Below are 72,089 nucleotides of genomic sequence, written 5' to 3' on the forward strand. Positions count from 1 at the left end.
AACTTCCCGCTTCTGCTTTCAACTTCATAATAAACGGTTTAACTTTCATTTGAAGTACAGTTTAGAGTTGTACCCATTTAAGCCACTGTTTTAGGGCTTGCTTGCCTGGAGAAGTAGCAAGAGAAGGCCAGTGAGACTAACAGTTCTTCCTTAAGTAGTTGTCCACATACTGTATGTTTGTTATTATCCTTGATACCTCGAAGTTGCTAACTAAGCTCCTTAGCAATGACTGGAGTCATCGTCTGATGGCCTTGTCAAAAAATATGACTTTGAGCACTTGCTATCTCTTCCCCTCCGATGCTCTAAGAAATCATTTTATAAAAGGTCATCCAGGATAAACATGCCTTCATCTGCAGGCACAACAGCTGGTAACAAGCCAACTATGCTTTAAAAAGATGTATAATTTGTCTTGGATTTAGGAGAAACCTTGCTATGCATCAGAACGTCTTTAAGACTCTAAAAGTCCAGACCCTCTCCCATTTGAAACAGCTGGGAGAGCTGTATTTCTCCTAACGGATCCATGTTAGAGATCCCTGTAACCACACGCTACAGGAGAAAACAGAGCCCTTCTATGTGGGTCAAAACCCAATTGATGCCTGGCTTCTTACAAGCAGTGCCAGGGAGGCTTCCTTAATGCTCAGTCACAACCAGGGACCCAGTGTGAAACAAGCTCCTGGATGGCCTAAGTAGCTCCTTTACCTAGGTACTAAACACAAAGATGGACTTTGGGTTATTGCTCCCAAGAAACAGATTGCACGTGAAGATGAGCAGTGAAGAGCAATGCAAACCATGCAAAAGGAAAGGCAGGCTCCTAAACCCCACTTCTCTGAGGTTGGCAACTTCAGATCCTCAACAAAACTAACATGCCAACTGTGCGGCCATGAGATGCTGAGACTGATTGATTTTGAAAAGTTATTGTGACATTTCCTTCTCTGGAAAGTTTAGTGGTTCATGGAATCTTGTCTCTGAGTAAAGATCAGCTCTGGCTAAATACAAGTAGCTTGAAGTTTTATGGCCATCAAAGGAAACTCGACTTTTTCTTGGAATGGTTCAGAACATTCCTCAGATCTAAAACTCCAGGTCAGATAGGACTGAATTAATCAAAATGCAACCTCTCTAGGCACAAACTAAAATAAAAAATGTGGAGAAAGGCAATAGGATTCTTGGTGGAATTTCTGTGCCTAAATTACTGCCCGCCCCATCCTCCAGCAACAGCCCAGCCAAAAAGTGCTTTCCTTGCAAGCATGAACACCTGTGTTCAATAACCCATAACCATGTGAGCAGCTGGGTGTGCTGCATGCACACAGAATCTCTAGCACTGGGGAGTGAGGGGAAAATGGATTTGTGAAGCTCAATGGCAGAACCCTATCCTAATATGCAATCCCAGGGTCCCAGAGAGGCTCTGTCTCAAAAAAACAAGTTAGACAGCTACTAAAGAACAACACTGCAGTTGATCCCTGCCCTTCACAAACCCACACACACAGGCACACACACACACACACAGAGCACTCATGCATGTACACGCGAAGCAGTGAATACATACACACACACACCCCACGTACAAAACTTTTTGTTTTGCTTCCCAAAGAAAGCATATACTAAAGTATGGTTTTAAATAAAGCACTTGGTAAAACTTGTTCTTCCTTCCTTTGGGGAAGTCTGTGAAGCTTGCCACAAAACTGCTCTCTGGGGCAGAAGCATCTCTCGGCCTGAGCGACACCTCCAAAGTCATGGGAATCAGTTCTTCGCGGCCGAGGAGGAAAAGGCTCCAGGGTTCCTTGCCAGCTGTCTAGAAAACACTGCTGCAGCCTTCATTGCACACATTCAGCTGTCCCCTGGCCAGTAACCCGCACTGAAGACATAGCAAGGCCCTGGATGATGGAACTTTAATTTTACACAGGAGTAGAGCTTTACTGCAAGGTCTGCAACTGATCATCCCACACTGGCAGTGCTCACACTGGCAATGCTCACACTGGCAGTGCTCACACTGGCAATGCTCGTATCTGAGTGCTATTTGCTCTTTCACACTAGAAGAGAAGGGAAGGCTGGCCAATGGAAGACCACTTCAGCTGTGGAAGAAAAGAGTTCTGGGTTCAGACCTGATCCCACTGCCTTCTGGCCTTGTGGTCGCAGGGATAGCTTTTACCTGTGCAAACCTTCTTCTTCCACATCTGTAAAATGAACTTGATGAGGGTAGCTTGGTATGGCTCTCCTCAGATCTCCAGGAGATTAAGTCCTATAAGCTAATGCACCTGGCGCAGCCCAAAGAAAGCGCTCGCTAAGGTTCATGGCCCCTGCAGTCTGTAAGCAAGTAAGGCCACTCTACAATTTAGGCAAAACTCTCAAGTTGGTAATTACAAGAAAGAAAATGGAGATGTAGAGGCTGTGCTATTTTCTACATAGTTTCTCTTAAAAAGCAAGTGCCCAGGGAGCCGATTCAATTTGTTGAACATCAGAACTGCATGTTCCCAGACTGTCCTTGGCACTACTGTCTTATCACTGTGGCCCCTGCCCTAGAATCGGCAATCCAGCTGCACGAACAAACCGCACAATTGTCTAACTGTATGTTTAGACAAGGAAACATTAAATGATATCTCGGGTAGAGAAGGCATGAGAGGAATGACACTGGCGAAAGCTTAGTGTAAACTTTGATGGTGGTGGAGTCACAGGAGGCCTTGAGTGATGATAACACATTTGTGGCCCTGTTGAAACCTTTACTCCCTCTCTCATCCATGATATCTCTCCTTCTGTATATCAAACCTCCCCTGGCCCCATGATCTAACACTGAAACCACCTAAACCCTGTCTCTTCAAAGCCTTGTCAGCTGCTTGCCCTAACGTTGCTTTGCTACCTCCTAAGGGACATGAGTCTCCAGTACACTTCTTAAGTAGTGCCCCCCTGTACATACGACCCTAGTCACTCACTAGCCTGGCCAGGTTCCCCACCACTGGTCCAGACCTTCCTGTGTAGTCACCTCTACATATCTTGTACCTCACTCAGCTTTTTCCTTCTTTCTTTACCTAGTACTCACATGGAGAAGAAAATCAGTCCCTGAGAAGATGCAGCACTCCACTCTCACAAGAACGTTTCTCTGTCAGGCTCATCTGGCTCCACTTAAAATAAGGACTAGTCCAAGAGCACCCGAGTGCTGCCGGGATCCTCTTCCCCCCCCTCTTCCCATCTCTGTTCTCCTTGATAAACATCACACCTGAGCTCCGAACCTCTAAACTAAGATAGCGCCTCCTACAGGAAGCCAGCCTTGACCTCCACCCTGACCACCCCAAGGCTGTGTAAGGTACCTTCTTCAGGGCTCTTAAATATTCTGTGTACATTGTTCCTCCACCAGCTCAAAAACATTTGTATTTATTTCCAGCACCAGGAGGTTGGTAAGCTCTCAGGACGGCTGTGACCATGGGGCTTCCCTACATCTTATTCAATGATGATCGGAGAATGGATGAAGAAAGGAATGTATGCATGAACCAGAAAATAGTTTAAAGGGAAAAGGCGTCTGGAAAACCAGCAACATGCAGTGTTATGTGGTGTTTCATTTTCTTTTCCTCTGGACCCCACCCACCCAAGGAAAAGAAAATAAGACAGCCCGCCAACTATGCCAAGGCATTTAGTGCACTTGGGAAACATCTTGAGATCACTGAAGTAGACAGGGCACGTGATTAGTCCTTTAGCAATTTTTCAGATCCTCAATCATGAAATCTTAGGGCCTGGGGGTCATGTGATTTGGGGGTCATGTGATTTCCTTCTCTGAGCTTCCACACCCAACCCCAGGACAAACCTTGGTTCCTAAACAAAATTGTTCTCTTGTGTTAGTAAATTTACCGCTGTAATAATTCAGCTGACCCCAAACTCTTGAAAACATTAAAGGGATATTGGGATATTGGAAAGTAGAGTGCTCTCGCCTTAGAAGAAACCAAATTGTGTTTGTTTGAAACACTGGAGAGAGAGAGAGAGAGAGAGAGAGAGAGAGAGAGAGAGAGAGAGAGAGAGAGAGAGCAAGGACCAAGAATCAAGGCTGATTCTGCCCTGGATGTGCTTGTGCAAACCAGTCTTGGTTTTTGTCCTATGCAATGAATGATATTGCACCTCCCACCTCTCCTCCTAGCCCAGACTGCATTAGGTAATGCCTATAACTCCACTGAGTCCCCAGAGAGCGGGTCTGAGCAAAACTTACACTGTTGGGAGGATGCCTTAAAGCACCGAGGAACCAGTGCTCTTCTCTACTATTCCCACATGTGCACACACATACACATATATGTGGTGTATGGATTCATCATAAACCACATGATTTGACCCAGCCGAGTCAGAGAAGCCTCCCTAATGACTTGACTCAGCCAAGCTGTGAGAGACGCAGCTGGCCATCCTCACACAGTAGAAACCAGTATTTTGGCTGCTTTTCAGAAGAGAGAAGGTTTAAAAGCCAAAAGAGAGGCACACACTGCTTCCCTGAGCCCCCTCTCTGTGCTGTCTGTGGCGCTCTGGTGTGGTTGTCCACCCCAAAACTCGGGTTAACGTTTCACTGTCTGTGGAGCAGCATTAGGGGATGGGGGACTTGAAGGGATTCTTAGAGGGTTAGGGGCGCAGCTCAGTGCTGGAGTGCTAACCTAGCCTGCATGAGGTCCAGGATTCAATTTCCAGCATTGCAGAAATAAAAAAAGGAAAGAAAGTATTAGATCATGAGGACAACACCCTTATGATAGATTATAGCCATTATCACAGAAATAAGTTATTTACAAAGGGAAAGAGTTCAGCCAAACCATCTCCGGGTCTCACACACATTGCCTTGACTCGCTGCCCTGCTATAACTCAGCAGGAAGGTCCTCCTCACCAGACAGATGCTCTTGGATGCCCCAGACTACAGAACCACAAACCAACTAAACTTCTACTGTTTACAATTTATCCAGTCTGGGTGTTTTGTTATAGTGGGGAAAAAAATGGACAGAGACGTATGGTGTATATTAAGCCATTGTTGTTCTGTTTATTCTCCTGTGCCTGGATAATGGCAGTGCTGCCCCTTGATCTTCAGCTGCCAGAGCTTGCACTAGAAGCCTCTCTACACTCTGCTTCTCAAGGCTTTCGCCTAGCCTAAGGTTTGCACCGTGCCTACTCTGCTGGTTCACAGGCCTCCTGGCTCAGATGGATGTATACCCTTGGCTTACCTCAATCTCCCCTTGGCAGGCAGACCATGGGACTTCTTGGCTTCCATAACTACGAAAGCCAATTTCTACAATAAACGTACCCATTGTCTTCCAATGTATCATGCCTCATCCAACACAATTCTAGTACAGCATCTGACTGGGGTGGAGAAGGAATAGAGAAAAGACAAACATAGACAGACACACAGCCAGAAACACAGACTCACAGCAAAGCTGGGATCAGGTGTTCTGGGCTCTCCAATGGAGGCACCTCAGCACCCTGGAAGCTCATCCTGTTTATCCTATAGAGTTGAACCGAGAGGCTGTTTGTTGCACACGGCAGAACGATGAGGCAGGGTTAATGTATACAGCTGTATCAAGGGGACAGGTTTAGCTAATCTCACTAGAAGCGGTCTCTGTAGAACACTTTGCAGGATGTAAACATCTGGGGATTATGGGAAGGAGCAATAATGGACATTTTCTACATACACTATACTTGGACCCCCAAAGGAGGCCTTGCCGTCGCTCTAATCCTGAGGCCATGGAGTCCTTGGCATGGCTGTGCCCGAATCAGGATTTCCTCTACTGGAGGCTTCCTCCTCCCTACGGCATCATCTGTCCAGCATCCATCCAGCATCCGTCCATCCTGTTAGCTCTGTTTCATTGGTTAACTGTGACTAACACATGTTCCTCATCTCACATGGCATAGTAAGTCGAGTTGCTGTACATGAACCCTATGGCCCTAAAACAGACTGGCTTCCAGCTTTGTCCTCTTCCCTCATGCACTGTGCTACAAGTTCATGTCCCTCCTAGCTTCTCTTTGAACCTAACACTCCAAACCCAGGACCTTTGCACTTGCCATTCTCTCTACCCAAAATTCTCTAGTCTGGATACCTTAATGGTACTCCTTCCTTCAGGTCCTCATTCACATGCCACCTTTGCAGGGATGTTCTCCTCAACACCAGCTAGATAAAGTCACTACTTGTAGCCCCCCTTTCTGATTTACTGTGCTTAGCAGCACCTATTGCCAGCTAATATATTATCTATTTTAAATTATTTTTTGTCTAGTATCTTTGTGTTCGTGTTTCTATTTAAGCTCATTAAGCAAGGACTTTTGACACTGGGTTCGTTGCTAACACTTGGCAATCTCTTAGGATTACTACTACAGGACTAGTCTGGGATTGTCTCGTCCCAGCCTCCTGCTTCTCTGAAAACCAACAGCTGCCTAGGCACCAAGGCAGATCCTGCCCTCTTTGACCTGAGCCCAAAGAAGTGCATCATCCCATTGGGCAAAATGATAATGAACACAGTCCACAAACTGACTCCCCCCCCCCCCCCATCCAGCCTTCCAAGTGTTTACTTCTTAACCACACAGTCTGCTCTTACTTCCAAACAGGCTGGGCAGACCAGGGAAACCATCGTCATGCTGCCAGTGAAGACCACTCTGCAGACCCTCACTCCGAAGCTCAGAGAGTGGGAGTGGAGGTGTATTCATGCAGTGGGAATACATCCACTCTGTCTACAAATGTGGAAAACCAGAATTAGCTCGGGACATGGGATCTGGTTGCAGAGTAGCGCATACAGGCATTTCCCCACAAATACCTGACTAACTATTATTACTACCTGTTTATCACCTACCTGGGCTGCTCCTGTGCAATGTGTTTTTACCGTACTGTACTAGCCTGTAGTGCTTTCAAGGGGTTGTGAAACTTTGAATTAAGAAGTGGGCCCTGGGCCGGGCGGTGGTGGCACACGCCTTTAATCCCAGCACTTGGGAGGCAGAGGCAGGCGGATTTCTGAGTTCGAGGCCAGCCTGGCCTACAGAGTGAGTTCCAGGACAGCCAGAACTACACAGAGAAACCCTGTCTCGAAAAAAAAAAAAAAAAAAAAAAAAAAAAAAAAAAAGAAGTGGGCCCTGGAGGGAGGAAGTTAGGTCACTGGGAGTGTGCTCTTGAATGGGATTTGATTTCTGTTTCCTCCTCTTCATCCCTGCTTTCTGGCCACCATGAGATGAATCCTGCTGTCCTCACTCCAGTCACGTGTTACCTCACCATAGGCTCTAAAGCAACAGAAACACCAACCATGAGCTCAAACCACCAACAGTGCAGATCAAAATAAACCTCCCTCATCATGAGCTGGTTCATCTGAGGCGTTATTATAGCCATGAAAAGCTGACTAATGCAGTGAACTAGTTAAGAGCCAAAGGAGAGCGCAAAGTCAGCACAGTGAGCGTACAAATGAAGAGGCGGATAGGCGACACAGAGATGGATTTACAAATAGAAGCAAAACTGGCCAAAGTCAACAGAGATACAATCAACTCAATCTATCGTCTGAATAATGAGAACTATTTACATGGTATATGTTTTTAATTTGTAACTTTTCTACACCTTGTGGTATTAAAAACAGTTCAGTGAAGCAGAGACAGGCGGATGGATCTCTGTGAGTTCAAGGCCAGCCTGGTCTACAGAACAAGTTCCTGAATAGGGAAACGCTATCTGGGGGTTGGGGATGGGAAACAGCTCAAAGACAAGGAAAGACGAAAACAACCCAGAAAAATTTAATAGACAAGAAACAAAGTCATTTTTTTCTATCTCAATATCTTTCATAATTTGTTCTGGAAAAGCTGCTTAATTTTATTATATTTAATTTTGCAGAGAATACTTTTATGTGTAGAAAATGGTTTTCTGTTTAGAGTACCAGTTGTCTTTCAACTTTTTTTTTTTTTTATCATTTGCAGCATAGTTACAGGAAAATGTGAAGATTACAGAACAACTTCCCACAGTTTAATATGCATACAAATCACCTGACAATCAGGATAATAATAATAATAATAATAGCAATAATAATAATAACAGCAACAACAATAATGATAGTAATAATAATAATAATTTTAATATTTTTCCCCAGAAGGCTATAACTAAGGAAGCCCTCACAGCAAGCTACTTCATCCTCTAGAGTAGGAAGTATGGGGCAGGCACCCTGGTGGAGATACTGTTTCTATCTCTGAGGCTCTTGGTGATTTGTTATTGTTGTCAATTGTTGTTGTTGTTCAAAAACTTCCCTGTTATAATCTCCCTAGAGCACAGAGTCTCTGCCTTCCTGTTGGATAGCATTTGCCCTGAATCATTGAGACAGAGAGCAGGCTTCTTGTGTCAATCAATTCTATAAATACAAATGAAAAAAAAAAATCCTAGGCAAGCTGGTCATGGTGGCACACATCTTTAATCCCAGAGGCAGGTGGAAGAGTCTTTATGAGTTCAAAGCCAACCTGATCTAAGAAGTTTTAGGCTAGCCAGGGCTGCTTAGTGAGACTGTCTCAAACAAACAAACAAACAAACAAACAAAAGAAAACATATATTTCTAACATTTGTTCCTAATGGCACTCTTTTCAATTATGTATATATGAACATGTAAGAGTTTACTGCCCTTCTTCACCCAAAGGCAGATGATGAAGAAACCATCTTTTATAGAACTCTGGAAAGGCTCCGTACGACACTTTCTTTTAGTAGTTTAGAACATTCCTATGGTCAACAGCCAGAAGACACAAACAAGCAGACCAATGGACTGTGCAAATAGGTTTCTACTGGAAATTGCCAAACTTAAAAGACCCTGACATATTATGCACTGGGCTAGGGAGAGATGTGCCAGACAGAACAAGAAATTGATTATATGAACACATATTTTAGAAAGACTTTAGGGAGATATAATTCAAATACCATAAAATGTACCCATCTTCTGTATGATTGGATGGATTCCAATAAACTCACAGTCCTGGTTGAGCCAGTATCCTAACAACTGCTGGTTCTCCAGCTTCTGTTTTCAGGAACCTCATATAAACGGAACTCTTCAATATGTGACCTTTTGTTGAGCTTTCTTCGTTTCGTACAGTTCGTGGGATCTCATTCACATTGGTGTGTTTTTATAACCCATCCTTGTTACTGCTGAGTATGATGACAAAGCATGATGCATCACTTTCTCCGCCCACTCATCATTGATTGAAGACAGGTGGCACATTGTCATTCACAACTCATACACAACTCATTCATGCACAATGCATTCATACACAATTCTTTGTTGGGTATGCATTTTAATTTCTCTTGACTTTATATATAAAAGGAGAATCACTGGACTCTACAGTAAATATACACCTAATTTTTTTTTTTGAGATACTATCTCACTATGTAGCCTTTGGTGGTCTAAAACTTACTATGTAGACCAGGCTGGTCCCAAATTCATAAAGATCAACCTGTTTCTGCCTCTGCCTCCGAAGTACTGGGATTAGAGATATGTACTGCATTGCCCAGATTTAAATTGTTAGTAGCTTTCCAAAGATACAGAACCTTGTTTAAATACACCCCAACTATTTATGAGGGGTCCTTAGGCCACATTTTCTCCAATATTTGGTGGTTTCTTCTTCTTTTACAAAGGAGCATATACTATTATCTCACTATGGTTTTATGTGGGTTTCCCTGATTAATGAATCTTCCAAGCTTTGTTTTCAATTTGCTTTCATGAATCTTCTGGTGATGTATCTACTTCAATACACATCATGCGTTTAAAGTCATATTTAAGAAACTATTGCCCGACTCAAGTTCACAGAGATTTTCCTCCCATGAAGTTTTCCTAGAAGCCCCTGACCTTGTAGTCACTTTCTGTTGTTATAATAAAATGCCATGATCAAAAGAAAGCTGGATAAAGAAGGGGTTTATTTTGCTTAAATTTCCACATTACAGTCCATCATTAAGGGATTCAAGTCTGGAATTCAAGGCAGAAGCCTGGAGACAGGATCTGAAGCAGAGAGCATGGAGGCGTGATGCTGACCTGCTTGCTTCCAGAAACTTTTGTTATACAACCCCAGATGACCCGTGCAGGGGTTACATCACCCACAGTAGGCTGGGCCCGCCTCCATCACACAGCAATCGAGAAAATTCACCTACAGACTAATCTGAAGGAGGCGACTCCTCAAATGAGGCTTTTTTTTCCCCCAGGTGTGTCTAGTTTGTGACTAAATACAGCAGTAGCTTTATGGTTTGATCTCACGTCAGATCTGTGATCTTATCATGGTTTCATTTGTGTGGATAATACACATAGTAAATCTAAGTAAATGAAAAGAAATATAAAAGGAAAACCATGACTGCTCCTAGGTATGGTGGGGAGGTTTATTGTAGTTATGAGGGAGAGCACAGCCAGAAACAGAGACATCTGCGAGAGTCCAGAGTGAACGTGACCCTGGGCGGGGCCGTGTGAGGAGAGGAGGGAGGGGAGAGAAAAGAGCCAAGAGACCAGGAAAATAAACAGTAGACAAAAAGTGCCACGTATCCAAAATGGCTGGATTATATAGAGAAGGAAGTGGGGAGGTGGACAAGCAGCCCAGTCCCTGGGCTAGAGAAGTTTAGGGTGGGGGACAAGTATGTCAGCCATATCTTGTAACAGGTAGGGACTGAGGGATGCTGGGAGAACCTAGAGGGCATGTCTGCTTTGATTTGTTAAATAGGCAACTCAGTCCCTTGTCCTGGGTTTGAGACCTAACATCAAATGTGTCATTCTTGTTATTATCATAAAAGTAGATATCCAATTTTTTTCTAGAATGTTTTCCTCCATTGTACCCATTTTAAAATTAAGTGACCACAAATATAGCAGTTATTTCTAGATGCTAGTATTTGCCATTGATTTATACACCAGTTCGTTTGCCAAAACCACAGGCATTTGATTGTTATGAAGCTTTGAAACTGAGTAGTGTACTTCCTCTAACTTCGTTGTTCTTGTTTGAAACTATCTTGGCCATTTTCACTACTTCAATTTTTCATAGTAGGATGAAAATAGAAAAAGCATGCTCATTTTTTCCATTATAGCTTTTATCTTACCGAAACAATTTGGTATTTCTTCTGTGTCATTATTTTTTTAAATTCTGAGCGGTCAGAGTTCAATTTGGTTTGGACAGAAAGGGTCTTCAACAGTCTCAAGCGTGTGAGATTGGCCTTAGAGTACACTAGGCTCTGAAAGGGGTGTGCTCTCCTCCCTCCCACACCCCAGACTGCATTTCAACAACAGAGATGCAAATCCTGCCACTACCACTAACCAAGCCTGGGATTTCAGGCAAATTACTAACCTCCGTGATCTTATTTCTGTACTGTACAGCAGGAGGTAGCATCCACCCTACAGCACTGTTGGAACTATCAAATGTGATGTGCCAGGGACACTAACGGGTTTGTTCTAACAACTGATGAATGAATAAACAAATACAAAGAAGAGTTGGTGATTATTCAAACTAAATCGGAGAATGACCTAATGATACTCTGAGGCTGTGTGAGAGCAAAGGGTTCGTCTCCAGATTCCCATAGCTGTTTGTGGTAAGAAAACCACACTCTAGATTCAGCTGACCTCCAGCCAAGGATGGACAGGGTATTCAGCATCCCGCTCTCAGGAGTCCTGGTTAAAACTCTAAAGTTTAGGGATCAGCTTTTATTTTTCTCGGGTTCTATTTAATGCCCTTGCAGATTAGTCTTCTGATAAAGCAATCATTTAGCCAACAAAAATACTCGATGTTCAATTAATTTGAATTCTGGGGAAACAAAGAACAATTTTTAGTATAATTATATCCCAGTGCAATAGGTGGGACATACTTATATTAAAATATTACACTAAATATCACATAGAATATATTTATATGAAATGTCAATAATTAAAATTTAACTGTCTGTATTGTATTTTATTTACATTTGTTTTAGAGAACCCTGCATATTATAAACTTAAGTAAAGCAAATAATAAATGTAGGAAAGAAATCTGTCAATAGTCTGGCAATGTATTTTCAATCGTTTATACTATTATTAATTATATTGTATATAATATGTCATATAAAATCTTTCCTATAATAACATAATTATTGATTGAGCTGAAACAATGCAAGACAAATGGATATGTATGAAGCACATAATATTCAGTTATTATTTGGGTCTCTGTTATTGATCTAAACATGTCCAGTACATAGGAAATCCCATAGCGGTGGACAATAAGCTTAGTTAAGTATGCTATTTTGCCGTCAATCATCTCAGAGAAGATGGTTCCTTCTTACGTATGTTTCTGCCTGTGGCTGTTCTTCCTGAGGGACACATTTTAGTTCCCAGCTCTTAGCTCCTTTGCTGAACTTTCAGGGGTTACACGTGTGGGTTGTGTTTCTCCACTGATCTGGGACGAGTGGCACACATGCTCTTCCTGACCAGTCAGAACAACCCAGGAGAGGAAAGAGAGCAGCTACCGTGCTCCAGATCCATGAATGGAGGGAGAAGGTAAGAGCTGACAGAGGGTGCCTGCCCTGGATTCAAGGAAATGTGGCTCTCAGGGCCCTGCAGAAAAAGCAACCGCGAGGTGGTGAGCTGACCCAGCACCACATGTGTGCAGGTATCGCAGGAGAGGGTGTCAGATCTCCTGGAACTGAAGTTACTGCTGGTGTGAGGGGAGAACAGAGGCAGCCAAGTCGTCGGGAGCACAGCAAAGACCTTCCATAACCTGTGATCTTCCCAGGGACAGAGTTAGGGGCACACAGGGGAGGTTATACTGCAAATGAGAGACATAAGGTCCCACACACATGGGACTTAGGCTGACACTCAGCCTAAGGCCCTGCCAGGGAAGGCGATTGAACCCTCACTGGAAAATGACAAGAAATCACTAAAACTAGACAACAGCACTGCTCAGACGAGCAGACTCTGCAGTGCTAAAAGCCAAAAGTTTGCTTTCCAGAACTGACTAGCCCATAGCCTGGCTATGCATTACCAGATGACAGCAAATCCACCAAGAGCCCCTCAATTGTCTGCTCCTGATGGAGTGTTTGGCAATCAATATCCCTTCCCTCAGGGTGTCCTTTGCCTCTAATCTACAGGAAGCTAGGTGCCTCACCCTGCAGCCAGGGTTCTCCAAGGCCTGCCCTGCTCTGTCCTGCACTCCTACCTTCCCAGGTTCCTCTGCAGAGTCCTACCCTTGCCCACTGTCCTTACAGGCAAAGGGCTAGCCCGTGCTCCTGTGCGGTTGCACATGTACACATTAATTCTGCCTGTACCCTCTCCCATTTCCTTCTTGCTTCTGATGGAACAATGCAAACCTTCAGGACCCAACATAGATCATCGAGAAAGCAAAAAGCAACCGACACAAAGTGCTAAGAAGGATGCAGGAAAAGAGGCCCCTTTATACACCTCGGACTACGAAAATCAGTGTGGAATTTCCTCAGAAAACTAAAAATAAGTTGCATAATCTAGCTATCTCAGTCCTACACATATACCTGGAGGAATCTAAGTCAACATAGTACAGAGAAAAATTGCACGTTCGTGTTTTCTGCAGCGTGACTCACAACAGTCAAGATATGGATCCAGCCAGTAGATGAATAGATAAAGAAAATGTGGTAACCATATGCAAATGGATTTTTGTTTGATTATAAAGAAGAATCAATTTTGTTTTGTATTAGATTCACTCAGAGAAGGAAATTGTTAGCAGAGAAAAATATAGATGGGACTAGGGGTCATCATGCTAAGGAAAAAAAAGCTAGACTTTAAAAGATAACACATTTTCTCTCGATGAAGATGATAATGATGAAGATGAAGATGAGGCAGAAGAAGAGAAGAATGATAAAAGAGAAAATAAAGAGAAATTCATCACAGTACCACTTTAGGACTTATAGACTACTTCATTTTTTGTTCCTAGTATCTGTCATTGTGCCTAGCACAGGCTTGTCACTCAAAAATGTGTCTTGTCTGAATTGGACATAATCTCATTTGATTTTTTTTCAACACCAGTCAGAAACCAATGTATTATATTACTTATGTAACTGAAAACCAAGTCTCAAAAGAAGTTTCTAGGCCCAGGCGACTCTGGCTCCTAAGACCACACAAAAGACTACTATATTGTAAACATTAAATTAAAGGGCTTTTTTTAAAAAATGGTTTCACCAGCTATGAATTCTGCTTATGTAATAAAAGTTGTCCTCACCTTGAAGTTACTAAGCAATGGGCACACACTTTAGAGTGTGCTTTAGCCAACAAGAACTGTTTATGAATCCTCCCTTTGCATAAAGTTGAGTCGGTATCATTAGTTGGGAAATAATTACACAGTACATAACACACAACCCACAAGAGTCTCTGCTTTGTTTTGATTTTTAAATCAACCCTTTTACAGGAAGTTGGTTTTCACCCAGGTAACTGTTGCAAAATATTTACCCAGGTAAGAAAAGCATTAGTCAGCCAATCAGAAGCCCTTCCGTGGTTGAGACTTCATCCACCTCATTACCGTTTACTACACCAGGCATCTAATTACCTTCAGGATACAACACATCCTGTTTCCACTTGCTCAAACTCTCTGACTTGCCCCTTGGCTTTCCAGAGCTGGCTGAGAAGTCTAGGGCATCAGGTAAACTGGAGACTCAAATCTTTCTTGGAGCATACTACCAGGAGATTAATGACATTCCTCACTTGGGGGAATGATGGTTGATCATTCAGAAAATAAACACTAGGGTGAGCAGGAATCTAGTCACCAATAAGGGAGGTGGTTCCAGCCTTGGTTTTCTAGCCTGTGCCCTGGGGCTCACACCTGTACACCCTCCTCTCCAGAAGAGCTTCTCACCAACAACAAACAGCAGACCACTTATGCCATCAAAATCTCTGATAAGCTAATTTTCTATCCGTTGACACAACGTAATGAGCAGAAAATGGGCTTGGTGGACTAAGTGGCTGTTTTTAAGGACCTGCTCTGCCTCTTTGTAGCAAGTTACTTGACCTTGAGCCAGTTACTCAACAAGCCTGCGGTGTTTGTAAAGAGAGGATAACAATGTTGTGTGGCTAAAACAAGACAGTATGTTACAGTATGTTACAGTATGTTACAGTATGTTACCGTATGTTACCGTATGTTACCGTATGTTACCGTATGTTACAGCAGAGCAGCTGTCTGGTACAAAACCTAATACAGCTTTCTTCCCTCTTTCCCTCCTCTGTCCCAGAATACTCTAGATGACTGGTTCTCAACCTGTAGGTTGAGATCCTTTTGACAAACCTCTACCTCCAAAAATATTTACATTGTTATTCATAACAGTAGCAAAATTACAGTTATGAAGTAGCAACAAAAACATTTTTATGATGGGGGGGGGGGTTACCACAACGTGAGGGTCACAGCGTTAAGAAAGCTGAGAACAGCTGTTCTAAATATAGACTGTACAGATCCACCCACCGCAACCATCAAAAAGGAGCCACCTACAAGCCCAGATTCCTGCCAGGTCTAAGATGAGAATATACTTATTTTTATTTTCAGTGTGTCGGTGTATGTTTTTGAAAGGGTTTTATATAGCCTCAGCTGGCATTGAATATACTATGTAGCAAAAGATGACCTTGAACTCCTGATTCTCCAGTCTCCACCTCCCAAGTGCTAGAATTACAGGTATGCCCTCGGACTCGACCGGTATTATTAGACAGGCTCAGTGAATATGCACGAGGGCTTGACACAAAAGAACATGCCATTGAGATGCACCTCTTCGCATTAGTGTCAATACATGAGTACCTGGCCCAAAGTTACTGAATCCTAAGGTGCTTGTTTGTTTGTTTGTTAAAATAAAGGAAAGCAAGGCATTCATGTGAAAATTCTCAGTTAAGCTAAAATTCAAAACACATTTTACAACTTGAAAAGCCACATTATCAATCTTATGAGATGGCTCAGTGGACAAAGGCACTTGTTGCCAAGTCAGATGACGTGCCTTTGATTCATCGACCCGTTTGGTTGAAGAAGAGAATCTGCTCCCACAAGTTGTCCACCTGAGTGTGTGCTTTGTCATGTGCTCGGCTGCAAGCACATATGAGAGACCATTGAAGTAAATAAATGCAATTTCAAGAAAACGTAACTCAATTTGCAATCTCCGTGCAAGGTAAAAACTCAGAGTACCACACATGTGGCCAGTAGGGTGGACTTGAAAATGAGTGCACATCCCATGACCCCTGTGTCATCTCCCAGGCTCGGCAAGCCCACACACAAGCCAGATAGTGATGACCACAGACAGCCCACGTTAAGGAGCTCTTGCCGAGTGGCTTTGTTACTTCACTAATCCTCAGGAGCCTGCAGCACAGGTGTTATTATGATTGCTATCGCACAGGTGAGAGCGCCTTCCCAAGATCATCTCTTTATTAACAGGTAGAGTTGGCATCAACTATCTGTTTTCCAGATCCTGGTACCTCTGTGCCAGGCAACACATAGCTGGGAAAACAGAGAGTCACCCAAGGAGGAACTGAGTCCTATAGTTTAAGGTGACTTTGAGTTTTCTGTGTAGCTAAGGATGACCTTGAACTCCCGACCCTCTTGCCTCCACCTCCCAAATGCTGGAACTATAGGCATGCCCATCTGGCTCAGAGAATGTAATGTGTGTACGGAGACCTATGGACGGAGAGTGCATGCTACATGAAGAAGGACCTCTGAGAGTATTCCCAACACACAGACAGCCAACCCTAATGCCTAGCTTACTAATACCTAAGTTCTTTTAAGAACCAAAAAATCAAGACCTTCATTTAAGAGTATCTATCAATGTGGGTTCTTGGCACGAATCCGTAGACATAAAATGTTGCTCCTGTCTGAAGCACAGCATCTTCTACCCAGCACCTTTAGCTGAAGGCACTTTGGGCTGGGCAAGCTCGCTCACATACGTGGCTTCCAAACTGCTCAGCCAATAAACAGAGAGAAGCCTACACTTAGGGAAATTGGGGGTCAATATTTGTTATGTTCATACAGTCCTGCAGACTAACAGGATGTGGGTACAGAGGCAGTCAACAGAGTATGACACACCTCCCACATGCACAGGGGGGGGGGGCGGGGGGCACACCCTGGCCTGCCCACCACCACTGTCTGCCTGGAACACCGTGGTGAGGATGGAGGGTGGGTGGCACCTCTGACTTTCACAAGGCTTAGGCTTGTAGTGCTGTAGGCATAGCCTACATTCTGATGAGGTTAGCATACACTGGCAATAAACCATCAACAGCAAATTAAAACAACAAACACCATCCTGAACAGTTGTCTGCCCCAACGCCCACTTTTGTTGAGTGTTCTTGACAGGGCTCTGCCTGAGCAGACTGGTCCAGTGTAATTATGGGGCCAGTTATACTGTGGAAGTCAGGATAACTCATGATTGAGAATGGAAGGCAGTCGGTCTATCGGGATGTAGAACTTGTCAACCCCAATTTTTAACTTCCCATTAGTAAAAGGAAGATTTAAACGTCTTCAGAGGCCAATATAAAATAAAATGCAATGTGGCATAATAATCATTAGATTCAGACAAATCTGGACTTGAATTCTAGAGCCTTTAAAAATATTTTTGAATCATTTGGCTCATCTGTATCTCACACACTTACCCATCAGCCACGGAAAAGCGCCCGTCCTAGAGACTAAGTGAATGGACTGGGTCCCTTTTTATTCCACAGGTACAAGGAACATCCTATATTTAAAATATTTAAGGTCAGGACCAACACACACCAACTTATCATAAAATTCTAATTGGTGGATTCTTCCATATTTCCTTCAGTGAACAACACAAGCCCTCATCTGATCTTTCTGTTTCAAATGATAGTTAGGCATGAAGCAGATAAATCAGCAATGTTATTAATACCCTAATTTATATTGCCAGCCCAAGAAGCACACTCTTGAGAATTAACTTCTTTCTTACAGTTTATTTCAGTCTTTCTATGTCAGTGGTGCTCAACCTTTAACAAAGGGCAGTAGCCCTTTAATACAGTGCTTCTGGTTGTGGTGACCCCAACCAGAAAATTATTTATTATTATTATTATTATTATTATTATTATTATTATTATTATTATTTTGTTTTGTTTTTTTGAGACAGGGTTTCTCTGTGTAGCCCTGGCTGTCCTGGAACTCACTCTGTAGACCAGGCTGGCCTCGAACTCAGAAATCCGCCTGCCTCTGCCTCCCAAGTGCTGGGATTAAAGGCGTGCACCACCACTGCCCAGAGAGAATTATTTTCATTACTACTCCATAGCTGTAATTTTGCTACTGTTATACATCATAATGTAAATATCTGATATGCAGGATATCTAATACATCATCCCTGTGAAAAGGCTGTTTGACTCCTCCCCCACCATCCCCTGCTTTGGGGTGTCACCAAAGGGATGGTGACTGACAAGTTGAGAACCCTGAAGCTCTAGGGGAAGAAGGGGGACCAGTGTGATGCCGAGTCTGATGATCTGAGTTTGATCCCTGGAACTCACATGGTGGAAGAAGGTGACCAACTCCTGCAGGTTATTCTCTGACCTCCGCAAATGTGGCATGGCACATGCACACACACACACACACACACACACACACACATATTCATGGGGCATGCACACATACACACGTAGAGGAGGGGGAAGAGGAGGAAGGACAGAGAGAGGAAGGAAGGAGTAAGTCATAGGAGACACATGTATTAAGAACACATATGCTTTATGTTTTCCAAAGATCATCCATGTATTTTATTCAATTTGATCACTGCTTTGTGAATCAAAATATTTTCTCATTTTACACACCCAACAAGTGAAATACAAAACAAGTGACTTGTTAAGATGATGATAGCTAGGTAAAAATCAGAAGAATATAGATGTTTAAATTCCTGCCTTAAGTGCCTTTTCCATGGCCCATTTACACTTTTGTTCTGAGGTCTGTAAATTTGCACACCAAATGTGTTATTAGGCATCTGACCAACTTGATTCCTAACCAACAGCCTTGAATTCTTCTTTTTCTTCCATTCCAATTTATGAGCCCATAAGACTATTTGTTAAGGAAAATAAAGTTGACAATCCATTGTGACAGCAAAAGCCAATATATTCACATTCGTTGGATCTCAGCCTGGCAATTTGCCTGTGTCTTCTGGCATATTCTGATGAAATTACCATTCAACTTACAGTATCTGTCCTCACAGCTCTGAGTGAATTCCCCTGCCCCATTAATCCGTGTTTTCATCTAGCCAAGACGTCAACTTGATATCTTATTTTCCATTCTGCCTAACTCACTGGTAACACAATCTGTGAAACAACACATCAAAATGGAAATTGCCTCAAGAATATGTAGTTGTAAACACGTGTCAAGTGGATCGTGTGGCAGCTTTTAGAAAAATACAGTTCAGATAGCATTAGGAGATTTAGCACCAAAGATTGGTGTTTTTATTTCCAAACCAAGAAAATGAGATTTCCAGAACTCTGAGTTTAAAGGGGTGATTTTGATATTTAAGCAGCTTTCTTTTCTGGGTGAGGATTGGTGGGATCCATTATTTTTACATGTAGAGAATGACAAGAGATTAATTTGTATTCTGTAAAGCCTTCACCCAAAGCATTTGATTAATAATAATTACTGATTTTCACCGAACGCCTATTGTTCACCAGGAGTTTTATACACTGCTCAAGGAGACTCAGAACTACTATACTGGTTTTATATGTGACTAAAATTGAGGTTTGGAGAACTTAATAAACTCATTTAGGCCACACAGTAAGTAGAAATTCAGAAACTAACAATCTATACCCTTGAGTATTCAGATATGAGTTTATTTGCCCTGGATATTTCATCTTTAATAATAGAGTTAAAGATTTAGGAATGTGGAATGCAGAGTATTGAGTGGCTCCTGGAATAATTCTATTTTTTGTGTGTTGAATTACACTGATACTACCTTTCCTTATTCTCCTCAACCCTGGATGACCTGGTGGCTGACAGCAAACACAGTGACCACTCTCGTGGAGCTCACAGTTCAGACCAACACTTACCAGACAGTCACACAAGCAAAGTGAAACTGATTCTAGCATCCTCCGCCATATTGGATGCTAAGACGGAGACATGGTACACATTCAGAAGTCTTGATAGTTATGGCAAAGATGTCATAGCAGGAAATATGAGAGTCACAGCCTAGGAAACACTTGCTTTTAAACTTTAGCATACTAGTTTGCTTTCTGATACTGTGATAAACATCACAACAAAAAGCAACTTGGTGAGGAAAGAATTTATTGATTCTAATTTGTGGCAAGTTGACCAAAAAAAAAAAAAAAAAATTACCCAGCACATGAAGAAAATAGCAAAAACAATAATTATAGGGTCTCCAACAGAGTCTGGTGGTCAGTGGCTTCAAACTGTACCTAATATGTTGATTTCATAGCAGTCCTCCCATAGCAAGCGACAGTCTCCCGTCTGAACCTAAGCATGTTTTAAAGAGTGCATCCTGTTGAGGAATGGGGAAGATGGCAGGAGAAACAGTGTCAATGATGATGAAGAGAATATTAACCTGAGGGGTAAGAGCCGACATGGTCATTTGTTAGGTATTCATGCCACTCAGGGAGCAGGAAAGCCTTTCCTTGAGGTGGAAGCTCTCTGTAAACTTTGAATACTTTGTAAACCCTCGAGGCAGCAAAGTAGCCAGGGCGCCTGCTTGAGTAGCTCCTGCACCCAGACCCCTCTCTAAGACCTTCCTAACTGCTGTAACTGTCACAAAGCTCATGTCCAGCCCCTCAACATGACCCTCCCCAGTTTATGCTAATTTTAAGTGAAAAGTCTGAACAAAAGCCACCAATCCCTGAACAGGAAAACTCACCAATCCCTGAACAGGAAAACCCACCAATCCCTGAGCTCCCTAAGCTCAGGACTTGAAATCGCACCGATCCTCCAAATCCTCACCCTGAAAATATCCACCTAGAAAGTCCACCCCACAAGAACTCCTATACAAACACTGTACTCTGTCCAATTCCTTGCTGCTGTCTGCTCTCTACAGGGAGCATAGGTAGCCACACTTGGATTTGTCCCTCCTCTCCCTGGACTCTCTGATAAGTCCCTTTTATGAGATTTGCTACCTGGTGTGACTCATCAGAAGAAAAGAAGAAGCAATGAAGAAAAGAAGGGAAGAAAGGAAGAGGAAGAGGAGCTGAGGCCCCTGGGCTCCTGAGCTCAGCTGGGGATGCCCTCTCCTGGGAGTTGCAAAGCCTCTACTGAGGAGGCTTCCTCTCAGAGCTATGTAGCTCCTGGTCTCCATGTCTCAGGATGCCTTTCAGTTGGGATACTGTCCCACCCCAGAAATGAGTGGTTCCTAGGGCTGTCCGAGTCCCAGGACACCTTCTCATCTGAGCAGAAAGGCTAATACATTGACAAGCAGCGGCTGAGTTGAAGAGCTGTGAGGCTTTGGATTCTAATAGCGCCTTCCATTTTAGACCTAGAAACATAAGCGATGCTAAAATGTCTAAGTGGAAACAGTATGTGCATGTGTGTGTGTGTATATACAATAGCAATTTATGATTAAGTCATTGTGGCCCTCTGGGTTCCCATGTTTCTCAGCTGTTGAATGAATCTATAAGGTCTTGTCAACACTTCCAGTGCACCAGGGGCACCACCAACATAATACTGAGCCAGAAACCCTTTCTACACACAGTTGTGGACTGTAGCTCAAGTAAGCATCTACCCTTACGGCTCACAGCCACCCTTCAGAGGAAGCATTGCTAACACTCCACAGATGAGAACACGAAGCCTTCCTAAGTCATGGAGTTGTAGAACAAGAATTCATGACTTTGAGTCCCAATGGAGTCTTCTTTCCACATTTCTGCGGCTCTCCCTCAAAGTCCAAGAGCTCTGCTTTGAGAAGCCTAGAGGGAAAGGGGGAATTCCCAGAGGTGCTGAGAAGAAAGGAGAAGACCATGACAGGGGAATTAAAGGGGGCAGGGGCTGGAAGGCAGAAAACTGTAACCAGATATTCTTTCTGGTAAGAAGCCCCTGGAGTTATGGCCGATAGCCTGCTATAGGGGTTGGATAAGGCAAATGCCGAGCCAAAGGTTCTTATCCTTAAGGAGCACATTAGGGAACAAGTTAGGCCTTATGGAGACAGAAGAATTTTCCAAGCAATGTACACTGTCTGTTGGATGCTTGACTCAGTAAAAAAGAGTGGCAGAATTTCAGAAAAGCCAAAAAATGACTAGTTGAGTTGTCTACAACGTGCAGTGGTGACACGTCTTTAATCCCAGCACTTGGGAGGCAGAGGCAGGCAGATCCCTGTGAGATAGAGGATAGCTTGGTCTACAAAGCTAGTTCCGGGGCAGCCAAGGCTACACAGAGAAGCCCTATCACAAAAACAAACAAAAACAACAAAAAACCCAACAAGGACAATTACAAACAACAATAACTTCAAGGTAGAAAAACGCATTTATTCTTACTTCTGTCTAAGCAAAGATGAAAATAATAACAAATGCCCTAACGGCAACATGGAGATAGCTATGGGAAAGGCTTCCTCCAGAGCTTTGAGTGTGTTCCCAGAGGAACACACTCTCAAGTCAGGCAGCCCCTCCAGCTCCAGGAACTCGCCTCCTTTTAGAATCAGCAGTTCCGGGTCTAGGAAGTAGCAATATGTAACTTCTCGAGAAGTAACCCTCAGTACTGGACACATTTTCTCCAAGTGGCTTCCTTAACCACTATAAAGAACTCATGAAAGGTGAGCCCTTAGCTCAGAACTCTCTGGGCCTTAAACCTCTGGGTACAGATCCAGCCATGTCAAAAGGGGTGACTGAAAAGTTTTATACATCTCTTCTCTTGGAGTACGGGATCCCATTTCTGCTGTGGGGTGAGGAAGGGCTTATACTCAATTGGTTCAGGAGTTCCACTAGAGATGGGTGTGCACGGTGATGTCACAGCAATGTGTACGTGTCCAATGCCAGCAGACTATATCTTTAAAACCGGCTAACATGATTAATTTTATGTGTATTTTATCTTTAAAATTAAGAGAAAAGAGAATTTGTCTCAAACTCCAACTATCCAGATGTGGTTGTGTACATCTGTACAACCCCAGCACTCAGGAGGCAGGGAGGGGTTCCAGAGCACCCTGGCCAACACAGGAAGACCTTGTCTCAAATGTTTAAGAAAACAAAAAATGACCTGGAATGAGAATCATAAGTAAGGTACCTTCTTAAGTAACAAGCAGTCTTTAGTAAACTTTGGAAAACATCACAAATGTCGGAAAGAAGAAAAGCTTCTGGAGGGCGGGGCATGAAGACAATATTTGCTGGAAGCAGAATGAGTAACTCAGGTGAATCACGGCTGGTTCTGATTGTTCAAGGACCAGTCCTATGGTCCAATTCCATAGAGGAAAATATAGAGAAGCGACCCGGGAGGGACAAAGAGAAGTTTGTTTGTTTGTTTTGTTTCCGTTGGAACAAGAAAATTCTAGAAAGAAGGTTGGTTGTTACATGATGATGAATGCATTTTTTAGTGTACAACTGTGTCTTGTTTTGTACGAATATACTTAATGTCAAATTGTACATTTGGAAATAACTGTATTTTACCAGAAAATAAAATAATTTTTTTAAATCTTAAAGGAAAAGAATATTGAACTTGTGGTTATTGGGGGAGGGGTTATATTTCATAAAAACAGGTTACTGTGGTTACAAAAACCATTTAGACCATAGCTCTGCAGACATCTGGCCTGCGTCTTTGGCTAGCGAGGCTGTTAGGCTGCAGTTTCCAAGAGACTCAATCCTTCTTGTCTGCCCTCCTGGATCTTCCCCCTCCCCACCACCCCCCCATAACTATTCAGAGCCCTAACTTGACATTTTCTTATTTTATATTGGCACGCGCCCATGTAAAACAAACAAAGCACACCGGACGGAGGGGGATGGTGAAGTCAAGGCCCATTTCGGAGTTAAAACAAACAGCCAGGGAAGCACAAGAGACCATGGTTGGTTTGGACAAGTTCAGCTGTGGAAGTAAGTGTCAGACAAGCCAATTGTTTCCAGATCTCAACAGGCCAGGGATGGAGAGAGCAAACGGTACCATTTATCAGAAGGAGTTCACACAGGGTGGAGTCCAAGTTAAGGGAGTAGGTAGAAAAACAAGAATGGGAGCCAAGGCCCCTTCGCATTGAGCTGTCACGGAGAAAGCTGAGTGGCATAAAACTCTGTCAGATGCTGATTAGACTGTGGTTTGAGGCAGGGAAAGCAATGGCTCACCCAGGCAGAGGCAGAGGGAGCCCAGAAGGGCGACTTTAGTGCCAGCGCTGATACAACACCTCTCTACTTCCTAGTGGAGCTGAGCAGAAAGGCTGGGATGAAGGAATCACAGAGGTCATATTACTAAGAGAGGTCATAGGCTGCCGAAGGAGGAATTCTAGGAGGGATGAAGCACCAGAAGAAACAGGTCTCTGCACTCTTTACCACTGGAGGAAGACAGACCTAGATGGCATATGGGTTTCTAGGAACTCTTCTTAGATGCTTGGGAATCAGGGCATCCAAAGCCTTAGAAAATATCAGGTGTGAAGCCAGCTGTGGTGGCTTTAATCTCAGGACTTGGGAGGCAGAGCTGGATGGGTCTCTGAGTTCAAGGCCAGCCTGGTCTACACATCCAGTTCCAGGACAGCCAGGGATGCACAGAGAAACCAAGTTTAGCTGACTATAGATGAACTCCATTAAGTCCCCGTTCACACTAACAGCTGCAGAGTGAGCCAGATGTGCAGCTTGTAAGCTGACTCTTCCCTTTGGGGAGCCCAGCTTCCTCCCACAACATGGAGCCAAGTGTTTGGCCGTGGAATTAGACAGTGCCACCCTTAACACTGGACAACTGTGTCAATTGAAAGCCTGTGAAGTCTTTGAAATGTCCACTGAATCCTGTGCACTGCAGGAGCCATGACCAGAGAAAGGAAAAAAAATCATAAAACTATCTATCAACCAACTGATATGACACTCACAAAATCCCAAGTGTGGCAAAGAGATAAAACACAAAGGGAGCCCCAGAGGTTAGAAGGACCGGGAAAACAGAGTGGAGTCGCCTCCTGAAGAGCTGAGCTTACATGTACACGTGTGAACGCTTGTTACATTAATCCAGTAACACCGATGCTGCCTGCAACCCATCTTTAAAAAGAGTATTTTTCACTCCTCCAAAGGATAAGAAAAAAAAAAAACCTTAGTAGTATCTGTCATATTTTCTTCCTTATATATTTGTTCCTTTAGCTGCCAAGTTCTCTTTATGACTTTTACAAGAGGATTATAATTAGCTGTGCTACATGAAATTTAACTATGTGCCCTATATACTATCAAAACTAGAGCTCGGCAGAAAATGAGCGCCCGGCTACAAATACAGATTCCCAAATTCACTGAGCCTAGTTTTTACATCTGAAAACCATCTCTCTTGCTAAGGCACCGTCCATGATTTGTTTCTCTGCCTTCTGGTGGTTGCTTTGCACCCCCTTAATATTGGGAGGGTCAAACTGGACACCCTCCAAGGTCCTTTTCAACCCCAAGTTCTGTGAGGAATGTGGGATCATAAGGTGTACAGGGAATTCTGACAAAGAGCAAAGGGCTAGGCAAACTGAACCCTTGTCCAGTACTGGCACTGGTGCATGCAAACTGCCACCTCCTCCCTGTGACTCACAGGTACTGAGGGACATGGATGGTGTCAGGAAGGGGAGGGGAAACCTATTTGAGGTTTTATTTTTTATTCAAAACCAAACAAAAAAAAAAAACCCTGTGGAAATATAACTTCAAGATGTTCCTGCTGCCATCCTTCCCTCCTCACTTCTGACCTGATCCCTAAGGTCCTTCCGTATAGAAACGGTAGCACTCACTGTCAGCCTTCTAGTGTGCATCTCTCCCAGTGGTGCTATGGGGATCAAGTAATTAAGCCCTGCAACATCGGTTTGAAGAATGCACTATAGGACAGACACTCTGCTGTCAGAAAGCATCACACTACTCCCAGAGGCCTGACCCAAGGTGCAGGCTGCAGCTCATGTCACCCTCGGCTGGTATTTTGTCACACTTGACAAAGGACTCTGGAGTCAAAGGGCAGCTTAGTCCACATACCCAATATGAGGCTGAGAGGAATTCCTGGGAATCATTATTGCTGAGGACTGCCAGCTGTCTGAATCACCTCCCTTCTCCCCCACAGACTGGAACCTTCCTGACCTTTACTCCCTGAAGAAATGGTTCAGTAGTTGCATCTGCTAGGGTAGAACCACCATTGTGCTCTCTCTCTTTCTCTCTCTCTCTCTCTCTCTCTCTCTCTCTCTCTCTCTCTCTCTCTAGCTAGTTTGTTTTTTTACTCTGGGATTTGTTTTTTTGTTTGGTTTGGTTTTCAAAAAACTGGGTCTTCTTATGTATCCCAGGCTAGGCTTGACTGTGCAATTCCCCTGCCTCTGCCTCCTGAGTGCTGAGATCACAGGTGAGCCACTAAGCTGGCAACAAGGGGGCTCTAAACTTCTACCATCAACTAGATAGGACCTTCTTCCCATGCTTCTGTCCTCTACTCTCTACCTAATTCCTTTCCTTGCCTGAGGCTTCCCTGAAATATTTAGCAACTTTCAGGCCTCTCTTGCCTCAGAGACACCCACCTGGAACTGGAGAAGCCAGTGGCCTAGAGGTGTCATATGGTTCAGAAGCCACCTTTGTCCCAGTGAAAAAAGCTCTCCACACACCTAGGTTTGTACAGATGGGTTATAATCCACAACTATCGTTGTTGATATGGTCTTCATAAAACCTTATGAACGCATGTGACAGGCTTTAGGAACTATTAGACACCAGCATCCTGGGTTTAGCATACAGGCATTCGGAAAGCAGAAAGACTCCTGAGGGTCTGGGAGCTTCTTCAGTGACTTGTGAAGTTATTGAAAGTTATTGAAAGGAACTTAAAACTTGATTGATAGAAATTAGAATAATAACTCTAAGAAATGTGTTCATTGGCTCCATAAAGCCTGAATGTTAATGTGTTTTTAAATTAGTAATCTTTCTCCATTTTTTAGGAAGAGTAAATACACAAGCCAGTCAAGAATGGCCCACATCTGTGCTGGATGCCTGATTATGAACCTCTGTTGTGTTTCTAGCACAAGTTGACTCTGAATGAATGAAATACAAACCATACAGGCCGCTGAGTAAACAGTCCATGTAATTAACTCATGACCCAAATCTTTTCAAATATTGTGTCATTACACTAGTCTCTGAGGCACCTTGATGAATAGCTATGGCTATATCTTGGCAGTCTGTCGCCTGTGTTTTCTCCTACGCCTTCATGTGATTCACAAACTATACAAGGCATACCTCTGCTTAAGGGTATGTATGTCAAAGGTAATTGGCTAGTCAACTAATATGGCCTTGGTCTCGTAAATACAGCACTTAATCTAACAGGTACACTTTATAAAGGATGAGAAAAATAATCACACACTTAACCAAGGTTGCTTATCTAATATCATCTAAATGTAGAAAAAGCAGTCTGAACTCATATATGTCATATTGGGTTATAAATTAATGGCACCCCTCAGAAAGATAATTGGACAATGCCCTTTACACTATGATGGGTATAGCCCATGAATTAGTCTTCCAGAAAATTCTCCAATAGGTATACACATGTATGTTGTGGTTTGACTATGCTTGGCCCAGGGAGTGGCACTATTAGGAGGTGTGGCCTTGTTAGAGGAATTGTGTCACTGTGGGGGTGGGCTTTGAGAGTCCTTCCTCCTAGCTGTCTGGACGTTAGTCTTCTGTTTACCTTCAGAACAAGATGTAGAACTCTCACCTCCTCTAGTGCCAGGCCTACCTAGATGCTGAAGTATCTAGATGCCTAGATACTTCCTGCCATGATGATAATGGATTGAACCTCTGAAACTGTAAGCCAGCCCCACTTAAGAGTTGCCATAGTCATGGTGTCTATTCACAGCAAAAACAAACAAAACAAAATAAGGCAAACAAACAAAAACACAAAACCTTAACTAAGACATATGTCTACAAAACATGGAACAAGGCAATTGTTGGTTTATGGTAAAAAAAAAAAAAAAAGAAACCACCTCAATAGTCACCAATAGAGTATTGCTTTAATCAACTGTGATGTCTGGTTATGAAGCAATGCTTTGCGACCATTTTAAAGATTATATTTATTTGTGTGTGTGTGTGTGTGTGTGTGTGTGTGTGTGTGTGTGTGTGTGTGTCTGGTGTACCAAAGCACACCGCTAGAGATTAGAGGACAACTTGTGGGAGTCATTTCTCTTCTTCCATCACCTGAGTACCAGGGACCAAACACATCATCAGGCTTGGAGGCAAGCTCCTTTACCCACTGAGTAATTTTGTCAGTCCCCCCCATGCAACCATTTTTAAAGAATGAAGCTATCCAGATAAAATTAAATGGCTGAATATTAGATATTAAATGAAAGCAAACCACAAGTTAGATACATATTATATTAAGTAATAGGTTTGGTTTTTTTGAATGCATAATTTTTACCAATTATAGCACAATAAAGCTAAAGAGAAAATTAAGTCTGCTCAACTAAGAGTGGATAGTGCATGTTATAGAGAAAAAAGTATTCAAAGATACCTCTGCTTAAATAACAAAATAACCACTTTCTATTATGCAAAGAGATGCGCAGAGGAGAACTAGTATCAATACAATAGCCGGTGGCAATTCCAGGTTTATTTCAAATCTGTCTCTCAGTAAAACACTAAACGTCCATATTTGCCTTTTCTTTACATACCCTTCAAACATTTCAAGATGATTTCAGTTGTCTTTGTTTTGAAGTTTTGGTCTCTGAAGCATTCAAATACTGATACCAATAACATGTGGATTCTATAATAATCTCACAACGGTTGTGATTATTATTTAAAACCATTTAAAAAAACATTCTCTTAATGTATATTCATTGTACTTGACACTGTGTTAATATGGATTCTTCCCTGCAAGTATATATGGATTTCTCTTAATGTGACTGTCTTAAGATTTTATTGCTGAGAAGAGACATCATGACCAAGGCAACTCTTACAAAGGACTTTTAACTGGGGCTGGCTTACAGGTTCAGAAGTTCAGTCTGTCATTATCATGGCAGGAAGCATGGCAGCATTCAGGCAAGCATGGTGTTAGAGGAGCTGAGAGTTCTACATCATGTTCTGACATTAAACAAAAGACTGGCTTCCAGGCCAGTTCTCCAAGCCCCCCATCCTGAGTGACACACTTCCTCCAACTAGGCCACACCTCCTAAAAGCGCCACTCCCTGGGCCAAGCATATTCAAACCACCACAGTGATTACTTTCAATTCTATCCATTTCCTGCAAATGGCACAACTCTTCCTTCTTTATAGCTAAAAATATTTCTATTGTGTACATATACCCCATCTTTTTTTCCATTCCTCTGTACCTAAGTTGATAATTGTGAGCTGTGCTGTGGCAAACATTGATTACAAGTATCTCCATGATATATTGATCTGGAGTCCTTTGGATGAATATTCAGGAGTGATAGGAAATCATATGGTAGATCTATTTTTAGTCTTTTTGAGAAACCATATTGATTTATACAGGACTGTAAACCAGCCCAGCCAACACTGGGTCCCCTTTTGTCTGCATCTTCTCCTGATGGAATCTCAATGTAGCTTCAGTTTACAGTTCTCTGATGACGAGTGAGGCTGATCACTGCTTCCTATGTTTACTGGTCATTTGTGTTTCTTTCTTTTTTTTTTTTTTTTTTGAGAACGGTTCCTTCTCCCATTTGGTGAGTTATGGTTCAGTTGGTAGAGACTAAATGGATTTTACAACAAATTTATTCTGATACTAGATAAATAAACAAAACATGTATACATATCTCATGCATGCTTGAGAAGTGAAGAAAAATAGAGGTTGATTTGACTCTTGAACTTAAGGAGGGTGCTAGACTTTTATATATGTTTTTGCTATGTTAATATTTTCATTTTTTTTTAATAAAAAGGTTTTAAGTAATTAAGAAGAAAAGTATGGGAGGAGGTTCCCCATGACCTGTCTCCCACTTCTCTGGTTCCTTTTAATTATTTGTCCTTCCGACAGCTAATAAGCAGTGTGTGTGTGAGGACTCTAATTGAACTTCCTACCATGTGAGTGCAGAGACCATGGCTCACTTTTTTTTTTTTTTTTTTTTTTTTTTTGGTTGGGTTGGGTCAATTTAATTTTTCGAAAACAAGGTTCATCATGTAACCCAGGCTGGCCTTGAGAAATCACTACATAGTCCTTGAGAAATTCAAAGCAACAATCCTGCCTCCATCTCCCTAGAGCTAGGATGACAGATGAGCCCACCCTGTCACACCCAGTGGTTCATTTGTTTTGAAGTTCCCAAGGAAGTGACTTAACTTTTATGGAGTTGTTTCTTCAGTGGTAAAGTTGTGGCGCTGGTCACAGTGGTAGTGGACACTTATTAGGTGATGGACGTGGGTCCAGACTTTTACTACTCTCAGAGTGGGTTATCTCATCCTGTCTCCAAAGAACCCTATCTAAGGAGCATCATTGCAATTATACCCATTTTACAGATGAAGAAAGAGTAAATACAATACAAAAGTAATTAAGCAGAGGAGTTGAGATTACTATTTACAGAGTCCATGTGCTTATAGAGTTGTGACAGAAGCAAGAACAGATGAAATGACAGGTTTGGCCCTATTAGGAAATGCTTTAGCTATGATGACCAATGTCCTTTCTTTCCTTCTCAGAAACCCTTCCAGGTAAATGACAAGTATTACCTGGTTGAATGGAAACAAGGTGAGACAAGCAATAGCATTTTAGCAGGGGCCTGGCCACACTTGGGGTGGCACATGTGGCAGGGCCAATCATATCTCATGTCTTCAGCCACCAGTGTCCTGCTGGGGGGTGGGGGGGAGGGTGTCACCAGGGAAAGGGTTTTTCCTTTCCATCAGAATACAATGGCTTTACTGTTATTAGCAACAGATGGGGCCAGGCAATTACAGACTTGAGCTGGGTAATCACATCTCCATTTTAGGACTTAATCAGATCACCTCTCTGGTCAAGGCCTCAATAGCTGTCATAGCCGTTCAAGTCTGCCTCTTGCCACCCTCTGATGACTGACATTCCCCTGCAGTGGAGCTTATCTTTGCTATGCATAAGGAGTGTGTGTGTGTGAGTGTGAGTGTGTGTGTGTGTGTGTGTGTGTGTGTGATTGATTGATTGATTTACTCTTCTGTGCATATACAAGTTGCTCCAAAGCTCAGCCCCTTCAGAAGCCAAACTACCCTGCCTCTCACTCATTTACTGGGTGTGATGGTTTGTATATGCTTGGCCCAGGGAGTGGCACTATTAGAAGGTGTGGCCCTGTTGGAGTAGATGTGCCACTGTGGGTGTGGGGTTTAAGACCCTCATCCTAGCTGCCTAGAAGCTGGTTTTCTGATAGCAGCCTTCAGATGAAGATGTAGAACTCTCAGCTCCTCCTGTACTATGCCTGCCTGGATGCTGCCATGCTCCCACCTTGATGATACTGGACTGAACCTCTGAACCTGTAAGCCAACCCCAATTAAACGTTCTTTTTAAAAAATTGCTTTGGTCATGATTTTGTTCACAGCAGTAAAACCCTAACTAAGATACTTGGGAACAGCTCTGTTTGCCGAGAGTAGAGATCGGTCAAGAGGCTTCAGTCCCGATCTGAGGTTTGCAACAGCTTCCTCTGCAATTCCAAGGCTTCTGCTAATCTGTAGAAAATAGGCCATAGGCCAGTCTCACAAGACATGCTTGGTGACAACTGCCAACTTCTGCCAACTTGGTGACTTCTGCCAACTGGGAGATCCCTAAAGCAAAAAATTCTATTAGTATTTGAGTTTTCATAGTTAAAATGGTGTCCAGCACATAACAGACACTCAGCAAACATAAGAGTAAGCCCTTGCCTCCAGCACCAAGATTAAGTTTTAAATGCCTAATGGGATTATTTGAATAACTGGCCCTAGCTGTCAGGGACTGAGAGACCAAATATATTCCCTTATGCTCCATAGTGGGAGGGAACATCCCAAGACTCACATAGTAGGGGAGGTTCACACAGACTCTGCTACAGAAAAATGTCGGGCGTCCTCTACAGCACAGCTCAACAGGACAGTATCTGGGCCCTTTGATGACGCATGGTTTCTTTTTAAGATGGGTAAAACCCAGACTCCCATAAATCCAAAGGGGGCAGATTTCAGATTCATGTGCATTGGATTCTTAGGAATTCTTCTGTAAAGGCTAAAATTGAAAGTTAAATACCCATGAGGTTTTGGAGTTTGTGGTTGAACACAGCATGGCACTGACACTTGGCAAAATTCCTGCTGGCAGCACAGATGAATCCAGGAAACTTGACTCTTATCAACTTCCTCCCAGCCCCAAAGTGCAGGACAGCTCCACACTGGCTCCTTCTGAGTCCAGCTGTTATTGTGGAGGAGATGCTGGGATCCGGCTCCAGACCAGACAGAACACCTAGGTTACGGAACCAGTGCAGCTCCTGGCTTAAGGGAGGCTGGAGGTGGAGCATCCGTGAAAAGAGGGAACAACGTTCTACGGTCGACAATGAGGCTCCTTGGTCAACAAGCAGAAACGAGATCAGTTATGGCACGGGCCTGACTCAACAGGACAAAGGCGGAGTCGGGGAGGGATAAAGCAAGTGAAGGGAAGGTCACAATAGGACATTTTCTCATTCCAGAACCAGGATCAGGAACTCCACGGACAGAAAGTACACTAATTCCACTAGCAAGAACCTAATTCCACAGTATAGTGATCGAGCAGTGCTTTCCCCTGCCCTTTCATAGTCAGTAGGACTTTCTGACAAATGAGAAAGGGGGCTGCTTCAACACTGGCAAAGCAAGTCTGGAGTGGACACCAGCCGAGCAGCGCCTAATTCAGCTCAGCTCTGATATGGATGCTGTAAACCTGGAGATAGTGTTCAACCCCACGGGTCAAAGGCCTCAGTCCCCAAGCCTGCCCTGCTTCAGATGCCTGTCCCAGTCAGTATAATCTATATATCTAAGCAACAGGGGACAGACTGGGGTTTCCATGGCTCCCTGCAGTCTGACTAATGTGATGGTTCATTTGATTATGAACCTGATATGGTCTAGGATTATCTAGGAGACAAACCCCTAGAAGTCTGTGAGAGTCTTTCTAGATTTGGTTAACTGAAGTGGTAAAAATCCATCCTAACTGTGGGCACCACCATCCCACGGGCTATGATTCCAGACACAGAAAGAGGAGAAATCCCACAGACAGTAGCATCGTTCATTGCTTCTTTCCTGGATGCTGTGACCACCTTCCTCAAGCGCCTGATGCCAGGACAGCCCACCATGATGAATTACCCTTCAACTGTGTGAGCCCAGACAAACCCTTCTTCCTGAGGGTTTGGTTGTAGCAATAAGAAGAGTAACTAACACAAGCCATTTGCTAGAATGTTTCAGAGAGCTCAGGAAAACACTGAGCATATGTTACAAAGGTTTTACAAAGCAGCAGAAGGAAGAAGAATAAAGGTCAGGGTATGGGGAGCAGGCCAGAGTTTCCACACCTTCTGTGAGCCTACCCGTGCTTGGCCACCCAGTGGCTCACTCAATGAAATCTTTTAGGGATTCTATAAAGTCTTTATTATTCTGATGTGGTTGGTTGCATCATTGGCTTGGTAATCAACTCAACTCTTGGCCCTTCTTCCTTCCCTGGAGGTTGGGAACAGGGCCAAAAGTCCCAACTCTAGTCGTGCTTTGGTTTTTCTAGTGACCATTCTCCTTCTACAAGCTACCCAGGACCCCTCCAACTCCAGGGTGCTCTTTAGCAAACAAAAGGCATTCCGGTCAATATAAAGATTTCAAGGTTGGAGAAGCTTGCCAGGATGGAAGTACAGTTACAGTAATGAGATACTTCACAACATCACACAGTTATCCCTGCAAATGTGCATAAAAATACATGCACAGAGATGCTCTACTGAGAGTTGTTCAACCAATAGAGATATTATTATTTAATGAGGGTGTTGGCAATCATCTTCCAATGGCATCGTTCAATATATTACTATATATTCATATTGTGGGGGCAAGTATAAAAACACAATGACTGTAGAGAATTGCAACAGTGCTTTTGATACATTAAGTATAGAGACAGCAAGGTGACAGAAAGGCATCACTCCATTTGTCTTGGTAGTTTTGTTTTCCTTGTAAAGTAGGGTCTTCACATATAAACTAGAGATTCCCTGTGTTGGCCTCCAGAATGTGGGAGTAGATATTCATCACTGTACTCTGCTTCTGTTTGGACTTTTGAATGGACTCTACAAACAGGCAGACTGATCATAGATGTGTATGTAGGTACATAGACAGACAGACAGACAGACAGACAGACAGACAGATGAATAATAGACTACCAGAAAAGCAACTTAGAAAATGTGGGAGTAGAGGACTTTTCACTGGAACTTTTACTGTGAACAGGTCCTCTAATTAAAACTAATTTAAAATGTCATAAAGTAAAAATTAAAGGAGTAAGATTGTTCCCTAACAAACAGAAAACAAAGAACAAGAATTTTTCCTCAATATGATTGCCTCTGTAGAGCTAGGAGCACTCTACTTGAAGTCCTGAAGTGGAAACTCTCTATCAGTCTCACTACTCTGAATGTCCTGTAGAGCCTGGTCTCTGGTCAGCTTCAGAGAGAATCTGCCCTGATTCTGCCCAGTTACTGAAGTGAGTGAGGGACAGGCAGAAGCACCTTTGGGTCTTATACAATAGTCCTGCTCAGGAGGTGGCACCACAGAGGCAGAGATGCCTGAACGCTTCCACTACATAAAAGCCAGTGGTCCTTAAAATAAGGGACCAGAGTAGGTCAGACTTGAGTGGTCCTATGATGTTGGTGGCTGCTCTTAATGTTAATGAAGCCAGTGGTTGTTCATTCAAGTGAAAAGATTTCTAACCAGTTGATAGAAGGGTGTGCTGGCTGGTTTTGTCTAACTTAACCCAAGCTAGAGTCTTCAGAGTGGAAGGAGACTCAGTTGAGAAATGACTCCATGAGATCCAGCCCCAGACGTAAGGCATTTTCTTAATTATGGATTGAAGGAGAGGCCCCCCACCCATTGTGGGTGGTGCCATCCCTGAGCTGGTGGTCCTGGATTCTATTGGAAAGCAGGCTGAGCAAGCTAGAAAAAGTAAGTAACACCCCTCCACGGCCTCTGCATCAGCTCCTGCTTCCAGGTTTCTGCCCTGTTTGAGTTTCATCCAAACAACAGAAACAGTATCTAAAGAGCTCTTCCTAGCTTCCTATCCACATAAGACATTCTGCCCATACCAGAGCCTATTGAAATATCCTCCAGTGCCTGGAAGATAGGATCAGAGATGCGATACACCAGACCTATGTGGTCCACACAGCTCTCATTCCTCTATTTTGTGTTGTCCTAACCCTGGACTACCTCCTCCCACTTCCCCAGATTTCTCTCCTCCTGAGCTCCAAGGAGCCATGTTTGCTGTGGAAAGACAAGCAGTTAAGCCCCTCCTCCCTAGCTATATCTCGGTGTCAACATGTGGAGATTCAAATATCTGGAACTCCCAGTGCTGTCTGGGAACCCACACTTAGCACCCCATAGAACAAGGACAGCTGAAGAAGGTCCAAGATGCCCCATAGCAGTGGTGGAGGTGGAGGATGGGAGTCCAAGCTTGGTCAACACTTTGGCTATGGACAGTGACCATCAAATCATCCTGTGCTGTAGGCTCACGATCTCTTTGCCCTCTACCCTCCACTCAGCTGTTTCAGGGGCAATCTACTAGTGTGATGTCCACCACTGCCAAGGTGAGGAGGCCTGGTCCAACTCCACCCTCATGCACATTTTTCAGGGACCAGAAAGAGGCTTCCTGGCTCTTCTTCCTATGTCACGAAGGGTCTCTTCACACAATCCAAGGTGCCAAAGTGGAGTTTCCTCAGACAACTAAAGGGCAGGTTCCTTTGGGGTGTTTCCCAATCAGTACTACCCAAACCTGGTCAGGCTCAGCTTGCCTTCTGAGGCTCAGCTCTCGATGCCTTAGGGTCTAGCCTTCAGCTTGAAGCACCACCGCCCCAATCCCTGCCTGGCACGAGATGGTCAGAAAACAGTTAGAGGTCACCAGACTGGGTGCGGCTGCGTCCCCACCCCCCACGCACGCACAAACGCCGGGTCGCCCGAACCCTATGCCCCGCAGCGTTCGATCTCAGGGCCGGGACACCCTGGGCCACGGTGCCCTTGGCTCGGCGCGCGGCGCTGTAGCAGCGCCCGCCTCCCGCTTCCCGCCTCCTGCCTCGGTGGCCGCGCAGGGTAGGTAGCTGGGGGGACCGGAAGGATGGCGAGGAAGTCGGAGAGGGTTTCCTGAGATGAGAGATTACTTCCGTCCGCGCGCTGGCCTCTCTCTGGAGCCGGCTGGCTGGGGCTCCGGGAGCGGGGTGCGCGGGGCTCGGCCGCGCCTTGCCACCTGCAGCGCCCGGGCAAGCCGCGGGGCCCTGCGGCTACGGCTCACCCCAGCCATCCTTGCAGGTGGGAGTCGAGAGCATCCCCAGGCGCCCAAGCCATGGTGGCCAAACAGCGGATCCGGATGGCTAACGAGAAGCACAGCAAAAACATCACCCAGAGGGGAAACGTAGCCAAAACCCTGGTAAGGCGGGGGCGGCGCCGGCCGGGCCGAGCTGGCAGGACCCGCGGGGCGGAGCGGGGCGGAGCGGGCGGGCCGCGGGCTCGGAGCCAGGCCTCCCGGCCCCTCCTCCGGGGTCCCGCAGGCTGGGGGACCCAGGCGGGCTCTGGGGGCGCAGACTGCTCTGCTTTCCCGTGAGCGGAGAGGGCTCTGGTTGGTGGAGCCTTCCCAAGAGAGAATGAGCCGTCGTCCTTGAAAAAGGCTAAAAGCTGCATCTTGGGGGCCGGTGAAGCCAACTGGGCTGGGAGCCTAGTAGGTGAATGAATGAATGAAGGAACGAACGAACGAATGAATGATAGAATGACACTTATACCCAGCTTCCAAACTCCGCCCCTGGACTCTCCTCACCCCACCCCCATGCTACGGTTTTCTTTCCACTTTTTTTGTGATGAGCTGTCTCTTCTCCCTGTATATATATATATCGAAAGGGTTTAAAAGTAGGGCGTGAGATTCCGAACTACATTTCTCTCCACCCTCCTCTTTCTCTTGCAAAATGAAGCCGCCTCAGACAACGCTTAAATGCATCGTTACTGCCTATAATTCACCCTATGGATTCTGGCTCATTATGATGCTGTAACTGTAGCGACCAGCTTATTGCCCGAGATCCTTTGCTCCCAGACTGTATATTAAAGCTTTACCCCCTGGAATCTTAAGTAAATTGTGTACCTTAGGTGCAGAGGTTTCCTTTAGGAAACCAGGTTGTCTGCTACAGAAAATGTCAGGCCTGAGACTTTGAACCATCTAAGGGTTGAGTGGGTTGCATCGTTGGGAAGAACTGGTTTGCAAAGGCGCCTGGAATCTATTATCCCATAAGATTATGGGGAAGTCCAACCGAAGCTTGGGGTTTGTCTGGAAACGCAGACTTGATGAGGCAATGCCTTTTAGCAAAGAAATTATGTTGGTTTGATTAACTGAGGGAAAAGCTGGATATGTAGTCATCACACCGGAATTCCTGTTAAACCAAGCAGAATTGTGGCAGAGAAGCCATGGCGTCAAACTGCACTCAAAGCTTTATACACAGCTCCAGGCTTAAGTAACCCTTGAAATTCCTTCATTGGGGAATTAGAACATTTATTATGATTGGAGGGGACAAAATGCCAAGGTAACATAGAATGAGAACCATATTTTTCACAGAGATCTGTTTCCCCTATGAGGTTTTACAGGGTGGGGGCAGGAAGCCTCTGCCCAAGTTGACATTAAAGGCAATTATTTTATGCTCCTAGTAAAACCATTTCTCCTTTCTCAAGGCGGCAGACCTACTTGCTGACATAGCGGAAATATGTAGATGTGGCGCTTTCTAATGAAAGAAGGAATCCGAGTTCAGATGTAAAAAGATCTCAGTTGACAGCTCATGTGGGGGCGAGAGAAGGACACAAGAACTAATTTGCAGGGTATTTTCTCCATCAGCCTCTGTAGACTCGAGAGAATGTTGAGGGCCTACAACAAAGCAAAAAATCCGTTAGCTTCAAAATAAGAAAAGAAAATGGGAAAACGCCATGAAGTGGATATAACTAGCCATCTGCAATTCAACTCAGTGTTCCCAGCTACATTTAAATTATATTTAATGTATGGTATAAGTGCATTTAACAGGTTCTGCTCTACCATGGATGGCCCTCCTCAACAGTGCCTGGCGCCTCTGAGGACCTGTAATTGGCCAGACGAAATTTGTAATGAAAGGTTTCAAAACCAAGCCCCAAGAAACGTTTGTTTTTAGTTGTTTTGAAGGGTCTTTTGGTTAGCCATATTGTAAGTGGATCAGCATCCAAAAAGAAAACAAAATTTTTCTTTGTAAATCCTGAATCTTGTTGTTTTAATTACAAGTCAAACATGGTTATACTTTGATAGAAGTTGATAGGTTATTTCTTCAACAGTGAAGTGAGCCAGTTCAAGCCAGAGTAGATTATATTAAAGACATGTTTACAGGGATGGTGTTCTTGGGTGAGTTCTCTGTCCCCAAGGAAGGAGGCTACAGAAGTCACCATGGGGTGGTGGGGAGAGAAAGGGTGCATGCAGGAGACAGAAAGAGAGAGAGAGAGAGAGAGAGAGAGAGAGAGAGAGAGAGAGAGAGAGAGAGAAACACAGAGAGAGAAACAGAGAGAGAGGAGACCAAAATGTGGGGGAGGGGAGAGGGAGAAAGAAAGAGAGGTAGGGAGAAAGGGAGAGAGAGGAGAACAAAATGCCTGGATAATATATAGGGAGGAGCCTCTGGGAGAAGGACAGCCCGAGCCCAGCCTCTGGGCTGGCAGGGTTGGGGGCAGGGTATTGCCAGGTAGGGATTGAGGGATGTTGGGAGACCTGGAGACCAAGTCTGCTTTGATATGTAAAATATGCACCTCAGTCCCTTGTCCCTGTCTGAGGCCAAACAGGGGGTAACTAATTCTGGATAGACTTAAGTAAGTGGGAACAGATTTGCGAGTTCAGTTAAAAACTTAAGTTCACTGTTCAGAAGTCAGCCTCTGTCACTGTGCGGGCCGATGCTTGTCTTTCACAATTAGCTAAAGGCTTTTGGGTAAACCAATGTTTTCCTCCCAGATAGCAGATTGATATAAGAAACAGAAATGGAAGGGCTGCTTGGGGATTGGACAGTAGGAAATCCTCCACAGTGTGAGGGCATTTAGACTGCGAAGTTCTGAACTGCCCAGCAAGGATTTTATCAAAGGAAAAGACAGCCCCTCACATGTTGGACCCTCATGTTTGAGGTGAATCTTGCCCTTTACAGAATAGCTGTAGAAACACCTCTTGCTCTGTCTTTTGCAGCAGTATAATGGTGCTTATGGGGACCATACTGGCGTTATGATCAGCCATGTGTTCCAGGGCTCTAAAAGTCCACAACTAATTCCCATTCTCTGGGGAATGTTTTCCAAAACGGTTTTTGTATCATATACACCAGGCTATGAGATGATAATTTGTGTTTAACTGTAGGTATAAAATACAGGACTCCATTTGGCGTTCTTAGTAGCCCAGTGATAGAGGCTCATGGATTCCCTCATTGGCTCTGCTGGGACTAGAGCTGAGGTAAATCTTTTCATAATGTGCCGGGAGTTACAACAGTGGAAGCACAGTTGGTTTCCGAGGGAAACTAGGACAATAAAGTTCTAGAAAAGGGCAGGGGAAACTACCTGAAAATCATTGTAAAAAAGTATCTGAATTGGAGAAAAAGTAACTACTGATTCTTTTCTCCCATTACAGGGTAAAGAAAGCAAACCTTTGATATCTGTTTCTCCCCAAATAAAGTAAAAAAAAAAAAAAAAAAAAGGCAGGGAAGGGCAGATTCCACACTCTGCTCAAGTGATTTTAAAATCTCTGTTGTTTACTTGATCTGAGGTTAGCCTAATCTTACATGACACACTAAAGCTATACTGTGAAATTCTTAAAGAATTACTTGGTTCTTTTTTTGGTTCAAAGCAACGACCTATTACATTGTGACTTGCCCCAGGATGCATGCTGGTCAAGTCCAAAGAATGAGTGGCTTTAATCTTTAGTCAAAATTGACCTGCTGTTGACACACTGCTCTCTACTTCAGTATCTAGGAAGTAAAATACGAGGATGATCCACTCAGTACCGCCAATTACAAAGTCCTACTATGAGGATGCTGAGCATGCCACTCCTGGTAGACTGGCTTGCACAGCATGCGGGCAGGCCTGAGTTTGATCCCTAGCACCACATAAAACTGGGAGAGGTGTTGCATTCCTGTAATTCCAACGTTGGGAGGTGAAAGGGGAGAAAGAGAAGGTCAGATCATCCTTGGCTACACACCAAGTTCAAGGGCAACCTGAGCTAGAAAAAAAGTCTGTGTCAAAAAATAAATAAATAAAAGGGCAATAATCTTTGTAGACTCACATTTTACCTGACCTACATTTAATGAACTGCATTTAATGAAACATGTGTGCTCATCATTCTTAAATGAACATTTCTTATCTTCTTTATTTAAGCCTGTGGTAGACTTTGCTCTACATTGGGTTTTGGGTTTTTTTGTTTGTTTGTTTGTTTGGTTGGTTGGTTGGTTTGTTTTGTTTTGTTTTGAGACAGGGTTTCTCTGTGTACCCCTGGCTGTCCTGGAACTCACTCTGTAGACCAGGCTAGCCTCAAACTCAGAAATCCGCCTGCCTCTGCCTCCCAAGTGCTGGGATTAAAGGCGTGCGCCACTACCGCCCGGCCTTTGCTCTACATTGATGCCTCAAAGAAACCTATTGCCAGTCCTTGTGGGGCCTGCAGTATAGTGGAAAGATGGATATCAAACATGTTCTCTGGGGAGTCAATAATTCTAAACTATAAAAATGTCTAGAAAAAGTACTTGGTCATACAAATGACATACATGAGTAAGGTAGAGACGAAAGGCTAAGAAGGTAGGTGATCTGAGACCTAAAAAATTGTAAATCTATTAAAAGAAGGAGGAGGAGTAGGGTGAGGAAGAGGAAAAATAATTCACATTTTTTTTCAGTATTGAGAACTAAGACCAGGGCCTTGTGCATGCTAGGCAAATGCCCACCACTGAGCTATGTAATGAAATAGGGTTGTCCTATGTGACCCATGCCGGCCTTGAACTTACTATATAATCTCAAATTCACAATCAAACTACCTTAGCCACCTCATTGCTGAGATTCTAGGTATGTGCCATCAGCAAATGAAGAATATCATTAAATATAGGGTGGCAGTTATCAATAAATACAGCATGTTTTGTAGTTTTAATACAATGAACTTTTCCGGAAAGCAAATCGGAGAAAGCTTATATGGTTTTGTTCAAAACTTTACTAAAACTTGTGCAACATGTCAGAAAATTATATCCTCCACAGAAGCACCATTCATTTTCTTTTGAAACACTAATAGGATGCACCTCCTAAACGTGTAGCTGTCAGATCTGCATAGACACGAATGTATTTCAGCCCATACTTTATGATGTTGAGTATATATTCAGATGTTCACAGCCTTTAATTGAAACCCACAGCTTGAGTTTGTGATTTGCTCCAAAAGTAAACATTTACAGATTGTCTTTCCTACCAGTGTGTTTTTCTCTGCATGCTCTTTTGTTTACCCTGAATGCAGCCTATCTTTTGCTCAAGTTATTGAGGAAGCGACCTCATGTTTTGTGCCCTGCCCTCATTCTTTCTTGATTCTTTTGTTTGATAAGTCACTGCTTTTTCTGGTGTCTTCCATAAAACCTAGGTGTGTTCTGTTCATTCATTTGGTCTTTAGCAGCATCTGCACACGGGCCTAAGGGTATTGGCAGAGGGATATTCGTATTATACCCTGTGGAGTAGCAAGTTTAGCTAACCACTTTGTGCTCCCAAAGGATTGTACATGCACACCCACCCAATAGCTACCTGGATTCTGGAATGGAAGACAGACAGACAGGCACACACACACACACCCTTGACTAGTTCACAGGCTGGGCAGTTCTAATCTTCTCCGTGGCTAGCATACATTTCCCTCCAGTACTCCTGGTTCAATACCTTCTAAATCTATGTTTTATCTTTGCTGCCTCATTACCCTCTGGGAAGGCCCTCCTTGAGGGCTGCTTTTCCTTTCCACCTACATTTTGGATGTATTTTCTTCTGCAGCTCTAAATCTGACCCATCTCCCTCTAAGACAAGGTGATCTCTCTCTTCCTCTCTTCTAGTTCCTAACCTTAGCAAATCCCCAAGTCCCACCTCCGTCTACCTGCCCAACCATTGGCCATTAGCTCTTTATTGATCTATCAAAAACCAATTGAGGACAAGGACCTTCAGTGTTTGCATATGCTAATTCCCGGTTTTGGGGGTTGGATTAATTCAAAGCATTAGAACCAATTCCTTCCTCTTCCCCCCCACCCCAAATCCCTTGTTCTTGTTCTGAGACAAGCATCAGGCATGCCAGGCTCTGCAGATCCAGCTGTCCTGCCTGCCAGTAATCCTCTGAGTTGCGCATCAGTAAGGATTACCAGCTCTCTTAGCATATGTTGCTCCTCTATCATCAACTTCCCAGAATGGTTTTATGGTTACAAGGACTTCCTTCATTTTTAATATATTGATTTTGAGGGGGGGGGGGAGATGTCTGGTCCTTCTAGGAATGCACACACACAAGAAAGAAAGATGAACCTGATCATGGAAGACACACAAGCTCAGTAAGGAATTGAACCCCATCTCTTACTCAGTAGCAGACTTTGAACCTCAAGTTATCAAGTGCAAAATAGGAATAATAATAACTATAATATAATAATAATCTTTGTAGTGAGCCATTTGGTCTGGAGATAACGCACGGACTGCCTGGATTATGCTTTCAATAGATGGACACAATTATTGTTAATATCACTAGCCTTTAGAGTCACCATGTACCTCATTCACCTCTATGACATAAGACCACCAAATTCATTAATAGTGATAAAGTGATAAATGAGTTGTTTTACAGAATTTAGCCCAATCTTTTATAACTGGCTTTATTCAGCCATATAAACTCACTAAGAGTTGCAACCAGGTCTGCCATTCATACTCAGTAGGACCCTCAACATATACAATACCCAGCAGTGCCCTGTAAATGTTTCCTGCATCAGTGAACCTAACCTTACTTTTTCTATTCCCTTACAGAGGCCACAAGAAGAGAAATATCCTGTTGGGCCATGGCTGTTGGCTCTGTTTGTTTTTGTTGTCTGTGGCTCAGGTATGGTATTTCACTGAATTATAGCCTGTGTTCTCCACTGTCCTTGAAAAACCATGTTTTGTCCACAACCTAAATACACAAAGAAGTATTGATTTGGGGTTCAAGTTCATTGCAGCCTTAAACCTTAATCTTTATGGGTTTTTATTTATTTTTCTATTCCAAGTATGGCGAGACGGAGTTCATACCCTATCAAATCATAGTCATAAAGTGATTACAAGAAATTAAATGTGTTATAGATGCCGTGAAGGTCAGCCGAGTTGTTCTGTAGACTCACAGCCTAGATACAGATTTGGAACAGAAAGTAGAATACTTATCTGCTCAAGATAAATCCACATTCCAAAGACAGGGAGAGGCCTTAGGCCTTCGAGCATTCTATAGAAATCTCAAGCAGAACAGATTCTTTGACCTAAGCCATAGATACAGGTCTCTTGATACTTTGGGTTGGCAAGTTCAGAGAGCTGTGTTTAAATACTGGCGAATACATGTACATATATGTACAAGGGACATGAGCAAAGAAAAAAAGCATACAGTTCTGATTGAATGCTGTCAGTGGAGCCTTGCCTGGGCTCCTGGTTCCTATGTACTAAGTTTCTGCAATCATAGTAAGTGGATATTACTTTATCTAAATGCAGGGCATAGTTTCAGGGGTCCCCATCCTTCTCAGTCACCTCTGTTTCTGAGGATGGGGGATGTAGGAAGTCTGTATCTTCCCGTGTATGCTTAGGCATCCCACCAAGACACTTCTGCTCCAGTATCAAGAGAAGCCCATCACTACTGATGGTCCAACTTCTTGATCTTCAACAGATTGCTTTCCCAAGGTTACAAAAGCTCTTGGGGTCGGGGGTGGGGCAACATCTGAAACACTTGGGGATACATTGCTTGTGTTTGAAAATATTTTAAAGGGGACTTGATGTTTCAAGAAAAGAAAATTATCTGGTTGAAAAATAAAAATTCTTAGCCTTGTCAGATTTTCTCTGGGGGAAGCTACCCAGTATATGAGTGGCCTCATAACCGATTTGAATGCATTCATCCAATCCATGACTGTTTCAAAGAATGGAGTGCCTACTTCCCAAAGAAGCAAAAGGCCTATTCCAGGCCAGCTGCCATGGTGCATGTCTGGAATGCATGCATACTTGGATAGATAAGGCAGAAGGATCATCAGTTTGAGGCCAACTTTGGGGTACACAGAAAGTTCTAGGCCAACCATGGCTGCACAGTGAGATCTGTCTCACAAACAAGAGCAACACAAAACTCTTCTGGGCATGCAGATGTTTTGAATATGACTGCCTGGTAGATCCATCTTCAGATTGTGAACTCCCCTGGCTGACTCAACCCTGCCTCAAAAGATGTGTGTTCTAGACCGTTCTTCCAGATGCACCCAGTGACTTTCTTACAGTACAGCCTTAGCGACTTCAGAATATAGCTTAGAAGAGCTGTGACCAATGGAGGCAGGAGGATTACCACCACTTTTATTGTACTACCCTGCTTCTGTTATCATGATTTGATTTCCAGTCTTACCCTCATGCTTTTGAGTGGGGGCCCCATGAGCCATCAGGCCCCATCAGTCTATCTTCACATTAGTTCCCTGCTGGCCTCAAAGTACATCTGCGTTCCTCTTTGCCCCCAAAGAACCCACGACCCCCAGCACATCCTTTCCTTTTCTTTGGTCCTCATCATTTCAGATTACGTCATTTTCTTGTTTATTGTCTATCTCCTCCCACAGGAATGCTCAGGGGGAAGCAGTGTTTCTTTTCCACCGAGTTTGTAGATCCTGCACAGTATTTGACGCAGAGCAGGTGTTGAGGCGGGTTAGTAGGTGGTGGGTGTGTGGATGGATAGCCGGACACTGCTCATACTACAGATAGATAGATACCTGGTTTACTTTTCAAGATCTAATGTAAAGCTGCATGATTTTAAAACTTTTGATTGTTGGTTGTCTTTCCGCAGTGGCCAGGTTTACCAATGCACATGAGAGGTTTGTTGACCTTATGATCTATTATAGTCATTAGTATTACATGGTGTATTCCACATGTATCAGTGGTAACATTGTACACAAATGCAAGAGACTGTGTAAGCCCTGGTTCTTCCTCCAAACCCATGCTCCCATATAGCTAGGTTCTCCTCTGACTAGATCATAACTAAAATACCCATTTATTTTAGCCTATATTCTGCCACATGGCTGGTTACCTGTGCTCAGGTACCATGTGGCCATCTTGTCACATCTTTCCCTCAGACCTCCTGTACCTGGCTCAATCCCAGAATCCTTTCTCCTCCCGGACATCCCATCTTCCATTTCCTGCCTAAGCCATAGGCCATAGGCTTTTAAATTGACAGGTGATACATCCATGTGATACCTATTCTTTCTACAAGATTGATCTATGAATACAGAACTTCCCCTTGTGTGATGTATACACCTGGAATTCACAACCTCTGATGTTTTGTGTAATTTTTCACCTAAAGATGAAACAAAATAAACCTTTGCCTTAAGCATGCCAGCCTCCATTAAAAAGTTATCTGTGCTCTTAGGCTTTATGACCAGTGTATGGACAGATGGATTTTGAACTTTGAACCTCAGATATAATTATCCTTTCCCAGTGTTCTGATCTCTGAGGATATATTATATCTCCAAGTCAGTGATGAGAGGTCTAGACTCGGAGAAAGCCGTGGCGCACAGTGAGACAGCCTTCAACTTCACTTTGAATGTATGCCTTGCAGCCTTACATTCTGGCTCTATGCCAGGTTTTGGAATGCAAACTCTTTAGGAGCTTGTGGACACTAGCAAGGGTAGCAAGAAGGGGAGCCCAGGGCAGCCCAGACACAGCACCCCAGACTCATCACATTAGCTCAGCAATTGTGAATGAGAGCCTTCCCCATCACACAGGGCTGAGGAGAGAGACCTTCATGCAGTTGAGTTGAGTAAGCATTCAGACAGAATGGGTGAGGAAGGTGACCCCAGAAGAGGGAATAGAATGTGCCATTGGCACATAAGCATTCTACAAGCCCAGTCACAGGACCTGTATCCCTGTTGCCCAGGTGATAAGTAGATCTATAGCTGATGCATGTTTCTTTTCTAGCATCAGTTTCTAGTGAGGACATTGTGACCCTCCAGTGTAGTCTGTCTGGGCACAAGCAGAGCATTCTGGTCTGACCTCTTTTTCTCAAATCCATGTGTTCCGCATAACTGCTACATGTCTGTGACTCTCCTGGAGTCCAGTCATTCTCAGGGACCAGCATTGTTGCCTACGCAGGCTTTGTTTCGTTCCTGTGAGTTTGTCAGATCCCTGGGATGTGGATCTATGAGGAAGTTCCTTGGAACCTTGGACCATAGTGGCTCAGAGAGCAGACCACCCATTTTGTTTCTTTTGGGGGATATTGAAGATAAAACCAAAGGCCTCTTCATGTTAGACATTTGTCCACTGTGCTGCATAACCCACCTTCCACTGTTAGTATCGCACCTAATTCAGTCTAGCTAGATCATTTTGCTTCTCTACACAGGCGAGCTATGAAAGCCAAGATGTTATGCTTTGTCCCCTCTTAATGTGCTGCCATTTCCCCCAAAACAATGGCCTTCATATCTTTTCAAGTCACTACTACAAATGGTACACACATCTCTCACACACGTCACACAAACACAACACACACATACACGCACACACACAGAGACACTTCTCCTTTTAACAGTTGGTAGTATTGTTTTTATACACCTCAACTCACACTGGTCACTGCTCTCACAGAATCACAATCATTCTTCCCAGTTTGTCCTTGGTGCAGTACCATGCCATCTTTGTACATAGCCCTTTCTAAACAGAACGCATCATGAAAAACACCATTGTTCCCTCAGCTCTGTCCCCAAGGCCAGCTCTACAGGATTAGTCATTCATCTCACAGAACCTTTCCAGCTCTTGACTTTCTCCGCCTTATGTCCTTTAAGGGTCACAGGCTATAAGCCCCTCCCCTCCCTTCTCTCCATTGGAAAGGATGTGATTCTTGTCAACTCTAGCCCCTGTATTGCTCCTCTGTTTTAGTAACAAGCCTTCCTACAGACACTAGGATGCTAGACACCCTCATCCCTCAAGTGTCTGCCTCAAGTTCCAGCTCTAAAGTCCAGCAGGGGAAGATGTCGTTGTTGTCCTCATGTCTCACTGCAGTCCACACAAAAGCTCCGCCCAGCTCTTGCCCACCGTGTTCCTGCAGGGTGGACTGGAGCTCGGTGAAGGGCTCCCACACCTCTGCACAGTCACTCTGTCCTTCTCCATCTTCTGCCTCTTCTTTGACTATCATATACCCCTGGTGAAGGCAAAAGTATAGTTCCACTGAGTTCCCGAGACAGCTTACTGCCATCTGCAAGCTCCTGGCGTCTTTCTTAATTTGTGTATTTCCATAGAGACACTGAGAATAAGGTAACAATTCACACGAGTGAAGATATTGATCATCTGTGCTCATCTTTTGAAAGTCTCTCGTATTCCATCCCCTTATTTTACTAACCTACTTTCCTAGATGATTGGCTGAGCGAAATGCCCTTTTTAGAAATAGTGTCACAGTACTGGTGGTAAACAAATATTCAGGTCAGGCTAGTAGTAAGAAACACATTTACTATTTTTTTTCCTTCACTGTAGTCTCAGAGAGAATTCCGGGTGTCAGGGAGATAGCATTTAAACCTATGCTCATTTACTGGTCCCTCTTGCTCCGTTATATGGGGAAGCTGGTTAACAAACCTATGAGAATCTGGTACAGCTTCTCGGCGGCCCTCCTGTGGCCTTCCTCATTTGGGGCAGGTGCCTTTCTGGAGTCTGCACCTGGAGGCTTCAGCACAAACCCACGTCAAGGAAATGCCATCATCACATTGAGAAGTCAGATGAAGCAGAAGACCTCCCGGGGCTGCCTGAAGTCACCAACATCTGAGTCCTGCCAAACCTCCTCTTCTTGCTGAGGCAGCTGGCTAGAACCTAGAGGAAGCACAGGAGCTGAGGTTGCATAAGTGCACCTGCGGGTTAAGTGCATCTCCACTGCAGATGGCGCCTGGAGCAAGGGACTTCTCAGCAACCCAGTAAGAGCCCTGGGAGTGAAGGACAGTAACGAATCTGCCAGCCATGAGGATTCTCTGGTAGTTAGATGAATGACACCGGACAAGTTAGTACTCTCTCACTGTTGCTACTCTTGTTGAGAGAATGGAGATAAGAGCCGGGCATGGTAGTACTTGCCTGTAATTCCTGCACTTACTCACGAGGCTGAGGCAGGAAGATATGAGTCTGAGGCTAGTCTTGAGGTGTAGTAAGACTCTGACTCAAGGCGGAGGGGCAGTCTAGCACAGATGTGGAATGGTTCTGGGGATCTGCCTCATTACAAGCCCAAACCTGCCATCAGTCATTACAAATGCCAGCATCTCATACAGAACGTTAGTCCAGCTCTGGAGTGCTTACCTCATGTCTCCTTCTCCCAGGCTGGGGATCTAATTAGCAGACCCAGCCTCAACTTTCCATTCCTGGTCTATCAGAAAACCATCAGCCAGCATGCCTGCATGCCTGCCTGCCTGCCTGCCTGCCTGCCTGCCTGCCTGCCTGCCTGCCTGCCTGCCTCTTGCTTCCGAGGATGAATGAGAGCCGTTCTCAGGGCTGACACTGTTTCCCTGTGTGATAAAACATAAGCACCATCCCCACCCAAGAGAAAGGAAGCACCACCATGTGAACCAACCTCAGAGAATAGTGGTTTATACTTCAGATTGAGCATAAAACACACTGTGTTTCATTTCCTTAAAGCAATGCTAATACACTCTCATTTTGTGTAGTTTTCCATGTGAGATTCAAAACAGTGGGACTCGTGTGATCTTTTGAGACTACAGTTGCCCAACAGGGACACCTCTGGATCATTTCTTGCTTTGTTACATTTTGTTTAATTCAGTAGCTGGCTTTATTTTTTATTAATACTATATAAATTACATCTGAAATGTAAAACTTATTTATCTATCAAATACCTGCTCTTAGCCTGGGATTTGGAAGTCCTTGAGCCTGCTGAACTGGCTGGATTTGTTTCTCTCTGCTTAATCTCTCCAGATACAGACCCATATTGAAGCCTATGGAATTCACGTGTCCTGTGGGAGGTTGTCCCCGCTCCCCCTCCCCCCTCCCTCTTTTTAACTTCTCCTCCTTCAGGCAATGGGGCCTTTTCACTAAGCAGAGCCTGCAACAGTCAATCTCGGCTTTCCAGACTCAGAGACAAGCATCATCCAGAATGTCGCTCCCTCCGTGACTGTTCCCTGCAGAGATACTGTCACACAAACACTCCAGCCGCTATCTCCTCTGCTTCCTGCAGTCTTGAAGACTTGCAGACTTGATGCTGTTCCCCAGACCACTGATGGATTTCCTTGTGACTATTTGTGCATCAAACTATAATTCCTAGCTTCTCCCTCTTCCTCTTTGGTTGGTGTTTTCACATTGTAATGCTGGGGACTGAGCCAGGGCCTCTACACGTGCTTAGGGAAAACACTACCGTTGGGCTATACTCCCAGCCCCAATCATTAGACAGTAGGTAGCAATTGATTAGTGATGTCTGCCACCAACATGGTATGGTCACCAGAGCCAAAAGCTCTTCTTTATAATCCTTGGACTAAACTTTTTATGGTATTCAAAGAACAGCTGTGTTCAATATTTCCCACTTTCCTCCTTGTCCAAATGCCTCCTAAACATGTGCTCTTCTCTTGATATGCTCTCTGGCAGCTTTTTAAATTTAGACTTAGCATGTGCATACTTCCGGTCGTCTTACAGTGTGTTCTTCATCTCCTGAGCCCAGGCTATGATACTGTACGGTGGCAAAGAGCAGCAATCTGAGATGTTCTCTCTGTGGCAACGATGTATCCTGTTCCATCCTCACCTGGATCCTGTTCCAACTTCCGTTGGGATCAGTGGAGCCATTTAATCCCCAGCATCCTTTGCTTCTCTGCCAGAACCTCTTAAATGCCAGTCAACACCCCAGTTCCTTCCCAGACTATTCTTCCCTTGTGTATTCCTAATTTCAATTTTATTTCTCCTCTCTGTCAAACCTTAATATTCATTTCCTAATTAGAAATTGAGAGTTTTCAGGGTTCCCAAAGCCTGGCATTATCCATCTGCATACAAGGGGACATGTAGTGGATAGATAGGATTACCCAATGACCATCACTTCCTCATCATTTTCTGTGTTGGATAATTTTTCAATGAGTGTGTATTTTATAACCACAATGGTTTCTGAGAACGAAACCCTGGATGAGCGCTTTTCAGTCCTTTTCCTTTGGAAGACTGAGGACTTCTGCTAAAAGCTGGATAAATAAGACCAACTCTATAATTGAAGTGGTAATGTGGTTGTTATGTGTGTTTCTGTATGTATTTAGATACATGTATGTTAGGCGATGTGTAGGTTTCTACACGTGTTGATACATGTAGATTCTGGTTTTATAGATTTCTATACCTATGTGTTTATGTATAGATGTATAGATTTCTATGTGTATATATTTATATACATGTGTTTGCATGTGTGTTTATTGAATTGTAGATTTATATATATGTCTGTTCGTGTCTATTTGTGGATTTCTGTGTTTCCATGGGTTTGTGTCAATATATGTGTTTGTGCGTTCATGTGTATTTTGCTATATGTATGTGTGTATATACATATATACATATATACATATATACATATATACATATATACATATATACATATATACATATATACATATATACATATATACATATATACATATATACATATATACATATATACATATATACATATATACATATATATGTGCACTGATGTATATGTTTTAGTTTCTATGTGTTTGTGAGTGAATGTGTCGTCTCATGTGTTGTGTACCTGTGTCTATGTCTGTGTGCATGTGTATAAGATGTGTTCTGTATATGTGTGTTGAGGAAGGTTTTCTGCATATATGTCTCTATGTGTTGTATATATGTATGTACACGTGTGTGTGAATGCATATGTATACCATTGTGTGTATGTGCCTATGTGTGTGCCTGTGCGTATCTGTATGTGTATACATCTACCTGTGTCTATGTATGTTTATGTGTATATTTATATGTATCATGATGTATCATGTAGTCTATATATCTTTGTGTGTGTTCGTATGTGTCTATGTATTTATCTGTCTGTGTGTATGTGTGGGACTATTGCCCTGTGTTGCTAGATATTCTGAGTTTCCTATCTGTAGCAAGCAGCAACCATCTTTCCTCACCAAATAGTAAATTGGATCTGGCTTCTCACTAAAGTTACAGCCTTTGAGCCCAGAACCTGCTCTGTTTATTTGGCACTGTAGAGCCAGCTCCCCTGTTTCTAGGTGGGGACAGTGCATTTGTTTGTCGCTTGACTGCCTGCACTTTTCTCCTGGACTCTCCAGGGACTCTGCCTGCAGGAGTTGGGGGTGGGGACAGAGATAGCATATCACAGGCAGGTCCTTTTAAAGGACAACGTGTTTAGAACTAAAGAGAAGTGATTCTCTGGGATGTTCTTGGCAGGGCCTAAACTCTTCCCCTGTGCCCAGCCTCAAGTGTCAGATAGTCCACCTCTGTTCTTGAGTGGATGCCCTGGTCGACATCTATTTCCAGCAGGGCTGCACCCTGGCCTTCCTTCAGGCTGGCCTTTTATGTTCAGGATGATATAGCGGAGGGAAAAAAACAGAGGCATGAGTGTGGCAGAAACACGTGGAAGGACAAACAACTGCCCTTAGAATCTGCTGCCCTGTGCTCCCTGTGTGACACTCATGTGGTCGCCAACATTGTAGTGACGTGTCTTTGAGCCCAAGGCTCAGACACCAAAATAGGACCTTTTGCAACAGCTAAAAAACTCTTTTGTGTCAGTCTGCTGCTGCTACTTGCAGAATGTGTCGGCTGCAACGTGGACAGAGTTAGCTCAGTGACTAAGAGTTCTAACACCAAACCCAGCCTCTGCTGAAACCTGGTCTGGCCACTTACTTCCCAGATGTGTGGCCTTAGTTACTGATGCCCACTCTACACCTTAAGTCTCGATTTGTTCAAGAGGGCGGAGTGGTTCTGAACTCACAACCCTCCCAACAGTTCCTTCTAAGGGTTGACACTTAATGTCTAAACTGCTCAGTGGTAGCACGGTGACGGCTGTATGTTTCTTCTTACTGTAATGATGCCTCTGGCTCTTCTTCATACGGCCTCCCTCCCGCCCTGCTTCATTCTGATACAGTCAAACATGGTGGGGGAAGGAAGCTCTAAGCTACCAAACAACCTGCCCTATCTTGACCAGCTGCATCTAACGGGAGATCTGAGGACAGAGAGAACCTAGTCTCTGCCTCTAAAAGGAATGCGTTCTAATCTAGCCGCAGCGCGAGAGCAGGATTTGTTCCTAATATTTCACTTACCGTTTCCTGAGCACTCATTGTACTGCCAGGTCTGTGCATTTTCTTTCCTAACTACACAGCCCCCAATGAGGAGGCTACTACACCCTTTCCCCAGACCATAAAACTGCCACACATAGAGAAAACCAGCCAGAATTTTTCATATCTAAAAATTGAGATAGCTAGTTCCCAAACCTAGCTCTTCCAGACTCCAAACCCACGCGGTTCTGTGGTCTAAAGGTTAGCATTCTGGACTCCGGGACTTCAAACACCATCTGCTTTCTGTTGTCCCACAATCCCTCTTATATTACTTTCCTAAAAGTCCTGTGGAGCAAAAGTTTGCTAACTTTAGACCTTGCATATGACTACATCGAAGAGAGTTAGAACATCTTCTGGATTCTGCTGCCAGAAAACTGTTTTCTAAATATCCTAGATGTCTAACCATCTGCCTCCAAATGCAGAGATAGTTCCCTAACCACAGGCTGCTCTTTCATTGGCTCCCCAACCACAGGCTGCTCTTTCATTGGTTCCCCAACCCTAGGCTGCTCTTTCATTGGTTTTCCAACCACAGGCTGTTCTTTCATCAGATCACCAGTGTTCCCACTCCCCTCCTTTCCTGGAAACTTGCTCCAGGATAGACTTAAATCCCCAATGTTTGCAGGTTGACCACATAAATATTGGCTTTTCCTGGAGACTGCCAGAACATTCTGGAAACTGCTCCCAGAGAAAGTCATCCCAGAGACCATCATGAGGTGCATGAGAACCGGACAGCCCCAGAGGACCAAGACAGACGGTCTGGAGGAGACACCTCAGCAGCCATCGACTCTCACAAGGTGACCTGTGGCACTCTTTGCATGTGCCCCTGTGTAGGATCTCTTTCTGGGAGGCCATCCCAATCTATGTTAATAACACTTGCATTTTGACATCTTTCTTCCCTAACCTATCTCTGGCATCTCTTTAGTCTTTCTTCTCTGGAACAGCCTGTGGAATATGGCACCTCGCTCGTGTCTTTGTGTTTCTCCCACCAAAGCTTACTGAGTCAGCTTTGCTCTGCTTTGTCTCCTGACGTTTCCGCTTGTCTTCCAGGGGACCCATACTTTTCCTTAACCAGCTTTTCTTCATCTTTTTCTTAATAAAAAATAAAGCTTGATTTCTATAGTTAGCTTATCTGCCTAAAGGATATTGAAGTGGCCTGCTTTGATCTCTTCTTGGCAACTCTCTTGATCTCTCTTATTAAGTATTTCTCTACAATAAAAGTGGCCTTGAGCCTTCTATTGGAGCAAAGTCCCAGTTTCTGTCTCTTTCCTATGAGATGCACCCCAGGGGTTCATGCATTTTCATAGTTACAGTTACATCTTGCTGGGTCCATTTCTTAGCTGTTGCGAATAATGAAGCTGTTAACATGGATACGCTGGTATCTCTGGAGTGTGTTGACGTCACGTGCCCACAAGTAATATATATTTTCATCTTCACCGAAAGGGTTTTTTTTTTCTTTCCCCACATCCTCAATAGCATTTGCAGAATTTGATGTCAGTAGTGTTTTGTTTTATTTTGAGTTTGTTTTTCCTTGATGACTGGAGTGAGACAGACTCTCAAAGCAGTTTTGATTTGCATTGCTTTAATGACTAACGATGTTGATCACTTTTTGAAAGGCTTAAGAGCTGTCTATTCGACTCATCCACTGATTTATCGATGGAGTGGGATAGGTTTTTGTTTTTGTTTTTCATTTTTGATTGCTTTGGTATTGGATTTTTCTAGCATCCATGAAAGAATGTTACAACATTCTTTCTAAGAGAGTATGTCATACACTCGTGTTTAAGATTGTCTGCTCCAAAGTGTCAAAGACATTCTCTCTGGAGGAACTATGTTTTGATTTTATGGAGAAAGTAGGCATGTAGCAGGAGACAGCACAGATTTCAGGTAGAATAGCCTGGGATAAGCTTTGTGGCTAAACCAGGGAGTTTTGGAAATCCTGAGTTCCTATGCAAAGGAAAGAATCTGCCCAGTGACTGGATGGGCAGGCACAAGCCAGAATCTGCAGGTCATGGAAGTCCTATTGAGACGTTAGCAAGAAGTCATTTCTGGTTTGCTGTACACAGGGGGTAATCCCATATTATCTGCTGCTATTTAAAGGCTAAATCTGAGTGCCTTGCAGAAAAGGGATCAAAGAGCCAGAGTAGAACATTTGGAAGGCATTGCAGAGTTCAGGAAAGATGGTGGCACCCAGAACTAGGAAGGTGTCTGGGGCAATGGAGAGAAGAATATATACCCCAAGATCCTCACATAGAGTCCATAGGTCACTGTCAGTCAGAAGGTCATAGATGACACTAGAGCTCAGGGTTTACATACAAGATGTAAGATGATGTCACTAATTTATCAGTGTGAAGACAAAATGAGAAAGCTGACAGTAGCTGGATAATAGACAGTGGAGATCGGCTGCTTACAGAGGGGAGTCCCAGGCCAGGACAGGTCACCTTGGGAGAAGGAATATAACAAAGAGAGGCAAATCACAAAGGTTGTGGAGGGAGTCCAGTGCAGAAGCCCAGTGTGTGGTGGAGGAAGACAACCCCATAAATCTCTCTGAGAAGAAAGAACCAAAAAGAAGAAACTAAGAGGCCAAGACATTCCAAAGGACAAAAGAGGAGCACTTCAGTAGGGAGCACCCAGTGGAAGGGAGAAGGGGGATGAGACAAGGGGAGGTGGAGGATCTTTACACTAAGTGATACAGAGGAGAGAGCAGAAGGCAGAGGGAAGGGTGGGGTGGAAATGGAAGCTAAGTGCTTGAGGAGGATGGCCTCGAGCAGCTCCTTAGAGGTGTGTACCAGCCGCAGGGAAATAGAACATCTGACACACTGAAGCTTGAGTCGGTTGAAAGAGGGGAGGAGAAGAGCTTTGAGCCAGGAGCGTCTGAAGCAATGGTTCTCAACATGTAGGTCATGACCCCTGTGGGAGTCCAGCGACTTTCACAGGGGTCGCCTAAGACCATTGGAAAATGTTTACATTACAATTCATAACAGTAGCAAGATTACAGTTATGAAATAGCAACAAAAATAATTTTATGCTTGAGGGTCACCACAACATAAGGAACTGTATTAAAGGGTTGCAGCGTTAGTAAGGTGAGAACCACTGATCTCAGGTCTCTGAAGGTCAAGATCCCAAACACAGATGCAGAGGTGCAGGGCCTATTCACCTTGGCAGTCCCTGCTCCTGCAGAGACTTTCCTGAGCCTGTCTGTATCCCACCCTGGACCTGGTGGCTGTCCTGGAATGCCCGCCTCACTGCCCTTTCTTGGCATCTTTCTTCCCTCCTGTCTAGCCTGCCCTCGGCCCCACTAGTTCAGCTGTTTTCTCAGCTTTGTTCGCCCACTGTTAAGTTATTAACTTGTCAGGGTCTAGACTCCCCGCTTCCCCTCCCCTTTGATCTCACTGCTGGCTCCCTTCCTGTTTGCAGCACGGGAAGTCAGCATTCAGAGTGAGGGTCAGCCTGCAGGGCACTGTTGGCAAGCACACGGAATTTCAAGCAAAATAATTGGTATAAAATATAGAAAACTCCTTGAAGACATCAGTACAACTGGAAAAGGCATAATAAACACCCATATCTCGCCACCGTCTCAGATGTGAACTTAAAATAGACCTCAGTCATTTCTCTAAGACGGAGTTGTTCTGTAGACAAATTAAAAGTTATAAATATTTGGCATGCTAACTCAAGGCTTCAGTTAGGATCAGATATGACTATCAAAGAATATTCAAATAGGTAAATTGTTTTAATATATGTCTTGGTCCCTCTGAAGCTTACCAATTTCATCTAAGATTCCTTAGACTAATAGTTCTGGGGAAACAAAAATTGAATAGTTTGATCCTGACTTAGAACTTCTAAAGTTACAAATTAACTTAATAAGAAGTGTGATCTACTAAGACATAGCCCATTTCCTATTCAGTGACCTATGGCCCATGGGTCCTCAGATGAAATTAAGGAAAATGTAACATTTTTAGTATTAACTACGGGCAGGCAGACTTTTCCATAGGTTGCCATATTTATTCCTGGGAATTCATCATTTTTCAAACAGAGAAAGTAGAAGTGAGAACTGTAATTTTCTAAAGTTTCTGCTTTTCCAGGATGCAGAGAGCATGTGAGTGCTACTTTCATGGTTATACAAGGGCAAGCAGTGGTCAGTACTGGATCAGGGTCTAATCTGAAATTTTGAAACCCAAAATGTCCCCAAATCTAAAAGCGTCTGACTGCCAATGTGATCCCATACGTGGAAAATTCTACATTTGATCTCATGGAATGAGTGGGCCATGGACAAAATTCAAGTGCAGTAAAAATATTGTATAAAATGATCTTCAGGGGATAGAGAGATGTCTCAGTGTTTAAGAACCCCTTAGCCTACTTCACAGTACCCACATCTGGCCCAACTACCTGTAACTGCAGCTCCAGGGTTCTGATGGCCTCTTCTAGCCTCCAAGGGCACCAGCACACACACAATGCACACACCGGTGAGCAGGCACACATACAGAGTTTTCTTTTAAAGAAATCATCTTCAAGATAAGTGTATGCTAGGTATAAATGAAACATACAGAAATTTCACATTTAGAGTTGTGTCTCATTCCTGTAGTATCTCATTGTGTATGTGTGAACCTCAAATCAATAATAATAATAATAATAATAATAATAATAATAATAATAATAATAATAAAGTCTGCAACATATCTGGTCCCAGGCTGTTGCAATAAACAGCAGGCATGACTATATGCATTGTATTTTCGTTGTGTGAGGCATCTTCACATATGTTGTATCCCTTAATCCCTTGATAATGTGGTACTTGCTTCTCAAGAGAGGGAATAACAACTTTATTTGTCTACTCATAAGCTGGGATTGAACCCAGTTCCATTGTAATGTAACCGTCTGGTCTTTGTAAAAATCACCTTGCTTGATAAGATTAGAATGACTCTCATCCCAGAACATGACATGCATGTGCTTCTTTTCCCAATGTGACTGAGTATCTAGCTCCCTCATGCCATTCCTACTGAGTCAGACCACTGACTGCTTAATCTCCACTTTTTGTCAGGCTTGCTGGGAAGGACAGAAACATCAGGGTTTTTTTTTTGTTTGTTTTGTTTTGTTTTGTTTTTTGTTGTTGTTGTTTTGTTTTGTTTTTTAAAGTTCTGGTGGGAAACTTTCCCACCCAGAGCCAGCCAAGGTCCCAAAATTAGCCAAGAAAGCCTGTGAGCAGAGCCAGAATTAAATAGTTCAGTTGCTATCTATACAATCCTAAGTATACAATCCTAAATGCATTTAAGGTTAGTCCACAGCAGCAAAGTTACTGCATGTGAGGCAGTAATGCCAAGGATGTGACCAGCTGCAACAGTCCAGAAACAAAATGATAAGAGACTAGAAGGAGAAGTGCAGGTGGTCAAACATTGTATCCTCCTAAGGATACCACAGCAAAGGATTGTTACCTCTTGTTTCTCATTGTGATATGTATGTATGCTTACTGGGTATTCATGAAGAGATACTGTTCTGTCATGCTTAGCTTTTCCAGTTCAGGAAGATGATGATGTATACCGTGTTTCTAGAGAAAAACTCGCCCCCAGTACAAAAAAAAAATTTTTTAAATGCTTTGTTTACCTTAATATCCAACCTCTCAAGGGAGATTTCCCAGGGCCCCCTTTGGTGTTTCTTCTTGTCTCCAAGCACATTTTGTGTACACATCACGACGTTGAATACCCCTACTGCAAAATCCTGAGATCTGAAATTCGAAGTCTCAGCCAATTGATGATGATGATGATGCCAAAGGTGGAAAATTCAAGGCCATGAAGCTTTGCTTCATGCACACAATTGTCTTACAGTGTTACCTTCAGGCTCTAAGGTGTGTATGAGACATACATGAATTCCATGTTGAGGCTTGGGGCCCATTCCTAAGAAATCTCACTGGATATGCAAATAATTCAAAATAAAAAAAAAAGAACCTGAAGTCTTCAACACTCCAGTCTTGAGCATTCAGATAAAAGCTATTCGGCCTTGGGGTGCCTAGTCCCCTGAGCTGATAGCACCCAGATAGACTTCTTTTCTAGGGCTTCCTGAGAGCCCTGCTTTCAGGTGGTCCCTTAGAAAGTGGAGCTTCCTGGGTATTTTCAGGGATGACTTTGTACAAAGAGGGAATGAGTCTTGACAGTTCCATGTTTATTCTGTTTTTATATAGTGATTAAATGAGATGATGCCCAGCTTCCCTTTAAAAACTGAAAATAAATCATATTCAAGTGCCTGCAGTTTCTCTTCAGTTTATCATTCTCCTCATCAGCATTAAAAGCCACTGATCACTGGGGAAGGTGTTTTAAAAAGCAAAAAGAGCAGAACAGAACTACACACACACACACACACACACACACACACATACACACACACACCTTTTCCCGAAGGCCAATAATAGCCAAAACCAGGCTAGGTGTTACTTAACCAGTTTTCCCCAAATATGCCAGGTGCCCAGAAACTCTCTGTGCCCCCACCCTGCTCCACATACCGACAGTTCAGCTAATGAAAAGGGGAAGCCCATATTTGTCTGTTTTGCCCACGCTGAGACACAGTGGGCTTCAGAGTCACCAGGAGGCTGGAAGACAGATGTGCTCCAGGTCATGGGCAGCAGAGACCACCAGCCTTGTGTGTGTGTTCAGATCACCTGGCCTGCCCTCCCCCTCAGAACTGGCTGTTTTATATATCACAGCCATTTTGAAAAGGCAGACTGGCTGAACTGCTTAATGCATGAGTTTCTGCACAAAGGCCCATATCTCTCTCCCCAGCAGCCCCAGAACGGAGATAGGGAAGGAGGCCAAGGGTATCTTCCATGCCTCAGGGATTTCTGGCTGCAGCTCCTGGTGAAATTAGCAGAAGTTATCTATTAATCCCAGAGGCATCCATCAACAGCCAGAGCCAGGCTGTCTCTTTGAAGGAAATTCACTGACCCCTTGTTAAGGCATCTAGGAAGTATCTAATCAGCTCTGAGCCAGCCATCGAGGGGCAGGGTCAGCAGAAGCAGGCTGCTGGGAGGATTGTGTTTCCAGCGTTAGCTGTCTGGTTTCTGAGCCGTCTGTTTTCTTTCCTCTTCCAGCTATCTTCCAGATCATACAGAGCATAAGGATGGGCATGTGAGAGGGCCAGGATGGTGTACGCTGCTGCCCTCCTGCTGGCAGGTGAAGGACCACTGAGGCCCGCAGTGGGTCTATAGGAAGCAAACAAGCCATGGGTGATAGAAAGGAGGTCCCCTGTTCCCTTCCACTCCATGGTGGAGGTCAGACCAAATTGCCTTCTCACAGGACATCTCCGTGCATCTGTGTCCTCCAGCGGAAAGGACTCTGCTCTTCTGTTGGCTGATCGGAAGTCACGTGGGGGGACCGGGCGGCTGTGCTGTCTGTCTGGTTCCCGGGTTTCACTGTGGTGTGCATGTGGCCCTCTGAGCGACCACCCCTTTAATCCTGCCAATCAGTCTCTTCTGTGTCAGGAATTGATTTTACAAATAAATGTCTTCATTCAACCTAAATACCATGTGCGAGTTACAGAGCGTAACACAAACAGCAGAGGAGCCGAAGAGGGACTGGACCTGGCGGGTGAGAACTGGGTTAGGCAGTGGGTTTTTACCAGGTTCCCACCCTGACTTGACACCATTGCCTGAATGCAGTGATAGGCAGCTCTGATGGTTTTTTTTGTTTTTGTTTTTTGTTTTTTTTTTTTTTTTTTTGACACACTTGACTTGTTTTTAAAAGTGTTCCTATATACTTGTGTATGTATGAATTTGGATATGTATTTATCTCTTGTTTGGGTTTTGTTACTTCTTTCTTCAGTCAAAAAAAAAGGGCGCCTATAATGTGTGTTACAGTCTGATTAGCTGTTATCTTTCTGTAGTCTGCCTGAAAGTAGCACTGACTCACATGTCTCCCTTGAAAACCACCCTTACCCAGGGGCCAGCGTCTGCAGAACTCGGAAGAGCACAAGTCTCGTCAGCACTCTGCGTGGGCAGCAGGCCCTTCTCTCCCTCCTAGACTCCTCAGAGCCTCATAAAGCTCAGTGTCACAGAAAGAAGTTACAGCATCAGGCCCCGAGATCTCCGGCATGATTAACAACAGCTACATGCAACTTTAAGCACGCTGTAGTCATTTAATTCCATCTTTGTATTGCTATCCTAGTTTTCATTTTCTCTAACATTATGAGAACATTAAGAAGGGAAGTGTTGGGAGTGGTTAGTAAGACTTCATTAAATCAAGTTGCACATTTCCAAACAGGGCGTTTACATCACTAGTCTCACCTGGATCTTTGGTGATGCTCTTGAAAGCTGTCCGTCCTCCAACCTTCTAAGTTCCAACTGACCCCTTTTTCCTCCTTCCTCCTTCTTACCCCACCAAAAAGGCAACACAACTGTCCCCATATCAGCAGCCCCATGTACAAATTGACACCTTGTGCTAGGGCCAGCAGCCCAGCTGCCCACCAAGAGGTAGAAAAGGGCTTTACGTCCCAGGCTGCCCTGCTCAATCACTTTGACTCCCATGCTGTGTTTGTGTCTTCCTCCCCACTGCCTCCCCTTGATTAAAAGTACATGTACTACACACCGCCAAAGTCTGTTCCTAGGCCAGGGCATTATGGCTCAGTCTTGAAGGAACTCAAGTCCCCTCTCTTTCATGCAGACTTTACCATGCGGGTATATACCAGGCAAAGGGGACTGGTTATCTCCATTTCAGTGGGAAACTGAAACTTCTGCAAAAGTCAGCTCCAAGGGAACCCAGTTCAACTCTGGGTGACAGAGATAGATGGCTGATCAGCTACCATCCAGAAAACTGCCCTGGTTGATTTCCTCCCTGGTCATGCAACTCACCCACCAGTTGGTTCTCCGTTAGTTTCCAGGTTGTCTCCTGGAAGTGCTTATACGTAACACTCTGTGTGCCTGATTCCATCAGTTCTCTACAGAGACAAGACCTGACACAGGCACCTGAGGATCACTGCTGATCCACGCTGCACAGCAGGGGATATGGTCATGTGATACCTAGTAAGCATCCCCACTTAAGTTTGGTACATACTCTTCCCTCACATACACTGATTTTTTTTCTACATTACTGAACTTTTTAAATGCCAGTGGCATCTTTTACAACTGGTTTTATAGGTCATAAATGTGCTTAACCCACATCCTTAGCAACTTTGAACTACATGGGAAATTGAAGCCCTCTATGGGACACAGGTAGACAACTCCATGAGTAGGAAAATTGGAATTTTACTTTGCAGGCTGATAAATATCTAAGGTGATGTCTCCATCAAAGTCCATACTGCAGGCACCTCACGACTTCTCTGGGGACTTAAGGAATATCATCAGATAGTGCCAAGAAAGTAGGGGCCATGTGAGCCTGTGGATCCAGTACCACCTTAAAAACACTGAAATAAAAGAACTCACTCAGGGGACAAAGCACAGGAGGCCAGTGTGTTTTTATGACTAGAAGGAGCACACAGACCTTTTATTAATCAGAACAAGTGAAACAGTTCTCATTTCAGTATTAAGACAACAAGCTGTAACAGCGGCAAGGGCAGCCTGTGGGCAGTGCCCACCAACATCCACTTCTCTCTCACACAAAGTCCATGCAGGCTGGAGAGGACTTTTCCCCAAGGAGTGGCTCAGTATCCAGGTGCTGCTGCCTTGGCAACAGAAGTCATCTCAGCAGCAGATGAGAGGCAGAGAGCAGCAGATCCTGCCTTGACCTAGAAGTGGTACCTCACTTCAGCCACTGAAAGGAGCCAACTAGTCACATGACCCAATCTGCTCTGCAAGGAAGTCTGGCAACATTAAAGCACAGATGATTATTTGGTGAACTCTGCTCCTGGAAACCTTCACTCGTGGTACTTTCTGTGTACTGCGTAATTATAGTGGTTTTTCAATTAAGATCTGCTTTCTAGACGCACCTCGTCTTGGGTCCTTAATCTCACCATGCACCTTTGGCTTCTGGAGTTGCTCTCTTGTGCGCAGCTCTCAGATGGGAATTGCAGCCTTGCTGTGTGCCCCTGGAAGGTGATCATGTGATTTATCACCCAAGCCAGGATACTGTTAAACACACACACACGCACACGAGTATTAATAATTCTAATGAGACACAAAATGATTAAATTGGGGCTGTTCCAGCCACATCAGGCTGTATGGTCAACCCAGCTGCAGCAAGCGAGCAAATCATCATCTCAGGACACTGGGTTCAAACAGGTTTGGGAAAACACGACCAAGGCAGAAATGAATAAGCAAGTTACCAAGCCCAAACTGCCAGGCTTCCCCATCCAGAGGCAGAAGAGTGCGGTTCCTTGTGTTTCTCCCTGCTCCACCCAAGAAAGAGAACAGTGCCTGAAGTTTAGCAAATATCCATGAACCACATGAAGAAACAAATGAATAGCCCTTTGATGAGTACGTGGTTTTGGCAAGGCTCAAGCCATAGGTGGAATCGAATCATAGAACTAGCCCAGGATTGGAAGTTTTGGTCCTCGGTTCTGGCCCATCGCTTTAACCTCAGTGTGCTCAGGAGTGAGCCTCAAGATGCTCTGACACTGCCAGGGCTGTGGAAAGCAAATGGTACAATGTGAGTTACATTGCTTTTTTTTTTTTTTTTTTTTTTTTTTTTTTTGGTTTTTCGAGACAGGGTTTCTCTGTGAGCCCTTGGCTGTCCTAGAACTCACTCTGTAGACCAGGCTGGTCTCGAACTTAGAAATCCGCCTGCCTCTGCCTCCCAAGTGCTGGGATTAAAGGCGTGCGCCACCACTGCCTGGCTGAGTTACATTGCTTTTTAAAAAGTGCAAACACTATACATAAATTATATCTGTAGTTATTTACCTATAATTGCACGTATAATCAGCTGACGATCTTATAATCACCTTATAATAATTGTTAGTCAAGATAGTCTCTCAGGGACCCTGTACACAGAACATTTTGCTTCGCATTCAACATCTTGCCTAATCTTAGGACGTGCTCGTAGCAGCATGAATGCCCACAATGAAGGAGGAATGGATGGTTTGACTCACTGGCCCTACTAATAAAGAAAGTGCTCCTATAACGCACATTGCTGCCAGTCCCATGTTTCCATGTATTATTGTTCTTTGTAGTAATATATGAATGTGTTTAGGCAAGTCTCAAAAATGAATCTGGGCTCAAGAATAGCAAGGCATCTGGGAGATTACCCACCATGTCAGCTTCTTCGAAGCCTGAGCTCCGGTCTGGGGACATCTTTCCCAGCAACTGCCACAAACATCCAAGAGTCAGCAGAGAGCAGCGCTGCTCCCGTGAATAAGAGACATTATGTGAACAGTCACCAAACCTGATTTTCGGAGGACCTCTCCATCTTTCAGGCCTCAGATTGGCCTGCATCCCTGATAGGGGCTGGGGCTTGAGCCTGGGGAAGACATACATCCCCAGGGAACCCCATCCCCATCTCTAACATCATGGCCACTCCCCGAGATGATGGCTTATTTGTGTTGGAAAAGCTTCTGCTGCTTTCCACACTAGACTCTTCCCCCAGGGCAGAGAGGGGAAAGTCGATGAGGTAATAACCCAGCTTGAATTTCGCTGCCAGTTTCGGCACAAGGGCACAGGAGGAAGCCAGTACTCAGCCTTCCCATGGCAGCTAGGTATCTGAGAACCAACCAGCTGAAAATAGTCTGCATATCTCCACAGCAAGGACGCCACCCTGGGCAGCGCGTTCCTACCGGCCTCTTAATGCCTGCCTCCACACCACCACCCCTGCCCATCGCTACTTTGTATCTTACAGGGCTACTTATTTTTGGTTTTCAGCGGCAAGCCTTGCCTAGTCTGTGGCCTTTAACACCAGTATCTTCTCAAGCTTCATTAGTCTTGGATCTGGCAGCCCAAGACACACACACACCCACCCCAAGCTGACTAGAGCCTCCTTCCCAAAGGCCAATTGGCAGCCAGCACTCGGTGGACACAGAAGCCTGCTTTCCTTTAGTTTCTGCTAGTGAAACAGAACACGGCAGGGAGGGGCTGGGGCAAACGCAGACAGTTAGCTGGTTATTTGCTTTGTTCACACAAAGGTGTGGGAGAAGTACCCTCAGTACACTTGCTGTGCACACAAAGGACAGAGATCTGCCACCACAGCAGCCAGCCTTGTCAGGAATAAGCCCCTCTCTCTCCGACCTCACTCTTGTCCATCTCCATGCAGAAAGCAGACAGAAAAATGGAGTTTGAAACAGTCACATTATGTTGTAAACCAGCCCAAACCTTGTGACTTCAAGGTCAGGTGGGTTCAGAAGGAGATTGAGTGAGGAATCATTGTAGGCCTTGGAGGGTCAAGGGCCTTTCTCTGTTACTTAACCATACATATCTGCAAAGAAGCTTCTCCCCCTCCCCTCCCCGCCCCAAATGAGGATAAGGCCCAGATGACTTGTGGGGACAGCGAGGAGCTGAGCTGAGGGGCGTGGCTGGTGGGCTGAGCCACACTGCAACTCCTTCACTATGACATCTCACTGCCCTGTGCCTGTTGCTAGGCAGATTCTCTAAGGTCAGACTTTTGTCAATTGAGGAGGCTGCAAAAGCAGAGTTCCTTTCTATCTCTTGCTGCCCCTCTTCTTTTCCCTCTGTGTGTGTGTCTCTGCCTCAGTAATAAAACCCACAGACATAACCACTCCTGTGTGCAAGATATCGTCACCAGCACATCAGATCACTTAGCCTGGAAATCTGTGGGAGGTCCTAGCTGGGTCTCTTACTGACTTGTTCTCTCTTCTCTCCTCTCTCTCTCTCTCTCTCTCTCTCTCTCTCTCTCTCTCTCTCTCTCTCTCACACACACACACACACACACACACACACAATCTTGTCCACACCAGTAAGCTGATGCCCTCCTGGGGAGAAGCTGTCTCAGCATTTGGAACTCCTTCCATGATGCACCTGGGAGCCAACAGGAGAGCTCCAGAGAGGCCTCATTCCTCAGGGAGCTCTGAGCTGCCAAACATTTGCAGAAAAGAAGGTGGCTCTGCTGCTATCTGTCTGTCTCACCAGGCACCCCTGGGCGGAGGCTGTGTCCCAACAAGGGGCCATTTTTCTCCTGCTCTAAGCAGGAGGGAGACAAGCAGAAGAGGGAGCTGAGAAACAGAGGAAGATGCTACTGTCATCTCTGGCAGCTGGCTTGGTGACAGCAGTGCTCACTTGAGACAGGGAGCCTGGATTCTGTCCTAGCTGAGCCACTTCTGACCCCAGGATGTCTGACAGGCCGTTTACTCTGTGGGTTTCTGTTTTTCCCACAGGGGAATAGATTAGATCTATTTTTATTTTAGGAGCAGAACTGTCCTTTCCAACAAAATCTGAGGCACACACTGTGTAAAAATATGTGACAACAGGAGGGGAGGAACACACACTTCCCTGCACACTCCTTGCCCTCCCCTCTGCACCAGCCCTGCCTGGGGTGTGCCCATTCAATGAGCCTAGTGTGGACCCCACCTTGCACGTACACAACATCCAGATGGGAGATGTAGTTGAAGGCTCCACGCTGACCAAGAAACAAAGCAGAGACAGGAGAGGGACCCACCAGCAAAGCAGCACAAGTAACTGGAGAAATAATGAACAGGGCAACTGGCAGAGTGGACACTGACTGGGGACCTGAGATTGTCTTCTGGGTGTGGTGCTTCTGGGTGTGGTGCCTGAGGAACTGAAAGAAGGACCTGAAGAGAGAGATTCTTGGACAATTGAGGTCTTAGCAAGCATTAGCCACAGCAGCCAAGCAGGGAGCTCCCAGGGAGACAGCAGCCATGAGGTAAACAGACAACCAAAATCAGCGTACTCATAAGGAGAGCCTTATTCAGCCTTAAGCAGGCAGAAGGTTCTGGAGCGTGCTTCAGCATGGATGATCCTGGAAGACATTTGTGCTAGGTGAAATAAGACTATTTTAACTAATCTAACTCATAGACTCAGAAAGGAGGGCAGGGTCGATCGGCTAAAAGGAGGGGCTGGGAGTCAGCTGATAAAGTTGATGAAACCATTCAGGAAATGGATTGTGATGACAGTTTCATGGCTCTGGTAAAGATACTGTCACAGAGCTATCCACCTCAACGTGGTTCAGATGACAGATTTTGCCATGCAGATTTTGACCACAATTTAAAACAATAATTTTAAAGGCTAGGCTGGAACTCAGTGATAACTAACTAATCAAGGTCCTCAGTCGATCCCGATCTCTGACAAATGATGCTAATAAATTGGAGGGTGGTGTTAGGGATTGGACCCGGGGTTGTGCATTGCTAAGCAATTGCTTTACTACTGAGACACATCACTCTAATTAATCATTAAAAAAAAATCATCGAATCAGGGCTAGAGAGATGCTTCAGTGGTTAAGATCACTCACTGTTCTTGCAGAAGACCCAGCACCCGCATGGTGGTCCATAACTATTTGTAACTCCAGTCCCAGTATCCTTTTGATGGCTCACAACAGTCCTTACCTCCAGTTCTAGGAGAGCTAACATCCTCTTCTGATCTCCACGGGCACCAGGGCCACACATGGTGCATATATATATATATATATATATATATATATATATATATATATATACACACACACAGGCAAAACATTCATGAACATAAAATAAATCATTCCAAAAATGTAATAAAACAATCAGAGTCTATGTACCAAAACATTGCCCACTGTTTGCCATGAGCTGAGGGGAGGTGACAAGGGGCTGAGACAGCCACTGTTGAGTCACTGAGTTTTGCCTCTGGCTCTGAGAGAAAGTGACCTCTTCCTCATCCTCAGTGTCTTAGGCTTTCTATTGCTTCAATAAAACACCACAACCAAAAAGGAAGTTGGGGAGGAAAGCACTTATTTGGCTTACACTTCAGATCACAGTCCATCGTTAGAGAAAGTCAGGGCAGGAACCCCAGCAAAGCTGGGGCATGGAGGGGAGCTGCTTCCTGGCTTGCTTCCCTTGGCTTGTTCAGCCTGCTTTCTTCTAGAATTCAGGACTACCCCACCATGGGCTGGGCCCTCCCTCCCCCGTTGATCATGAATGAAAATGCCTTATAGCTGAATATCATGGAAGTCTTTATTTCAAATTCATTCCTCTTCATCTAAAATGCTGCCTCCTCCTGAAGCCCCCTTCCCATCATATTGGCACACCACTAACTGCAAGTGTGTGTGTGTGTGTGTGTGTGTGTGTGTGTGTGTGTGATCTTGAATGCTTGCACACACCCTAGGAGACTCACATGTTTAGCATATCTTCTGCGTTTTGATATGTACCTAGCTTATCTGATTCTTTTCTGTTTCTCCTGCCAGAGCAGGAACACAAGACTACCCCCCCCCAGCTTCCTCCCCTCCCGCTGCTGTCCTGCATTGTAGTTGTGTCTGGCCTATTGTAGGTAGGTAGACTAATCGTGGGTGATAAATTGGCAGCTAGATGGTTTGTACAGCTCCTTTAGAGACAGACTAAATCCTGTCTGGTCAGAGGTCTACACACCTAAGCTGGACTCTTTCCATTTCCCTCTCAAGAACCTTGTATGGAAACATCTGACTGAACGCAGAGTTTATAGATTTGATTCAAAATGGCAGCTAAAAATATATACCTGTGGCCATTTTCTGCCCTTTAACTTTTCACCAAGAGAATGACAGACAGGTAATGAGTCTAAAGAGAAACTTGGAGCTGTTTACAGAACACGTAACTTGGCCATGAACCATCCAATTTTGTGTCCATCAGGCCTGTAGACTGGGCTAGAGTTAAAAATGTTGAGAACCCTTGAGTTGTAAGAGGAGCTGAATTTAAGACGTTGGCAATGCAGGCAGACAGGCCACGTTCTCTGCTGGTCAAGCAAGGAACAAAACCAGGCATTGGCAAAGAGGAGCTGCTTGTGACAGGCACAGAGAGCAAGGCCCAGGCAAGCATTCAAGATGAGCTGGCTTCTTCAGGCTTGCTCTGGAGCCCACTATACCTGGCCAGCACAGAGACCGCCGGTTTCCAGGCACAAACTCTGATGAACATGAGCTCTTAAAAACCACTCATATTAGCAGCTTGCTTTGTAAGGTCTAAAATTAGACCACTCTTAAATCAGGCTGAACCTTTAAAAAGAAAAGGCCAGCACTGAATACAACCTATGAAATCCTTAGGACAGCAATTGCATCTGTGGTTGATTTTTGTTTTGTTTTTGGCAAAGACATCAACTCTCATTAAAGGCATCACCATTAAGATGCTGCTAATGATGCTGGGATCTTACGTCCTTCATGATGAAGGGAGTAACAGAGGTCTCCAGGCCAATGCTTTCTAAGCTGTAGGCTGAACTGGCTTGTGAGCTAGGAAATCATTTTAACACTCTATAATGAGAAGTTAATTGAAAACTGAAACGGAGCAAAATTAAATAAAAAAAATTACACTGTGTCTCACATAATAAAGGTAAGCCCTTTCTCCTAAGATTCTCAACCAGTGTGTGTGTGTGTGTGTGTGTGTGTGTGTGTGTATGCACACACATATATTTGGGTGTACGTGCCACATTGCAATATGATGTGTCTTACTACTATGAGTCTTAGTCAAAAAAAATTTGAAAATTTCCTAGTTCATTTTTCAGATAGTACTTACTATTCCTCGTTTTTATATAGTACTGTTTTCTTATACATCCAGCCAATACTTAACCATTCCTTAATTCCCTAATTTATGGAATGCCTGTGGTTGTAGAAGCCACTGAGCTAGGTCTTGGGACAATAAAGCTGAATAAAAGCCAGTGTCAGTGAGAAGACTGGCAGAAGCCAGGTGGTTTACTGTGACTGTTTAACATGAGGAGAGCAAAGGACAGAGTGGGAGAGCCTAAGGATGCAGAGCCATCCCCAAAATGTGATGAGCAGGAAAACATTGGAGGGGGCAAGTAAAGGAAGCCACATTCGGAACCCAGCCTGTGTGGGAAGGCACACAACAGAGACTGTCACCTCCAGACCACCAGGAGTCCAGCAGCCAGGCACGTGCAGGAAAGCAGCTAGAGAGAGAAAAAAAATCACTCTGCCCTCAATCTGTGCCCACAAGCCATGGTGCCTAAGCCCAGCAGAAGCAAATCAACACAGTCATGAAGTCTGTGTGAGCAGAGGCTAGCAGAGATGAATATGGGCGGTAGAAGAAACTTCCCTGCTTCCTGAAACTTGTATTGGCTGGAGGTACATAACCAAACAACCATGGTAACACAACTTCTACAGGAAGAGAGAAATTCCTGGAAGTCCCTGGAAGAAGGAAGGTAGGACTGATTCCTGGAGAATCAAGGCTAGGAAAGCGTAGAGGAGCCCTGTATCCTCTCCTTTGGAAAGCTACATCCCTGCTTCTCTTCCTCCATTATCCTGGTGGGATCATGAGTGGTACCCCGTTCTCCACTACAGGGTGACCCCTGTGAGGGTGCCCTGTTCCCTGCTCACATTTTCCAGAGACCTCCCTGGGCAGCCTCTTCTAGACAGGACATTAAGAGAATGCAAAGTTACAACTATTGTCTTCGGTCTCCCGGCTCTGGAGAAAAGCTCCACACATGGTTTGCTAAGAGAAACTGAGGGCAAGATAGAGGCGCTTCTGTCTGGGATGTGTTTCACATTCTGGGCTACTTTGTGTTTGAGTCTTGTGTTACCTGTCTTATGGGCTACTTTGTGTTCGAATCATGTGTTACCTGTCTGTTATAAGACCTGGGATAACCACCTTGAAGAGAGAAGAGGCCTCTTTATGGCTCATGGTTTTGGGGTTTCTATTGCATGACTGATTGGCACTAGAGCTTTGTGTCTGGAGTAAGGCAGTACACTATAATTGGAGCAGGCAGCAGAGCTAACCTCTTACCTGATAATAGGCCTATGTTCCTATAATCTCCTTCAAGGACATAGCTTCAGTGACATAAGGACCTCCCAGTTGTCCCCAAAAGATTTCACCAGTTCCCAATAGTTCACCCTGGGGACAAAGCCTCAGAGTTGAAACTAGAGCTGGCATTTACTGTGTATGGGTTAATATGGTCTCCCTCTGAGTTTGACTCTCTGTCCTAGCTCCCCACGCAGAGGAAAGTGTAGATGCAGTAAGATGGAGATGAGAAAGGACTTGGCAGCTGTGTGTCCTGCCTAGAGCCTAAGGTACTTGTGAAAGGACAAATGTCACTAGGCTAGGCTATAACCGTGGGCTTAGGTCTGATCACAAAAGCCTTGGGCCAGGGTAGCCATTAATGTATGTTAAGAATTATAACTGAGAGTGATAAACATATGAACTTCAGAAAGTTTGACCTGAGACTGCATGAACAAGGGGTGGAAGGGTCCAAGCCTTAGATGGAGCAGAAGCTTATGGGAGACACATGGGTACCAGAACTCAGATGGGCATAGCAAAGGCCACAGAACAGTGCCTGGATCTAAGGCACATTGAATGAAGAAAGAATCTAGAATGAGTGTCAAAGGTTGGCTTGGGAGTGAATGTTTGGGACATGCAGAGGGTCTTGTTCTCCTTAGTTCCCCTGAAAGCATACTCAGTCCCCCCATTTCTCTAGGAAGATAGGGGGTACACAATGGAACTCCATCTGAGCCAGCCTAAGGAGAGGCACTGTGATAACATTTTTGTGAATGTAGCTGGTAGGCTCTAAGGATTTCCTAACCAAACATTTCACAATCCTGACTCACGTGCAGTCTGGTTATCCCTCACCTTCCTGGAGTTCCAGGAACCCCTGCGCCGGTAGATAGCAGAGGCCACAGCTGCTTAAGGCTCTTACATCAAACGGCTTAGTGTTTTCTTAAGATTCATTACATCGTCTTGAATGTGCTAAAGGAGTTCTAGACTGCTTATCAAGCCTAACACAATGAAAAGACTTGATCGTTTGTGGGATCATGACGGGGGCGGGGGGAGAGTATACATGTTCAGTATAGGTGCAATGCTTTGTCCAAATACATTCTGTTGTATTGGTTGAATCTCTGTGTGAGGAAACCATAGTTATAGGGGGTGCTAAATGCACAGTTTTCTGTACTATAAATTTCTTTTCATGTAGGCTTGGAATTACCTTTTAACAGGCTTGTAAATAGAGTCACAATGAATAACTCTTTTTAGACGACCTCTAATTCAGATTTTCGTCATGAAGCATACCATGACTTCCTAAATCCCAGCACTGTGGCAATCCTTTGAATTCTAGAAAGTAGTTGTTGAAGATTCTGAAACAGAGGATGGGAAAAGTTAGGAACCTGGTCCCACTGTTCCAAAGAACATTCCAATCTGGGAGTGGGGGAAGAGAGACTGTGGTAACAATCACTGCCTGTGGAATGTTTGTGAGGGTTACCATGGCTTCCGGACATTCTGAAAGTGCTTAGCCTGAGAGGCCCCACATAATCTTCACAGCTCAGCGTCTCTGAATTGTCACTATGTAACCTTGCCTGTTATCTGTTTACTCCTCAGATGACTCATGACTAGTCACTAGCCCAGTAACTTTGTAACCTTTTCCCCCAGAATGTGTCTGGATGTCACAGATTTGTGCCACCTTCAGCTTTCTCTTTTCAGTGCTCAACTTGCTTCCAACAATATCGCTGGGTGTTATGAGTGTTATGTGAAGTGGCAATAGCATTTCCTCATCTGTCCTTGACAAATTTTCAGTAAATGACCTCAGGCTCACTGTT

The 72,089-nt window shown here is 44.3% G+C and overlaps 1 protein-coding gene across 1 annotated transcript; it reads left to right on the forward strand.

Annotated features, from left to right (window-relative positions):
• Positions 1-36,021: 36,021 nt before the first annotated feature.
• Positions 36,022-60,031, forward strand: Serp2 (stress associated endoplasmic reticulum protein family member 2). Its single transcript, XM_034498126.2, is given in 5 exon segments — positions 36,022-36,076; positions 36,079-36,145; positions 36,362-36,479; positions 43,076-43,148; positions 59,603-60,031. Coding segments are annotated over 5 exon segments (354 nt in total). The 3' UTR covers positions 59,644-60,031.
• Positions 60,032-72,089: the final 12,058 nt, after the last annotated feature.

This window comes from Arvicanthis niloticus, chromosome 3 (genome assembly GCF_011762505.2).
Source record: "Arvicanthis niloticus isolate mArvNil1 chromosome 3, mArvNil1.pat.X, whole genome shotgun sequence".
In the NCBI taxonomy this organism is placed as follows: domain Eukaryota; kingdom Metazoa; phylum Chordata; class Mammalia; order Rodentia; family Muridae; genus Arvicanthis; species Arvicanthis niloticus.